At 32.5% G+C, this 71,525-nt stretch overlaps 9 protein-coding genes across 10 annotated transcripts in view; 5 read left to right on the top strand and 4 right to left on the bottom strand.

The window, feature by feature from the left end:
• Nucleotides 1–4,910: 4,910 nt before the first annotated feature.
• Nucleotides 4,911–5,595, top strand: LOC114407407 (zinc finger protein 6-like). Its single transcript, XM_028370489.1, has one exon. It carries the CDS (start codon nt 4,928–4,930, stop codon nt 5,426–5,428), a length of 501 nt encoding a protein of 166 aa, XP_028226290.1. The 5' UTR covers nt 4,911–4,927; the 3' UTR covers nt 5,429–5,595.
• Nucleotides 5,596–6,228: 633 nt separating this feature from the next.
• On the top strand, nt 6,229–7,255 carry LOC114407408. The gene has a single exon (XM_028370490.1). It carries the CDS (start codon nt 6,665–6,667, stop codon nt 6,944–6,946), a length of 282 nt encoding a protein of 93 aa, XP_028226291.1. The 5' UTR covers nt 6,229–6,664; the 3' UTR covers nt 6,947–7,255.
• Nucleotides 7,256–10,051: 2,796 nt separating this feature from the next.
• Nucleotides 10,052–11,175, bottom strand: LOC114405564. Its single transcript, XM_028368035.1, has one exon. The coding sequence runs from the start codon at nt 11,125–11,127 to the stop codon at nt 10,495–10,497; it is 633 nt and encodes a 210-aa protein (XP_028223836.1). The 5' UTR covers nt 11,128–11,175; the 3' UTR covers nt 10,052–10,494.
• Nucleotides 11,176–12,789: 1,614 nt separating this feature from the next.
• Nucleotides 12,790–16,909, bottom strand: LOC114407409 (transcription factor MYB111-like). Its single transcript, XM_028370491.1, has 3 exons — nt 16,521–16,909; nt 16,189–16,318; nt 12,790–13,837 (listed from the first exon to the last, which is right to left on the bottom strand). Exons 1-3 carry the CDS (start codon nt 16,651–16,653, stop codon nt 13,021–13,023), a joined length of 1,080 nt encoding a protein of 359 aa, XP_028226292.1. The 5' UTR covers nt 16,654–16,909; the 3' UTR covers nt 12,790–13,020.
• Nucleotides 16,910–21,018: 4,109 nt separating this feature from the next.
• LOC114407410 (dnaJ protein ERDJ3B-like) lies at nt 21,019–25,501 on the top strand. The gene is made up of 10 exons (XM_028370492.1): nt 21,019–21,322; nt 21,434–21,582; nt 21,700–21,826; nt 22,250–22,361; nt 22,866–22,982; nt 23,210–23,296; nt 24,331–24,390; nt 24,465–24,542; nt 24,707–24,778; nt 24,876–25,501. Exons 1-10 carry the CDS (start codon nt 21,252–21,254, stop codon nt 25,032–25,034), a joined length of 1,032 nt encoding a protein of 343 aa, XP_028226293.1. The 5' UTR covers nt 21,019–21,251; the 3' UTR covers nt 25,035–25,501.
• A 3,125-nt stretch (nt 25,502–28,626) lies between these two features.
• On the top strand, nt 28,627–32,366 carry LOC114407412 (phospholipase A1 PLIP2, chloroplastic-like). Its single transcript, XM_028370493.1, has 5 exons — nt 28,627–29,325; nt 29,627–30,121; nt 30,604–30,663; nt 30,820–31,236; nt 31,715–32,366. The coding sequence occupies exons 1-5, from the start codon at nt 28,753–28,755 to the stop codon at nt 32,273–32,275; spliced, it is 2,106 nt and encodes a 701-aa protein (XP_028226294.1). The 5' UTR covers nt 28,627–28,752; the 3' UTR covers nt 32,276–32,366.
• Nucleotides 32,367–34,977: 2,611 nt separating this feature from the next.
• Nucleotides 34,978–40,128, top strand: LOC114407413 (DNA-directed RNA polymerase III subunit RPC8-like). Of its 2 annotated transcripts, none has more exons than XM_028370494.1 (9): nt 34,978–35,150; nt 35,814–36,058; nt 36,158–36,253; nt 36,811–36,898; nt 38,331–38,418; nt 38,496–38,534; nt 38,668–38,731; nt 38,814–38,903; nt 39,746–40,128. In XM_028370494.1, exons 2-9 carry the CDS (start codon nt 35,948–35,950, stop codon nt 39,818–39,820), a joined length of 651 nt encoding a protein of 216 aa, XP_028226295.1. In that variant the 5' UTR covers nt 34,978–35,150; nt 35,814–35,947; the 3' UTR covers nt 39,821–40,128. The 2 variants fall into 2 exon arrangements, with proteins under 2 accessions (XP_028226295.1, XP_028226296.1); XM_028370495.1 differs by having other exon boundaries at nt 34,993–35,150; nt 35,943–36,058.
• Nucleotides 40,129–46,275: 6,147 nt separating this feature from the next.
• LOC114407414 lies at nt 46,276–49,776 on the bottom strand. The gene is made up of 3 exons (XM_028370497.1): nt 49,285–49,776; nt 48,715–49,145; nt 46,276–47,769 (listed from the first exon to the last, which is right to left on the bottom strand). Exons 1-3 carry the CDS (start codon nt 49,348–49,350, stop codon nt 46,545–46,547), a joined length of 1,722 nt encoding a protein of 573 aa, XP_028226298.1. The 5' UTR covers nt 49,351–49,776; the 3' UTR covers nt 46,276–46,544.
• A 15,348-nt stretch (nt 49,777–65,124) lies between these two features.
• The window catches only part of LOC114407415 (probable beta-D-xylosidase 2), an 8,185-nt gene continuing 1,784 nt past the window's right edge, over nt 65,125–71,525 (bottom strand). Inside the window, exons 2-7 of the mRNA XM_028370498.1 lie at nt 69,373–69,651; nt 67,869–68,038; nt 67,655–67,752; nt 67,169–67,519; nt 66,675–67,088; nt 65,125–66,138 (exon numbers count right to left, since the gene is read on the bottom strand). Of these exons, the coding sequence (XP_028226299.1) occupies nt 65,531–66,138; nt 66,675–67,088; nt 67,169–67,519; nt 67,655–67,752; nt 67,869–68,038; nt 69,373–69,651 (1,920 nt within the window). The 3' untranslated portion in view covers nt 65,125–65,530. The remainder of the gene's footprint in view (nt 66,139–66,674; nt 67,089–67,168; nt 67,520–67,654; nt 67,753–67,868; nt 68,039–69,372; nt 69,652–71,525) is intronic.

The raw sequence follows: 71,525 nt of genomic DNA on the forward strand, positions 1-71,525 counted from the left end.
TGGGCCATTTGGTGTACTTGGTGCCGCAAATATGTATTTCATTGCCTGTGCTAAGCATAGTGTGATATCACACACATCCAAGGAAAACTTTTTGTTAAGAGACGATAGAAGAGGTATATAGACATTTTCTTGGAGCAAGAACTATTTTTATTTTATTTTTAAAAAAATGTAAGGACAAAGGGGTGGGTGGGAGAGAGATAGGAATTAAATTAACTATTTTTGAATAAAGATTACTAAAAAATAGATATACAAGTTAGGTATCTTATTCGAGCTATTATTTATAGAATTATTTTGTTATAATACAAATTTGTAGTTATTCCGATATTATTATATCAAATTTTGAAAGTAGTAAATAAAAAAACTTATTAAAGATTCTTTGAAATCCATGTTAACATTTAATGTAGATTATTAAGTAAAACTTCAATTCCAACGAGAGAATAACACACACAAAAAAAACTATATCTAAGTTTTGTCTTTTACAGATTCTTGTTTGTTTGTAAAGTTTCATATCTTTATAAGATTCATTAATTAATATAAATAATAATTATAACTCCTAAAAAAATACATATAAGTTGTACAGATAAATTTTATTTTAGTTATCATGTCATAAATGTAAAATATTTATCACTTTTCTTATTGGCTAATTTCTTTTTCCTATTTTTTAACATACTTAAATCTGAAAATTTACTTAAAAAAATCAATTTTACTCGGATGAACATAATATTATTATTATTTTTACTTATATATAATAATAGTCATAAAATTATCTATCTATCTATATATATATATATATATATATATATTTCATTTACAATTTAAGGAAGAAGAAAAAAAGTTTACGGGCATGGACCTAATAGAAAGCTAGGTATCCATATCACTCAATTCTCAATGATTTGGTCTATCTATGGGAATCCAAAACATGGAGGGAAGCCAAAAGATTTGACACCATTACAGAGTGGTGGGGGACTGAACTAAGTAGCTAGTTTCTTCAAATGCATCTGAATTCTGAAATTCCCTTGCCAATTAAAATGGCCAAGTACATTTAAGAAACAGAAACTGCACATGGATTTATACAAACGCTGTCTACCGAAATGATTCAAATTAAGGGTACTGAGAATGGGGCCATGGTCCTTTCCTTAACGGTCCCTTCGTTTACATAAAATAAACAGTAAATGAGATAAAATTTATATTTTGATATTTTATTTTAAATTAAAATTTTCATATCAATTCCATTCGATTCCATTCTAACAAACGAACCCTAAATTATTTTCACTATGTAGTTTGTTTTTTTAAAAGCTGCTGTAAAAGTGCAAAACCAAGCATAGACTTCTCATGCATGAACATATAGATTGTTGTTATAGAGATACCCTACGAGATTTTGAAGGGTTCTTCACGCAACTTAATAAGATTCTTCACAAAGAAAAGGTCAATCGAGCCATGGCAATGGGAGACACTGTGATCAAGCGATCAAACCCAATTGAGGAGTGAAATGCGAACAAAGGTCACGCGCGTTGTAGTGGCCGACATCAATCTCGTCTTCTTTTGCATATATACGTAGTAACGCAGAAACACGTGTCGAGGTCGATCTGGACATACTACGGATTCCCCAAGTACAATAAATTATTTACTATTCACTTTCATCATACTTCATCTTAATAGTAGCTCTCCTATTTATTATATGAAAATAAATATTGATATTTTTATATTTTCATAAAATATATAAAAAAATATTGTCAAAGAATATTGCATTACTCAATTACATTTTTAGTGTATTCGGGTATTCCAGCTGCAAGTTAAAAATGAATCTTTTGAAGCAATGCAATTTTTACATCAATAAAAATCAAATTCTTAATCACGTGCTTGAACGACATAATTAATTCGACGAGCGTCATGTGTATAATAAACCTTTAATTTTCCAATCTCTTTCAAAATATATAGTTTGTTTAAGTTCTTAAATAACAACCTAGTATACCCTAATTCAGAGACTGATATATAGTACAGTTACTTACTCAATAAAAAAAACATTAATAAATTATATTATTTTTAAGGTTTCGTTAATTTCTGTTTATAAATTATCATTTTCTTCTCCTATATTTTTATATATATCTTTTTGTGAAAAACTTTATTTATTCTTTTATTTTCTCAACTAATGAATGCCATTCTCTTTTGTTGTTGTATGCACTCTTACCATTAGAATGAAAACTAAAAATATAGACTATTAGTTGATCATATATATAGATAGTCAAGATTAAAAGTGATTACATGATTATATAAAAAGAAAGTCATTTATATTTTTCTTCTTTTTAAGTCTGTTAACTTATCCAAAGCCAAGTATACATGTATTTTTTTTTAAAAAATTGAGTCTTTAAAGTAAAAAAATAATTGTATCTTTGGTTTTCCAATATTTTTATAATTGGGTCTTTTGAATTAGTAAAACTCTCACAAATGATTTGTTATATTTTTCAGGCAGTTTCAAGCTGTCATAAACTTACTTTAAATATCTTATTGCAAAAATTATAAAAGATCAATGACTCAATTACAAATTTTGTTTGTTTAAATACATAATTAAAAATTCTCAAAATGTAGATAGACTTAAATGATATATTAAACCATTAAAATATTAACTATTAATTAAACTATTATATATGATTATTTACATGACTATTATTTTAGAGAACCAAATGAAATGAATAAATAAGACCGGGGCCCCACCTATAGCAATTTAAGCTAAATCCTTATCTTGCCTTCCTATTTCCACGCCCTATCAATCAGCCAAAAGATCCATCACATCACAAGAGGGATTGTCTCTTAGGTAACACAAACCTATAATACGACGGAGAGGGATGTTTGCATATATCTAATCATAGCTCATATACATATCGCTCAACACGATTCTTGTAGTTGTAGGGAGGATATATGTCATAATCGCATACATTGAACCATGGAAATTTAAATTCATGTACGGAGTGCTTTATTAACCAGAACTATTCACACAAAGGTGGGTTTACCACGCAGCTGATAGAAGCATTTTGCCACTACAAAGCCACGCCTAGTCCATTCAGTGCGGTGATGTAATGGGAGTACATTGCGTCTTTTGAATTATTCAATGCATGATTAAAGCATATGGATAGAAAGCAAGCAAGTAAATAAAACTACATAGTTTTGCCATTAACATGCAAGGGGAGAAAGGGGATGCTTTTTCAACGAACGACATCTGAGAACATTTATGGCTTATGATTTTATGTCAATTTTTCAATGAAACGATCGACATGGAGAAAAAGAATGAAGTATAAGGATCTTTGATTGGAAAGTAGCTGGTCCCATGCACAAAAATGAGAATTTTATTTACTTCCACAAATTTGAAATTAAAAAACGTGCCTGGCCTACATAGATTAATGATGTATGCCCCAATTCTTTAATTTCGGAAGTAGGATTATAGTCTCTTTATCAATCGATAAATATAATATAAGCATGCTGATCTTTCTTTCTTTAATATTCATAATAATAATAATAAAAATTCTTTCTTTTATCTTTTAATTAATGAAGCACAATACATAATTTATTGCGCCCACAATTGCCCTTTGTACTGAATAATATAATGTTTTACACACACATAAATATAATTTCATCCACATACATAATTTATGATTTATCATTTAATTACACTTATACTCTAAACTCCACCCTAAATTCTACGGTCTTACATATGTAAAAAATGTTTAAAATGTGGGGCAAACATTTGCGTTTGCACTAGTGACTACTTTGAAAAACAACTTTGGTCAACTTTGTTGGAATAAAGATAAAAGCGTTAAAAATACTCAAAACAATTAATGGTAGAAAACAAAACCTCAACATTGTGGGAAACTTTCTGGTATAAGGTTGATATATAATTTTAATTTTAAAGGCATGACACGAAAAATATGAAATTCTTGATATTTTAAGACTTAAGTCAATTAAGACCTTTATCTATATATAGTTTTTTCTTTAATAAAATTACCTATTAATTACGTCTGTGGTTGTGCTTCGTACAAAAATAATTTATCAAAAGGAATTGAAGTAAGTTTAACAACGGTAACTCGACGATCTAGACAAGTGGATGTAAATAATGTGTTAAACGGAAAATGGAAAACTCTTGGTGGGCATATAGAGATTCAGTGTGTATATCATGCTCGTAACTCTTTTTTTTTTTCACTTTCACACGTTGAATGTCCGGGCATGGCCTGTGGCATGTAGTACTGTATTGCACGATGGCTCTGTTGGTCCCTTTTACTTTGATACGTGAATCTGATCAGAAATTAAAACCATTAACTGCATAGTGAAGGCTTTTGTCACATGTCGTTTTGATAGGAATGTAATTCATGAGCAAGTATATTGTTTTTTGATGTAGATCTTACGTGTTATTCTGATTTTTATAATAAGTACCGTAAAAGGTTCTTGTTCTTATCAGGATTTACGTCTCTCAACGTATTTGATGTGTGTCTCTCTCACAGTGCATGAGCTCTTTCTTCGGGGTGGGATGGATACCTAAAAAGAAATTTTGACATTCAAATCAGTATATAAGTCAAGAATATAATAGGAATAAAATATTATTTACCTTATTATTCTTCTTCTCCTCTATTAGTAACAGGATCGATGACGATACTCAATAAGTACACTACAAGGTTGTGTGGATGTTGGTTATTTCCCAGTACGGTACAGTTCTTATTATAAGAAATAAGGACCGGAGTTTACCACCGCATTGTAAAGGGTATAAATTAATATTTGCATAATTAAAGCAAATGGTATTTTAATTTTTCTAAGCTTGTAGATTGGGTAAGATAAGTCCGAAGGGAAATTAAATAAAAATATGGCGAATCCAATTCTGATGTGCCTATAAATATGGCAGCACACAGAGAAAGAGTCTCATTGGTAAAGAAAAGAAGCTAGCATGTCTGATGAGACCTGGCCACCGAAAGTATTTGGTTTCCCACTAACAGAGCAGGAGGACAGAAAATTCAGATGCCACTACTGCAAACGAGTATTCGGGAACTCGCAGGCCTTAGGAGGCCATCAAAATGCCCACAAGAAAGAGCGTCAGAGGGCGAGGCGTTTCCAAATCCACACTCATAGACGCGCCATTGCAGCAGCAGCATCGATATCTTCTCATGCCATAATAACATCAGTACCCTCCATTTACTTACGAGGACACCCTCCTACTCCTACTTCTCTTCTACCCATCTTCGATCCTCATCGTCAACCCAATAACACTAAGCACTTCCCATCACGCCCTACTTTCATTCCTTCTTCTTCCAACTACCACCTTACTAATTACACTCAATGCTTTCCTTTTCGGCTTTATGCCTCACCCACTCATGTACTGCAATCCTCTACTCCTAAGGTCCCTCATTTTTCTGCTCAGGGGGAAGTTGATGTCCATCTCAAATTATAACTCTCACATTTATTATTACTTTGCTCCAAATCCTACATCTCTTTTTTCTCGCCCTAATTAAGATTATGAACTTGTTTTTCCCAATTATTTGATCGGAGAGTTGGAGCTCAACAGTACTCGCATTGTGTATGTATCTAATGCTTATGAGAAGGCTTTAAAACATGATCCACAGCAATAATCTTATTCACAACATAATAACTTAGGATTTTTTTCAGTGACGGTAACGCAAACAGAATTGTGACCATAGTCGTATTTATTTATAATCATAGTGGTGTAAAAGATGAATGGCAAGATGAAATGATTTTTTTGGTCCATGGAAGTAAACCTAAAGAGTATTTCAGTGTAGCGATGGCTTATTACGGCCCGGTACTCGTTTGGGCCTTACAGTGTATGAACTTTGTGTGTCGTCTCAAACATTTAAAAGGATGGCCCAACAGTAATCAAGAAGATACGAACATTTGCTTGAGGCCCTCAAGAAAACTGGCACACAATGGAGAATGTACGCATCCGTCCCGCATATCCTGCATTGTTTACAGAACAATTTGGTTTTATTCACCATTCGTTAGTTCCTTCACGTTTAAGTCATAGAAAATAACGCAAACCAAAAAATAAAATAAACTAATTACTTAGCTAGACTTATCCTCGATGTACTTACAATCCCCCACCCTTTTCCAAATTACTACTTGAATCAAGGATTTTCACTGAATCATTATTGTTGGTTACGAGTCTCTTGAGTGTTGATGACTGATGACATCTTTTCCTCAAAATAATACGTCAAATCTGGTGGTCACCGGAAATAACGTCATATCGGATGTAAAACGAATCATCACGCATGGTAACACCACCAAAATGGACAAAGTCATTCGTTGGTTTTACTGCAACCCAAGTATCCCAACACTTACACTGCAACATTCATAAGTGGTCATTTCACTCTCTCTCTCTTAAATTTGAATACACCCAAAAAAAAAATGTGTTAAAAAAAGGAGAGATCCTTGTTTCTTTATTCACGGAAAGTACGTTCCAGATTCCGAGCACAAAGCCACTTTTCAAAGATCAGAACATTGCACATTCCTCGCCATAGCACACGTTTCCGTGCCCCCACTATATTTTTATCCTCTTCCCAATATACCCTTTCAACTAAAACTGTTTCTCGAAAGTTCCAAACCCTAACGTAACCTCTCACCACCGCTTCTCCAATATAAGCCATTGCACTCTCTTTCCCTTCCGAGACGGGACATGGAGAGTTACGGGTCGGGTCATGGTTCGGGTCACCGTCCGCACGGAGGTGGCCGTAAGATGGAGGTTGTGAGCGGCAAAAGCCACGGTTGGAGTTCTACTAAATCACCGGATTCAACTCAGGCGAGTGAAATGCCGTGGAGATTCGGCGATCCTGAAGCGAAGAGGAAGAAAAGGATAGCGAAGTACAAGGTTTACGGCGTAGAAGGAAGGGTTAAGGCTACGCTCAAGAAAGGTCTTCGATGGATCAAGAAAAAGTGTTCTCAGATCCATGGCTACTAGTAGAAATACTCAGAAGCCAGCCACGTCAAATGCTGACGTGTCAGTATCTAAATGTTGGGATGCTACTCCTCATATCATATCACATGCAAAGGGTCAATTCTATGTTTATTTATCCTTTCACTCAAACCACTTTATGCATCTATTGTGCATTGATAGAGGATTTCTAATTTCTATCTTGTTTGTATGATCACAAGGGTCTTCCATGAAATATGAGCCATTAATAGAGTTCTATTTCTAATCGGAATTTTGATGTCAATGTTGTTCCTATCTTATCAAGTTCCATTTACTTTTATAAAAAATATTCGCAAATCTTGTAATGTCCTGTCCTATGAAAGATACAGATGAGGTTTAATTGACTGACTTTTTTTTTGGTTTGGGGTAGAGAAGCCAAGGAGAGAGACGATTATATTACAACTTAGAAGGTAAGATATATATATATATATATATATATATATATATATATATATATATATATATATATATATATATATATATGGTTGGAAATAAGACTATAAAAGAGGGAAAAAAGAATGAAACTCGAAGGAGAAAACTTTTGAGTAGATAATGTAGGCAATGGAAGTATAAAGAATTTGTATATTACTATTATTTAGGTTTAGTTTAATTTTTTCTCTCAATTTATTTTTTTTCGATAAATTTTATCCTTAAAACTTGTTTTTGACATATTTTGTCTCACTTTTCAAAATGTCACCAAAATTTATTTCTTCTTCCATTCCATAATAATTTTTGTGTAAAAATAAAAAAATATCTCAAAATAATTATTATTTAAATTTTTTAACGTTATATTAATTATTTTTTCAATTATATCTCAAATAATACTAATGATAGGAGCTAAAAAACTTAATATTATTAATGTTAATTTTGTAATATTATTATTCTCTTTTTGGTCATTTATTAGTTTTTTTTCATGTAAAATAACCTAGGACACAGTAAATATAATTATGTTGACGTGATATTTTTACTATTATATTCTTGCATTAATATTTTTGTTAAATATAACATGAAATTATTTATTATTATAATTTTATTATAAATTTGTATAGTGCAATGGTAACTTTTTTTAAAAAAATGTAGTGTAATGGTAGCTAAAGCATACTTATTTTTTATTTTTTATTTATTACATATTGTCTTTTATGGGATCAATTCTTGCTAAATTTGACCCAAACAATATTCCTCAATCAGCTATAATTATTTTAATAGAATATTTTTATTATTCTTTTGTCAAAAAAATAGTTATTAGTTAAAAAAAGTCCCATTTCAAAATATATTGGGCCGGTTCTGATTTCTGCTTAGGCCCAAGTTTATGTGTGTTATTGGGGTGTTTGCTTACTGGGTTAACACCGATCGAGCCTATGAACCTGTCTGTTCGGTCATCCTCTAACAAGAAGTATTAATTTGCCGTTTCAAGCCAATTTTTTTCTTTTTCTTTCAAGAGTAGTACTACCATTAATAAACTTGGGTAACAATTTTTATATATATTTTTTTCTTTGTTTATTACATATATAGCAAACTTTTTTCTTTATTTCTTGTCCTATATATATATATAGACATATCTTATGAAAAAAAATATCTTATATGAAATTGAAATTATCAAATATGAATCATAAAACCAAAAATAAATAGTCAAAATTTAATGTGATGTGATTTTTTTATTTTAAATCTTAATTTTTTATGTATGATTATATGATTCAGATTTAATTTTCTTACTACTCTCGTATAAGATACATTCATTTTATATGATTTAATAACAAAGAAAATATTTATTATTCTCTCTTATTTTTTTTATCTGTTTTTTAAGATTGTCATGGGAAAAAAAAATATAATAGATCTCAAAGCATAATATTTGTCTTGCACTCATCGGAGTTTGTTATGCGTGTTCCCCTAAACAAATATTGTCATGAACCTGTTTGTATGAGAATTTGGACTATCTTGAACCTGCTTGTATGATTATTTGGGAATGAAAATTGATATCCACTTTCATAATTTCATTTTAGTCAAGCATTGAGGTATGCTAATTGCTATCGCTGCACATTGATAAGTAGGCATAAATATTTTGTGTCATAATTAAAATAGTCGAATTTTGATTTTTGAAAATTTTGTTTTTCATCTTTTTAAAATTTAAAATCATTATTTTAATCCTATAATAATTCTACTATGTAATAGATATAGAATATAACATAAATTTTTACTATAAAGTCGTTGTTTTTTAAAAATCAAATATTATAAGACGTATGCTGGAAAAGATAATATATTAACTGTGGAACTAAAGAGAACGAAGACATACATAATATTGTATTGTTGTGTTGACCCAGACAATCAATCAATTCGGTCATGTCACGTTTATTGAAAATCATAAAAATCTCACGTAATAAAACGTCCCGCGTTTCAATCTCTTGACTTAAGTTGGCGTTTCTACCTCGGAGCCAAAATAGTCAACCCAATATCATACACGACCGAATTGTATAATCCATCAACGTGCCCAACGAGTTTCAGAATTTGCATTCCAAAACGCGGTGATCCCACGCTAAACGTTGTCTTTGTTGCGCTGCAAATGGAACACTCCCCATGTTGGCGGCGCCGGCGCAAACTAGGAAAGTCGCCCACAAGGGATGTGAGGTCGTTCTTGGTGACTTAGATGGGGAGCATGTTTTCCTCGTAGAAACACTAATTATTACTCATACTTGAAGAGTCTGAATCAAGCTGCATGGAAATGACGCGTTTGCTTAGCAGAATAATAGAGTTTCCAGGGAAGAACAATTAATTTGACAACCTGGTTGTGATTGGTTGTATGTATAGAAGTGTATTACTTATATGGACATTTTTCTCTTGAAATTACTAAAACTACATTTATAAAATATTTTCGGATGAAATTAAGAAGACGAGGATTAGATTATTAGTTAATGTTTCATCTATTCAACAAAAAAAAAACTTAATGTTTCAACTAAAAAAATTATAATTAATATAAATGTTAAGGCACTAACATAAAAAGATTAGCAATCTAAAATAAAAATAAAAATAATCAAACTAAATAACAACAAGAAAAAAAAAAAAGTGAAAGGTGCACAAACCACATGCATTTCCCTCTCCATTAAAGTTTATTTCATTTAAGAGTCTCCTAAAAGAAACAGATAAATTGCCACACTGCACTTCATTCATCGATCTCCCTAAGACCATAAAACCTCCATATAAAAGAAAATATTTTCTTGACCCCTCTACCTTTGCGGCATGTTTAGATGTTCCTCATCAAGCAAAAATAGTATCTATCTTGACGCCTTCAGCCTTCCCCATCAACAACAAGAACAAATTAAATGAAGAGAACCAGAACCAAAAACAAAAAGGAACATAATATCCAAACTCAAATCACCTATATTCTTTCTTATTGATGACTAATTAATATTCTTGTCCCTTAATTAAAAATCTGACATGCATCTTAATCACATGTTATTAGCTAGGGAACAAGAGAAGAAACACCAAATGCATGCATGCATATATACAAGTGATTTGAGTCTTGAATATATATCCATTAATAATCACCAACCCAATGACCTTTGGCTTCTCTCGACGTAACGGCGATCCACGGAATCTAAACGTTGCAACTTCATTTCTTGGTAGAACTGAGCAATGAAATCCTCAGCCTTGGCATCAATCATCCAATCTCCATCTCCATCAACGTGGGAGTCCTCCACAATCACCTCCTGCTTATACTCATTTTCCTCATCATTTTGAACAAGCTCGCTCAACCCAACGGCTGAAGCGTAACAGCTAATAGGTGGGGAAGGCGAATAAGGCTCCTGCTCATCCGCCACAAAATCAGAAACATAACCGCCACAATCCTTTTTATATTCAGAAGATGGCAAATCAGGTGATGAGCGTGGAGATTGGGTGCTTTGAAGGTGCAATGGCCTCATGGAACCCACAAACCTCCCCCATGTGCTCTTGGACCCGTCATCAATATCGTCATTATTATTATTTACCTGAAGCGCCATGGTTGGTTTTGCGGAACGCCCTCGCATCTTGAAGAGTGCAACCCTAAGAAAGCGCATGCCACCACCGCTCTTGTTCTTTGGGGACTCGGACGCATGTTGTTGAAGGGGTTTTGCTTCTTGTTCTGTTTTTATTATGTTTGGAATGTTGATGACAGCGCATTCAGGTTGGGTTTCCATAATCCAGGACAATCAATCAATGAATGAAGGAGTTTTAGGTGGTTTTGTCGGGGAGAAAGAACTGAGGAAATTAAGAATATTGGTCACAAACAAGTTTATATTTATATATTAGAGAAAAAAAACTTCTTAAAGAGGGCCAGCCCGGCACTGCATTGGTGTAAGGTCTCGGTTGTTACTCGGTCTTATTTTTAGTGAAACTCTTGTTTTTCTATCAATTGCAAGGGTTTGTAACTGTATGGCGTGCTTTATTTGGGAAGTTAAATGCCCAAAATATTATTATTATTATTATTATTATTATTATTAAAGACAACCATTTGACCATTTTCAAAATTATGTGTTAGGTAATAGAAAATTTGAAACAAGAAAGCGTGAATGGAACAAGAAAGAAGAATTCGATCTTGAAAAAAATAATAATTCTCTTCATGTGCAGAGGTAAAAGTAGAAAAAAGTAGGAGAAGAGAGAAGTCAGAAGGCTGAATGAATGGAGAAGTTGGGTTGGGTGCCTACGTTTAAGGGAAGGAGAAAAACTGAATTACATGATTGAAAGAAAGTGGACTGTTGTGTCGATTATTACTTCATTTGCAGATAGAAAAAACTGTGAAGCACCAACAGTCAGTTAATTTTTTGTGTAGAGATTTTTTTTTTCCTAAACTTATCCTTTTAACTAATACACATTTTATTTTAACACTCAAACAATAAAAAACAAAAACGTCCAAATAAATGTGTATATTAAAAGAATTCACTTTATATATTGTTATAAATGAGAAATGATAGAAAGAGACTCTATAACTTGTCTATCTCATTGTAAATATGAGTAAAAAATGTATTTCTATCACTCCTTTTATAAATATAGAATAACCACGGTTGACCATCAAATAATAATTTAAGTGTGCCCACCCAACATTGCCACACACTAAATCGTACACTCACATACAACCCCCACTACAAAAAAAAAAACTGAATTGAGAAGAGAGAAGATCAGGATGAATTGTATTTTAATGAATTGAGAAGAGTGCTGAGGATGAGCTATATATTGAGCTGAGATTTATTTTTTTGGATGATATTTCCTCTATGTTTAATAGTTAATATACATTCAATCCAATTTCTTTTGCTAATTTAATCTCTTAAATCTATTCAATAATTAATAATTGTATCTTCCGTGACAAAATATTAAAAAAAATCAATTCACTCCTATAATTTCTAGACCATTAAGGTAACACTTAATTAATTTTTCTTTTCTTATGATAGTGGAGTATTTTACCAAGGCAGTATCGAATTATAAATTCTCCCAAACCGGGTCTAGGACAAGTTAAAACCCAATCATCAGACATAAATATGTGCTAGCGTGTGAGGCAGACAAAGTCCTAATCACGATGCTCTTCGTTGGTGAAAGGTGTTTTTCTTTTACAGAGTACTGTTGGCGTACTATGAACGTAGGCTTCAAATATATGACAACCAAATGAAACAGACAACTCACGGCAACACACGACACATGTTTACTAGTAAAATTGTTTTCTTTTATAGATGGAGAAGTCCACTCCAGTTAGAGTACTACGTACATATGTGAGACAACTCAATTATAATGGAAGCAATTGACATTGGCAACAACCCAACACATATGATATGATGAGCTACTAATTAATTTGGGAGTACTGAAGGTAAGTAAAGAACCAAGACATTAGATTTACTTTTCATATATGCATGAAAACATGATATATGTGAGATGTCTCATCCTTTCATTACTGAAAAAAAGCACAACTAATTATGCAAGAATCAAACACGTACATTTGTGTATTTACATTCTACCCTAAGACAAAATGGTTCCATGTCCATAGTTTCACATCCCAAAAAGGGAAAGAAAAAATGGAAGAGAAGAGAACATATATATGGTCCTTAACTTGAAGAGAGAAACCAATCAACCATAGCTTTTAATTTGTCACTATGAATCTCTCCAAGGCTCTGAAGATCCGTGTCCCAGTCTTCATCTTCCCACAGCCAAGTGAGGAGGTTTTGATCCAAGCCCGAAGCCATGAAAGAGGAAGAATGCAACTGATCATCATCCCCACTAGACATCACTATGTTGGTACACGTGTCGTCAACACCTTTTTCATTCCCCGCCACATTAATATTATCATTGCTCTCCCTTTGTTCATGATCAGAAATGGTCCAAACCCCACTTGCTTCCTGAAAGTAACAATTGTCCATGATATCATCAAAATTCAACACTACCTCTCCCCCGTTAATAACTTCCTCATCACACGGTCCCCATATGTCTTCATTTATTATTTCTTCTTTCTCACCTTCTTCAACACCTTCGTTTTGTTCTTCTTCTTCTTCTTGAGTAGTATTAATGTTATTTTCATGTTGATGGGTTATTGTACTAGCAGTCGACGACCCATCAAATTGTTCCTCCATTAACATTATATTGGTGGACAAATATTTCTCGGTCTCAATTAGTGGCGGGGTTGGAGGGAGAGGAACTGCTACTTCGTTATTGTGAGTAGTGTGAATTTGTTGTTGTTTGTTCTTCTTCATGGCCCAGCGGCTGGACCTACCACGTTTGCGCCTAGGAGGTAGGGTAATGATGATGTCTTTAGAAGACGAAGTTGTCCCATGAAATGTGTAAATTTTTCTGCTCAAGTGAGAGTTCCAGTAGTTTTTTATCTCGTTGTCTGTTCTTCCGGGCAAGTGACTTGCTATCAACGACCACCTGAATGAAGTTACCAACTCATAAACTATATCACCATGTCCTTTTCTTTTTATTCTTTATCCTTTTGCTTTGTGTGAGGTTTACGTGGAAATTAAAACAATGTTAATATAAAGAATATAACGTTATTAATACTCCATTTTTTTACATGATTATATTATAATACTCCATTAGGAAGCCGTCTTAATTACTCCACTATACTCCATATGTAGGAGTAGAAAATAAACGTACACTTATATATATTAGGAGTAAATTTATATTATAATTAAAATTTATAATAAATAAATATTTGTATCATATAAATTGTATTTTTCCCTCAATTATAAGCAAATTTATATAGTTTCATCTCAAATATAAACAAATTTAAATTAAGTTTAGTATGTTTAATAAGACAACCTTTAAATTGTCCTTCATTAATTTTTTTTTATTGATATAAGTTCGAATGAATAATAATTTGAAAAGAAAACTTATTTTTAAGTGAGATTAACAAAACTAGATAATGTTAATTAATTTTTTTAATAAGTGTGAAGTCATTTTCTTCTACTTATAATCTAGACCAAAAGGATCGGAGTATTTCAAATTTACAATAATACGACTTATATTATGGTAGCAGATTATTTTTTAATTAATAATTATTGACAATTTTTTTAATAATAATGGAAATTTAATTTAGAAAAAAGATAATAAAACAAGAGTAAATAGAAAGAGAAAAAGGGTTAAACGAATCAAGTATTCGAATGAACATAAAAGTAAATAAGAATGATTTGAGATAGTTGCAAAAAAAAAAGAGTTATTGCTAATCAAATTGAATTTAAAATTAAAATTAAGACATATATTTAAAAAATAAAATTGATTAATTAAATATTCAATACATAAGATTAAAATGTGGCTCCATAAGAACGGAAATAATTCAAATGTTTTTTAAATTTATATCACTTGGTGATTCAAATTTATAACTCGGAAGTAGATTTGTAAAATCATCACAAATGTTTTTTAAATTAAATTAAATATTTAATATTTTTTTTAAATAATGTATCATAAAATAAAAATACATAATTATGTTAAAGTATGTGAAAATTTATATCACTTGAATTTATCAAGAAATAGATAAAACTTAGATAGAAAGTATATTTTATATTATTCTTCAACTAAACCTAAAATTTAAATTTAATTTATATAGTACAACTGTTAGAATGTAAAAAAAAAAAAGTGCACAGATATTCAGTAAAATTAAATTGTTTTTTCACGATATTTTGTTTATGAATATAACATAATGTGGTGATAAAATAAAATTTTAGATATTTATATAAATATATTTTATAGTAATACTGACAGTCTTTATAAAGAAAAACAATATTTATTTAATTTTTCTCCATAGAAAATTACTACTACTACTATATTAATGCGTAAGAAAAGTTTAGAAAAGAACGGCTGCAGCATTTAAGTTTAGGCAGAAGACATCATTAAAGACCTTGGCATTATTAGGTTGTTTGTCCCGGCATTATTGATTGTTTATGTCATTGACGTCGGAAAGAGTTATATTATCCTCTTATAAATATTAAATAATATACTAAATTTTAGTCAATTCACACGTATAAAAATTGGCTTAGTTAATTATTATAAAAAAATTTCATCAATAATAAAAATGTTTTAAAAAATAATATACTATTCATTATTATATTCAGTACACGATATATATGTGTTGTCTAAGGCTGTGTTATGTTGCGTCTTACTTTTACTTTAAGGATGACATTGAAACTAAAAAAACAGAAAAACACAGTGCTGAAGAGATGAGAAGTTTTGCTTAAAAAAGAAAGAGATGAAAAGTTAGACCGAGTCATTTTTGTCACCTTTTCTCTCCTTTCTCTTTAAACTTTTATAACAATACTTGCAATTAAAAGTCTTTCTCCTGTCTATTCTATTTCTCTTTTCATCTAAAAATCAACACAATACATTAATCGGTTTGAGCAAATGAAAATTAAACCATTCATTGAAAAAACCCAATATGTATCCGTTTGAGGTGTTTTTATGCATAAGTTACAATATTAATTTAAAAGCAAAAGTTTTATGAATTGTAATCTTTATAAAGTTGTTATTTTATGCTTCATTTTCTTTCTTTTAATCTTGATAGAAATATTATTAATTATGCTACGTTAGTCACTGATCGTAGATTTCTACGCATCCGATACACAACCTCGAAGCATCTGCTTAATTTCTTCTCACTATTTTTTTTGCTGTAAACATTGGCAAACTGATTAACTTATTATTTTCTTTTTTAAAAGTTTTTAAATTATGAAAGTAAATGACCTTGAATCTCAGAAGTGAACATCAAATTAATGAATCTCGACACTAACCTGTTGCCAAACGAAGCATGCAACTTCAGAATGATACTTTCCTCCTCAAAAGAAATGTTCCCTCTTTTGAGATCGGCTCTCAGATAGTTAATCCACCTTAGCCTGCAACTCTTCCCACATCTCAACAATCCTTCAGAGTTCAGAAGCAAAAATTCAAAATGCCAGTAAGAGAAAAAGCCAATCAATGGCACAAATGAGACTTTCAACCATAAAACTTAATTATAGTTGGAAGGTCACACTCAACAAAAAGGTAGTAATAGTGATACCTAGCTAAGCAAAATTAAATGTGTACATAACAATAATATTGGTATATATTATTGATTACTTGGTACCTGAATTTGTCGGCAATGATCTCCACGAACCTTCTCCATTGGCCTGAATGTACTTGGTCAAAATATCATCTTCCTCCTCTGTCCACCTTCCCTTCTTCAATCCCACTTTCTCACAACAAGGAGCCCTTACCATATCTGAGAAGTGCAATTTGTACACTATATCTATCTATACACCACTATATAAATAAGTATGGTACAAGGCAGCAAATTAAACAAAGTAGCTAGCCAGTTTTGAAAAACTGCAACTTCTATCTTATCTTGACAACGAACTGTGGTGGCAGAAGGGTGTGTGTGTGCATGTTTAACTTGATTAATTTATGTGAGCCACGTTGTGCTTGGTGCTTGCAGGCATAGGAGCAAAGGTTTCAGTTTGCAGCGCAAGATATTAAATGGGGGGGGGGGGGGGGGGGGGGGGAAGAGGAAAAGAGAAAGGGGAAGTGGGGCTACGATGATAAAAATGTATCAGTGGTGGTAGAGCGTGCCACGTTGACTGTGTCTGTATGCTACACTTGTGGCTCATCGCCTTATTTGTACTAGCATTCCATCTCCCACATTGATGCATCAAATTCTAATCTATGCTATATACATTCATTTATTTAATTATTATAGCCCCTCATACATTTACTTCCTTCTTGATCTACCGTGGTACTATATTCTGACTTTTGTTGTCTATCCATCTATCATCGCTGTCATTTTTAAGTCTATGATACATGTATCATTCAAGTGCATGTGCTACAAAAAGACATCTAATGAGGCAAATATGACAGTAATATGAAAGTGGTGAGGTAATGTTGCCATTTAAGGAGTACGAAGCATGAATTTAAATCCCCGTCTCACTTTTGTTGAGTCTCAGTTCTGGTCCACTAATAAAATGTTGACACGTTATTAATAATGTCATGTGTTTTTTTTTCTTCATTTCACAAATTACCCCTATAAAATGTTGACACATCATTAATGATGTTAATTACATTTTATTGGTGGGACATGAATTAGGATCTAAAAGTGAAACAAGTGATTTAAATCCATGAAACATGGAATAAAATTTGGGGATTTTATTTTTTTTAACTTTTATCAAATGTACTAGAGTGATAATAAGCATGTACGGTTGAGATAACTAGTAATAATTTATATCTCTTAATTAAATGGATTAGGATTTATATATGGAAATTTTTAAATACAAAATAAATTGTGTTGAGAAAAAAAATAACACTTTTATATACGCTCAAGGGTTCTTGATAAAGATTAATCGCCTTTTAAAAAATGACAACAAGTTCTAAATTTAGGGAATATTTGTTTAAATAATTTTCATCAAATTCAACCACAGGTATACAATGTGGTGCGTGGGGTTGGTTTAGGAGGGAGAGCTAATATTTCCAAACTCATACAATTTTGCGTCTACAAAGCAAGCAAAATTCAAATTTGACCCTGACATTGTTCAAAGCAGTTTTTTCCTATAAAATTGAACTAGGAGTGGACGAGTATCCAGAAATTTAAATTTAACTACCATTGCTACTTTCACTTGAAAATAAAGCTTGCAATTTTATTTATTTTGAGAGAATAAAAATATAAATTTAAAATTGGGCAACTAAGATATACACACTTTAAATTTAAGAAACTAAAATATATTTAAGCCTTTATTTATTTTGTGCATATCACATGTAGAATTGGATTTCAATGCTTTGTAGGTGCGGAATGAGGCGGATCACATCGATTTAATTTATTTTATTACATAATAAATTAATATATGAAATTAAATTTTAACAGTTGGATTTGCAATTGCACACTCTACAACTTCTTTTCAAACTATGTTTTTAGTTCCATGGATGGTGCTTTGTTTCATGAGAGAATGAGCTTATAGTTTTGCTCAATGGAAGGGATCAACTAGTGTGTACGTGGAGATAATGGGGAAAATTGAGAGAGAATTTATATAATTTCAGTGAGAGTGGAACTTGAGGGTTTGTGTGTATGATTTTTTTTATCAGTAAATATTAATTATTAATTTTTATTAGTTCATAATTTTATTTATCATTAAGTTAATTTTATAACTTTTGTATGTGTATGTGCGACTAGGATGATACAAAATGAAAATGACCTCGTATCGTATGTGTTATGATTAGGGAGCAAGGATCAATAAATTGAGTGACATGCATCTCTGCTGGGAAGTGAAGAAGAAAATTGCTCGAGAGAAAGAAATGTGAGTGAGAATAGCAAGAGCTACTGGGATTTAAGAAGGGAATTGCATGAATAAGCTCCGTGTAGGTTATAACCTATAAAAAACTTCTCCTAACTTAATTAAAAGCCACTTTTTAATTTTATTAAATGAAAATAAGTTTATTATTTTTTTAGAATTTTTTATTATAGTGTTTGACTTTGCTTTTCCTTTTAAAAATTAGATAAACTTAAAATAAAATATGACCAAACACTCTCAAAGAAATATATCTTCATTAAATATCATATTTTTCAAACTAGGTGAAAGAAAAATAAAGGTATTCGATAAAATGAAATAAAGCATATTTACTATGTTGTATTTTGATCAAATTCAGCATAATACTTTTTTTAGATCTTTCATTCTCTCGAGAATCTTAAAAGTTTTTTTTTCCTTTAAATCCTATTTTTTAAATAACTAATTATATAGTTATTATTGTTATTATATATGACATACTTTAAAATGATTTATTTTTCGTTTATAAATAACTCGTGGAAAGTACGATCATAATCACTGGTTATTTTCTTCAAAAAAAGAAATCACTGGTTTTTAAAGAAAAGGAAAATGGAGTAAGGTACTATGATTTTTTTTTTTTTAAAAAAAAAACAGTGTGGTTTACGTGGTCGTAGTTGTACAGATTTTGGCACCGTTAATATTGTAGAGGTAGAAAGTAGAAACGGACGTCTTGCCAAATACATACAGCCTTTTTGGATACATTGCTACAAGTGTTCTTGAAAGATTTTTTATTGGAAAATAATCTATACTTTCAGTAGAAAAACTACTTTCAAAAACAGTTATAGCTTGCATCTAAATAGAACAGTGTCTTTTCCGTTTTTACATTAATTAAATGCTAAAATATACTTTTAATATTTTATTTTACTATTTATATATATTTTAGTCTTTAATTTTTTAAGAGATTGATTTTAGTTCATAAAATTTTAAATATGGGTTATTTTGATCTTTCTTCCAACTTGAAAATAATGTTGTTATTATTTTATATTTTGCGGCAGTTTTTTTTATAGAAAAATGGTAATATGTGATTTGATGATTTTTTAAAAAATTATTTTAAAATAAATTAAATAATAATTTGTGAGTGAATGATAATATAAAATTATTTTATATTATTAATGCATAATCATCAAATTCTTTTTTAAAGAATATTTTGTGACAATTATAAAACATACTTTGCACCTATTTTAAATTGCTAGTAACATCAACGGCCAAAATGATTAAAATCTGAAAATTAAAATATCAAAATGCATCAAATTTTAAAATTAAAGAAACAAAATCGAAACTAATAAAGCTTTTATCCGTTATGATATGTAAAAGTCCTCCAAAATTAATTGTGAAAGTTTCATATGTAACTAATGTCGACCACTATATTATATGAAAAAAACTTTAAGTATCATATTCACAGGAAAAACAAAATGAAAAATAGTGTTGGGGTTAAAAGGTTGATGGGGTGGTTAAGACAAAATAAGGGGAGAGAGAATTGGTGGGTTCAAATCTCTCTTACTAACAAAAATTAATAAATTCACAATTAATATTGACTTTTAAAAAAATGGAAAATAATGTCAAATACATGAAAATCATATTGAAATTTTATTATTATTATTTAACCAAAATTAAACTAGTAGTAATATATTAATAGCATAAAAATTAATTAAAGTATATTTTTTATATTGTCATTTAATAATTTATTATGATATGATTTAAAATTATTAATTTTATATCTAAAATTCATAATTAATAGATAATATAACTTGTTATTATATATATTATCAATGTTAATATGTGTAAAAAGAGTGCTATGAATATATTCTCTAATATATTCTTTCAAACACAATTTTTTATTTGTTTTTTACTTCAAAATCAGAAGAAGAAAAAAGACATAGAAGGGTGTGAAGAAAAAAAGATAAAAGATAGAAGAACTAAATGTTTTGGTGAGGAAAGAGATACTGGGGTTGGGATGAGAAATGGAAAAGTGATGGAGAGGGAGAGGGAGGTGTAAATTTAAAAATAAAAGAATGAGAGTGATGTGAATAGGAAAAATGTAGGTGAGAATAGTTGGGCCCATTTACAGTTTCATTGGAATTAGGACAAAAAAGAAAAAGCAAAACGGGCTAATTGCAATATGGAGATTTTCCTTTAGGAAGGGAACGAGACGCGTGGCGTAAATGGGAAATCCGACGTGGAGAGCCAAGATTGGTTGGAACAGCCAAAGGGTCTCTGTGATTGGTTAGTTTCGAAACGAACACGTTGCAAAGCCAAAGCGTATTTTCGACTTCAGAGTCAAGTCTTGGCGGAATCACTTTCAGGTCCGCCACTGTAAAAGCACCACCCACAATACAATAACCCATCCCAAGCGATTCGATTCCATTCAATAATCAATAACACAACACGCACATTCGATTCCTCGTCCCAAACCCTATTCCCCAATTTCGATTCCTATTCCAACGAGATCCCAAGTAACACAGCAGATCCCTAAAATTAAAATTCCGTTTCGGAGAGATCCAAGTCTCTTCATGGCGCCTCGTGGAGCCACGCTGTTGTTCCTTCTATGCGCTCTCTGCTATTCTCTCATCGCCATTGCTGGGTATCCTCTCCCTCTCTTTCTCTCTCTTCTTTTAACACCAATGCATACTTGATTTGTTCTGCATTGCACTTTTCTTATATATATGTGTATTTCCGTTTGAACGTGTTGCAGAAAGAGCTATTACGATATACTTCAACTTTCTAAGGGTGCGTCGGACGAACAGATAAAGAGAGCGTATAGGAAGCTAGCATTGAAGTACCATCCTGATAAGAACCCGGGCAATGAAGAGGCTAATAAGAAATTTGCGGAGATTAGCAATGGTATATTTTATATTACATCTTTGGTTGATTTGATTTCAATGACCCGCTTTGTTATTACTTTTTATGATTGATTTTTGTAATTTTGTTGTGGTTGCTTTTGATTGTTGTTACTATCAGCGTATGAAGTATTGTCTGATAGCGAGAAGAGGAATATTTACGATAGGTATGGTGAAGAGGGTTTGAAGCAGCATGCTGCTAGTGGAGGCAGAGGTGGTGGAATGAACTTCCAAGATATTTTTAGCACGTAAGTCATTAACTATAGCTTTGGTTGGATTAGTTCTTAATCTATCACCATCGCCAAATGGCTTTCTTGTGATAATACGTAATAATTATCCATGGATTAGTATATGTAACGCATCAAGATACAAAGAGTAAAGGCATGGGGCCAAAAAAGGACAACTAAGGAAGGCTATATAGGTTTTCTATATAATCATGGTTACATACTGTAATCAGAACATTGATATGGTTTGATTGATTTATGACGCAAATCTCCATCTAGCCATTGATTTGTGGGCTAAGATTATTCAGCCACGAATAGGCAGACTGCTGTCTTTTAGAATTTAGACGTGTTTATTATGCTATACTTGTGTGTTGTGTGTTTAATTTTAGAGCATGGGGTCCTGTGTTTTGTTTAATGAATGACGCTGTGAAACATAAATTGTTTTAGTTTCTTTGGTGGGGGACCAATGGAGGAAGAAGAGAAAATTGTAAAAGGAGATGACTTGGTTGTTGATTTGGATGCAACACTTGAAGATTTGTACATGGGAGGTACCTTGAAGGTGAGGCCACATGTAGTTACTGTTTTGAGTGTGCACATTAATTCTATATATTGGATGTGTTTGTGTACCACATTCCATTTTTGAATTTCTGCTACATTTTATTCTAAGAATATAAATGGACATGGAAGAGTTTCAAGATTATCAAAATGGTTTTCATGTGAGACATGGTAACGGTAAAGTACACTTTTATTTGCTACATCTAATAGTCATGTCATGTTACATATTCCACATACATATGACATCTGATATTCCTGGAGGTTTTTCTTAATTTCCTTGTCGGATCTATCTTAGACACCTATAGTCTGTATTATATATTCATTGAGGAAGCACTTTAACCTCTAGTTAGGCATAGTTTTAAACTGTCACAATGGATATCATTTATTGAAGAAATTTTATCCATTACTCAATGACGACTTCATTTAGCACCAGTAATTTGGAATATGGAATTTCGGAGTTATTTGGTGATTGTTTCTCTTTTTATGACCATTGCATTGTAATTTTCAGGTTTGGAGGGAAAAGAATGTACTAAAGCCTGCTCCTGGGAAAAGACGCTGTAACTGTAGAAATGAGGTTTATCACAAGCAAATTGGGCCTGGGATGTTTCAACAGATGACAGAGCAGGTAAACAGCACATCTGAGAATGTTGATAGGAAACAATTTTTTCTTTACTCTTGTCATTTTTTAAGAGGCCTATACTGCAAACATACAGATTTCATGTTTCATGACATTTAATTGTGAAATGTTTACCTGTTGTTCATGTGTTTGGGAGAGGGGGTTGTGCAGGTTTCTTTTAATCCTGTTGTTGCCATATGTAGAAAATTTCACTCCTATTTCTGAATCCTGTACAGGTCTGTGAGCAATGTCCTAACGTCAAATACGTAAGGGAGGGGTATTTCATCACTGTTGATATTGAGAAAGGCATGCAAGATGGGCAGGTAACCTTTTAAAGTTTATATTTAGACTTTAAGTATGCATAATATCATGTCTTATTACCTAAGCACTATACTATAAAGTATATCTAATCATGTGTACTACATCTAAATTTTAAAGACAAAGGGCTCTGTTTTATGATTCCAATTTTAGTTCTGTTGGAACTGGAACCTATTTAAGATTCAACATTTTAGTGTGAATTGCGCAGTAATTTATAAATTCTCTGGTTTGTTTCACTTGAACTGTAAGATAAGTTCTTGTAATCATTATAAATCATACCTTTTTGTACATTTAATTTGTGTATTAACATTAAAAAGCGAGAGAACAAAATCCACCATTTATAGTCTCTGTTCACTAAAAAAAGAAAAAAAAGAGGCAAACATATTCACTAAATTGTACCAATGGCCATATGTGTATTCAAGTTATTTTTGGTTTTCAAACTATATACACGCTCACCTAATCCTGACTGTATCAATAGTAGGTAATTAATGGTTCCAAATTATTTAGTAGGTGCATTTGTTGCTATTTTTGAGTGCCTATATATCATAGAACTCAGTGCTAGGGTAAAGGTTGTTGAAAATGTAAGTTTGGATAAACAACACCAGCAACCACAACCTTTTTCCACTAGATTTAGCTACTTGAACCAGTTGACATTGTTATGCATGAGAGAAAGCGTGGAACAAAAAAAAAAAATGGGAAGGCCGAGCTTCAATTTTAAGGGTGTGCCTAATTAAGCTGAAAATTAGTGAACAAATCCAAAAAAGGATTTTCTATCTATCAAGCACCAAGGAGTGAAAAGCAAAAGCTTTTTATGCCACTCCACTTTCTCTACCCCTCTCTATTTTCCACTTCTACTGACCACACACCATAAAGGAATGGTAACAATATACTCTTTTCCAATTCTCTACTCTACAAGTGTTATGTTGCAATTAAATAATGTATATGAATTGTGATAGAGGGAAGCTTGCTGATTATTCTTCAAATTTAATACTGAGACAATTTAAGTCATAATGAGTTATAAGTTATTGTCCTTTCACAGGAGGTGCTATTCTATGAGGATGGAGAGCCCATAATTGATGGGGAATCTGGAGATTTAAGGGTTAGTAACTTGTCACTTTCAGTATCCATGCTATTATGTATGCAGTATGCCTGACATTTCATACGGTTGAACAGTTTCGTATCCGAACTGCACCTCATGACGTCTTCAGAAGAGAAGGCAATGACTTGCACTCTACTGTCACTATAACTCTTGTAAGTATTGCTCTTGTTGATGTGCATATCAGTTGCTTGAGTTGTACTGTGCCTTTGCTAGTTTGGACATGTTAGCACGGCAGAATTGAAAAAAAAAACGTTTTTGTTGATTTTCCAAACCATTAACTGCTCTTTCTGATATTGGCATCCTTAATCTTCTTCAGGTTCAAGCCCTTGTTGGTTTTGAGAAGACCATTAAACACCTAGATGAGCATCTGGTGGACATAAGCACAAAGGTGAGTATGAAATATCCTTGCTTCAGATCTCAATTGGTGTTGGTGTGTGTGTGTGTGTGAGGAGCACAATTGACTGACCTTTTTTTTTACCCGTCAGGAAATCACAAAGCCAAAGCAGGTGAGGAAGTTCAAAGGGGAGGGTATGCCATTGCATATGAGCAACAAAAAAGGAGATCTTTACGTCACTTTTGAGGTTCTATTTCCCACGTCTCTAAGGGAGGAGCAGAAAACAAAGATAAAAGCAATTCTTGGTTAGAATACGAACAAGATAGGTGTTATTTCGCTTATTATGTCCTCAATGTAACATGGTTAGGTGGTTATAGTAAACGCATACCTTGGGCTTCTCGTCCATTCCCCTTTTTTTTGTTAGTTGACAAATAGATACCTTTTTCCCCCGTTCGTAATGATGCGCATCCTGTAACTCTTGCCGTCCATTGAATTCAATTGCCTTCTTGGCGGTGCTATTTTGATACGAGGAAAATAACACTCGCTGAAAAGAAAAAGAAAATGCTTCCATTGTTTTGTACCGTGCCTGAAATCGTTCATCTTGTGAACTAAGATTAGATTGCTGTAAAACTTAATGTCGTCTTACTGAAGTTGATGCATTTGTAGCTGCGGAACTAGATTAGAATGCATATGGACCATAACCATTGAGCATACGTTTGTACCTGCACTCGACGGCTATTAAACTTTCATTTCAATATTTAAAGGTTGACAAGCTCACGCGATTTGTTTGTTCTTGCAAGCTTTTCATTGTGATGGGCACCTGACTCGTTTATGTCTGAATGCATCCCCTCATTTATGATGATTTCCTTATTCAACAGCTTCAATTTCGAAGCTGCTTTATTTCTTGACTCAAACCATATAATGAGTTTGATAGTGATTTCTAGAAAGTAACTCGAAATTCTCGAAGCCCATTTATTCTATCATGCACTTTTCCCAAATCAATTTTAAAAGTCATAGCCCCTTTTTTGTTTGTGTATAAAAATGATAAACTCATACGTTAAGATAACATTGAATGAGCTTATTCGTCTTAGAATAAAAATCTACTTTCGATGTTAAAGTCTTATCCTATTTATGAGATGAAATGAGGATAAAATAATGACTAACAAATAGTATAATATTTTAATGTTTTACTAATACATTCTCATCATGTTTTTAATAAAATATTCAATTTAATTATTTGCTAATCAATATTTAAGATAATGAAAACGGCTAAACAAAAAATAAATTTTATAATTTTTATATAAGCAGTATTGGTTTTGATTGAAATACATTAATAATGAAAATATTTTTTTACAGTAGCAACAAATTATAGATTCATATGGTGGCCCAGTTATGTATATAATTTATGGTGGACAAGTTTTATCTACCGTTGGATTTATCTGATCCTCACGTGAGATGTACCGTAAGTTCTCCTTCAAAACACTTTCTCTCTCTAGGCTCTACCTTCCACCGGTTCTCCAGTGTTTTCTTTATCTCCTCCTCCTCTCCCGCCGAGGTCTCCGATCTCATCTGTCACCACAGAAAACTCCGCCGCCAACTTCTCCCCTGACACCATTCCTCACCCACCCCGACCTCTTCTCCACCCTCTCGTTTCTCTCGTTCTTTCCTTTACCATTAACTTCACTTCCTCCTCTTTGCGGCGACTCTTCCTCTCACTGTCGCCATCTCCGTCGGCCACTGCGGCACCAACTTCATTTTGCGCGATTTCAAAACCCTAACCGTTAAATGATTACTCGGGAAAGAGTAGCTAAATCAAACCAGAACTGGTGTGGTCACATACACATACAAATATAGAAAGAACCTGCGTTTCAAATTTGGTGGTTCACCACATAATTGAGATTTCATTTAAATATAAGCTAATAATCAATTAGCATGCGTCCCCCATTCAAAAGTTGAACTTATTTGGGTATTTGAATTTTGACCAACCAAGAAAGAATCTGGTTCACTTTGCAGCAATTGTATCGTTCTATTTTTTAATCGAAAACGGTAATTATAGGCCTGTTTGAACCTTATGAAATTTGGGTTTGGTAATCTCTGGACATTTTTCAGTTTTTGTTGAATCTGTGATTTTGGGTTGTTGGGTTGGCGGCGCTTGAGACCGGAAAAAAAAATCAGAAACGTTGCCGCCGTAAATCGTCTGCAGCGGCAGTGCACGGTGGTCAGAGGGTTGTCGGGAGGGAGTTGGGAAGAAGGAATGATGATCTGGTGCAGAGGGTCTATAATAAAAATGTAGAACTTAGATTAATGTAATAACTGATAATTGCAATGCATAATGGAACGCTTACAGAAGTGGTCCACTCCACCTTCGTCTTCATATTATTAAATGATAATTTATAATTAAATAATAATATAAAATTATTTTATTTAATTAATATATAAACATTAAACTCATTATAATACATTTTAATAATATATCAAAATTAAATTAAATATTTTTTTAATAAAATTTTTATTATTCCCTTCCTTTACTTATCTTAAACTAACACACCTTATGCTGTAATATTAAAAACTAGTCACAGCAGCTGTCGCCTGTCAGTTATATTTGGGTTGACTATTGATTTGCTTGGACCATAGATTCTGACCGGTGTTCCTTAACTGTATAAACTAACTTCTTCATATGAACGTTCATACTTCATAATTTAAAACGAATTATTATATCAACATTTATTGCTTTGACTTTCGTAAATTTTGTTTATGATTTTTATTGGTAATTAAAAAAATGGTGAGAAAAAATGATTAGGATTTATTTTTCCTTATTAAAAATTATTGTATAATAATTAAAGACAATATTAAATAACTTAAATTACAAGTATCAACGAAAATTAAATCTAAGCAAAAGGAAAATAGTCCTTCAAAGAGTGACAGCTACATTCAAATTTCTATAAGACACTCATATTTAATATTTGACAATGTTCAACTAAAATTTCTTTTTATTAAAATTACTAATAGAAATCCAAAAAATTAACATAAATAATTAGTAAAATAAATTTATTTAAACAAATTAACCTTTATCATAATACTCAAAATATTATTATAATTCTATTTATTTTATTTGCTATATATACGTCTTAAAAGCATTCTAGTTTCTCTCGATCAATTTTTTCTTCTAATAAGACAAATGATATAATTATAATTATATATTGTAACTATTATGGTTATATATTTCATTATCTTTTGAGAAAATTAATTTCATTCCTTTTATAAGACGTGGTTTAAATTATCCATTACAGTCTTTTATACAAATGTAATTAATACTATTTTTAGTTTTTATTATAAGAACCAAATTATTATATTCGTTATTTTTTCAAGTGTCTTTTAAGATTTTGGTACAAAAGTAAGTTATTATGTCAATCATTGTTAGTTACATGATCTGAAGACGATATGAATAAATTTATAATACTCACAAATCCTTTATAACTAACTAAACTAGATTATCTTGTATAAATGTATATTAGTTGTTTTAATTTTTTCTTTTGTGATAAAAATATAAATTAATTAAAAATTGAAAATGACAGAAAGAAATTCTAATTAATAATTTGGACACTTGAATTAAAAAGGAAGCGGAGGGATTACTATTTATGTAAATGCAGCACTTGATCGAGGAAAGTGGTGGCGTGTAGCAGTAAAGATACGGTAAGCGAGGTGCGTGAGGGTGACAATCTTCCCCAAAAGATAGGAACAGAACAGGATCTGTAACATGTTTGGAGCTTCAGGGACACGTCAGTGATTGTACGACGTGGCACTTCCCACCCACGTGCGAATAAATAAAATCGCCGCCCAACCCGTTTTGGAACAGCCCTGAGATTAGCAAATACCATTTCCTATATTTGGCAAACAATCCGTTTTGGTTCCAACCTTTGATTTTGATTCTGTTCAACATAAACCTCTAGAATCTTTGGGTTCCGCCATTCCAGCCTCTCATTGTCTTTCCTTCTTACTTTCTCTGCACATACATACAAATCATAACAATGGATGCTCTGTGTTTACACAGTAGCATTTGTGGGATAGCTCCGTCTCCGTCCATTCTCATTACTGCAACTGCACGCGCCAATGATTACGCGTCACTCTCTCAGGTGAAAGCGGTGGGGAGCTCCTCCTTGTTTTCCATATTCTCTTTTAGATACCCTTTGAAGTCCTTTTGGCCACGACCAACGGGGAATGCCACCGGCTACAACGACGCCGTTTTGGCAGAGAATGCAACGGCCGAGACAGAACAACCAGAAGGCGAAGGAGAGGGACAAAATGGGAACTGGGTTTTTAAGATTTTTCATATAAGGTCTGTTTGGAGAGGGGAACAGAGGAGCGATGATAACGATGAAGAGGAAGCTGTAACCAATGGTCAAACGGATGAAGAGGAAGAAGAGTGTGATGATTGTAGGGTTGATTATGATGATGACGAAGAAGAAGAAGAAAATGAAGAGGTTTCGTTCGATAGAGACTCGTTTTCAAGAATGCTTCGGAGGGTGTCATTGTCCGAAGCTAGATTCTATGCGCGCATATCCCACTTGGGCAATTTGGCATACTGTATTCCCAAAATCAAAGTATTTCATCATTTCCTTCTTTTTGCTCTTTTGTTTTTAGCCATCCAACATCTTACTAGAAATGAATGAATCAGATTCCAGAGAATTATTTGAAATTTTGAATAATATCTTTGAATCTCATTCTCTCAAGATTTCGTCAATTCGCTAATAGATACCATATAAATATGTTTTTCAAAAACCCTTCAAGGTTTAATGTAGATGAAGCACTAATTTGCATTTTTTGTAATCAAAACTAGGAATATTGTTTTCCAAGAATTACCAATTTATGATACTAATTTATGTCGTGTCTTTGTTGATTTAGCCAGGGAAACTCTTCAAACACTATGGTCTGCGTTTTGTAACTTCATCCATAGAGAAAAAGGAATTAGCTATGGCAGCTGAAAAAAATCAGATATCTCAAAAAGAAGAAACTAATGAGAAGGATGTGGATGAAACAAAAGAGGAAAAGAATAATGGTGGATACATGATAAGTGCATCTGCTGTATACGAGATTGCTGCTTCTGCTGCCTCTTATCTTCATGCTCAGACAAGGAGCATACTTTCATTAACATCTTCTGATGCTGCGGAAGGTGAAGGCTCAATTGAAGCAATCAATGAAAGCTTTAACGGCGATAAGATGAGAAACACGGAGGAGGCAAATTTGAAGGCAACTACGGATTCGGTAACAGCAGTTGTTGCTGCAAATGAGCAAGTAAAGCAGGCTTTTGCAGATGATTTGAACTCAACAAGCTCTTCACCTTGTGAATGGTTCGTATGTGATGATGACCAGACCTCTACAAGATATTTTGTGATCCAGGTAGGGCATACTTATTCGGGACATGTTTTTATTTTGCCATGTAAAATACATTTAATTGCATTATTGTATGAACACTTGCATATGATATGATAGAAGCATGATTTTTTATTTTTATTTTAAAGACTAATTGTTAGATCAGCAAGTTAACCAACCCTAGAATCAAGGGATGCCATACATATGATCCTTATGTATAAATACACTTCCAAAGCAATAGAAAATGTGTATTATTATTGTTTCAATTCTCTACACTAATGTTAGTTGCTAATTTGTTAATGGGAAGAATTCCAGCCCATGGCCTCTCCCTATCTTCTATCTCTCTTAACCACCAGACCAATCTTATAACTCCTAGAAGCATGATTATTAAAGTTCCCGATAGCTAGTTATGTCATTTAGCAGTAAAGATTTGTATGTGATTCACTGCCAATTTTGGATTTATATTTAATGTGGACTTTCCAAACAATTAGTATTGTTGTAATATGCAGGGCTCCGAGTCGTTTGCATCGTGGCAAGCAAATCTACTATTTGAGCCAGTTCAATTTGAGGTAACTATCAATATTGCAAGCTGAGTTTTTTTTCTCAGTATAGGGACAAATTTTGTTGTGTTTACAGAAATAAATAACCTTGAAGTTTTTTTTTAATGTTCACCCTTAATGAATGGAGATAGATAATGAGATACGTGTTTTTTTTCTTCTTCTTAGGGGTTAGACGTCCATGTACATAGAGGTATATACGAGGCTGCAAAAGGGACATATCAACAGATGTTGCCAGAAATTCGTGCTCACCTAAAATCTCATGGTTCACGTGCAACTTTCCGTTTCACTGGTCATTCTCTTGGGGGGAGCTTGGCATTACTTGTAAATCTTATGCTACCGATAAGGAAGGAAGCGCTATTCTCCTCTCTGCTTCCTGTCATAACCTTTGGGGCACCATCCATCATGTGTGGAGGTGACACTCTACTTGACATGCTTGGATTGCCACGGAGCCATGTTCAGGCAATCACATTGCACAGAGATATAGTACCACGAGCATTTTCTTGCCAGTACCCTAACCATCTTGTAGAATTACTAAAGGCTGTTAATGGTAACTTCCGCAATCATCCTTGCCTTAATAACCAGGTAAACTTCCACTTTTAAACCATTTTGATAGTTACTAATCAACATAATTAAGCACTTATTCAATAAGCTTATGAATTGAATTTATACCACATTATCCTATTCATAGAGTAAATTTCTATTGAATGTCTGTATAAAAATTGGTTAAACACATAATTTAGTCCCTATAGCTAGAGGTCAAATTAAGAATGCATTACATGTATATGAACCAAATTAAGAATTCTTAATGGATTATTGGTCAACTTAGGTTCGTTAGAGACAATGTCATGTTAGTAGGGACCAAATCGATAACTTTTGCACGTATAGGGACTGATTTAATAAGTTTTTACATATTGAGACTATATTGAGAATAGGTGACACATATACGGATTAAATTATGCGTTTAACCATAAAATAATTACACTAATAGTGTTATAGCCATTTCTTTTGTATTTTTAGCCGCATTCAATTCAATCAATTCTTGGTGAATCTTTTACTGCAGAAGCTATTATATGCACCGATGGGAGAACTGCTGATCCTCCAGCCAGATGAGAATTTTTCACCAAGTCATCATCTCCTGCCCTCAGGCAGTGGACTATATATTTTGAGTGGTTCTTTATCAGAATCTAGTGACACATTAAAACAAATTTACAAAGCTCAAATGGTTTTCTTGAACACACCACACCCACTTGAGATATTAAGTGATCGATCTGCCTATGGATTTGGAGGAACCATTCAGAGAGATCATGACATGAATTCCTACTTAAAATGTGTGAGAACCGTGATTCGCCAAGAACTTAACCAGATTCGCAAGGCAAGGAGAGAGCAAAGGCAAAAGGTGTGGTGGCCTCTCGTACTGCCACGTGGAAGTGACACTAACATAGTTGGGGGGTCCATGATTCAAGACCAGCCTTCCTTCTCTGGCATCATTCAGATAGGTAGAGAGTCATTGAAAAGGTTTAGTAGGCTTGTTAGATCCCAACACATGCAATTGTTCGTAGCGCTCCTGTTTCCTGCACGGTTGTTGCTCGTGGGAGCATGTAACTTAATTAGCTTAAGATGAAAATATCACCATTTTTTATTTTTTTTGTTGAGGGGCAGTTGTATAGGGTGAGGGCACATTGTTGGTGGAACATTTAGACCATTCTTTATTCGTTGATTTCAAAAATTGATTGTATATCTTTTGAATAGTAATTGTATAGAAAAATATTGCTCAAATATTGACAAACACAATTCTCATTGCTTGGTTGTACAACTTGTATTAAGGTGAACTCTTTAACTATTTATTTCGGGTTCATGTATGTTAGCGTCACATGAAACTCGTGAGGACATCATGCCATCAATTATGATTTAGTAGTATGTATTTAGATGGGCATTTTAAAGCTTAATTTTGGACTATTTAGATTTTACAAAGCTAGTTTTGATTAAAAATGGGTTTAAAGTGAAGTAATATGTGCATGTTTGGGTTATCTTAGGTTGCCCTTTAATGTACTTTTGCATAAGCAACTTCTTCTTTGAAGTGCATTGAAATTCTATTAATAAGATTCCAACAGAAATGTAAACATATCCGGTAGAAAACTTTTACTTAAAAATAAGTTTAGGCAAACTAAGTGTGAAATTCCTAAACTAAAGAGTAAACTGAATTTTAGATTTTTATAACAGGAAATTACGTTTCTACACTATAATCACGTTTATAAAGACAAACTCACGTTTTGGAACCTGTCCGAAACATTCAATTAATCAGCAATAGATATGCATTAGAAAGGGATCTGGATCACTCACAACTCGTGTTCTACGTGAGTAACCCAAAAATGCGCTTGTTGAAGGCTGTATGTGGTTTAACTCGAAGAGGAAGAATAGCAACAATTGTGCCATTTTGCTTTCCGACTTTATAATGAAGCCAATTATTTTAAATTTTTTCTATCACCTCTTTCATAAGAAGTTAAAAAATAAATGCTTACAATTTAACATTAATGCAAGATTGGGAGAAAAGGAAAGAGGCTGCCAACTCCTGAAAAATGACGTAGATTGTGTTCCAGACAAAACAATAGTCTCCCTTAAATCCAAGCAATCATATTATCCATTCAACAAAGCACCAAGGCTTTGAATCAGAACTCTCTTGACCTTTCAAACTTGATAACATCTCATGATCATCCTTTAGGATATGGTCCAATCGATTTTTCATATAACATGGTACCATTTTATTTTGAGACAAAACTGGAAACGGTCTACTTAAAATTTAAGAGCAATCAGTGTCATCATACCAATCCTGGGGATGTTTTGAATTCTTCTTGATGTAAGGCAAATACCAAATACAGATGCTGTGATCAAGGTTAATCTTGCTTTTTTATTACATCAGTCCATCAACATTATGCAAAAAAGGCTGGATATAAATCTTTATCACTACAGATTTGTCAATGTCATGATTTCATTCGTTTACAGTACAAGACTAAAACATAATTAAATTTCAGCCCCAAAAACTCGTGACCTTGTAAAAAAAAAAAAACTAACACTGTTTAGTTCTTCTTTTATTTTATTTTTTCCTTTTCAAACACCACTTTTGAATCTTATAAAATCTCTTGTTTTATCAAGTTTCTACTATATTTTGTGCTTCTAAACTTTTAAGGTCATTTCATATATCAAATTTACTATACTCTCAAATATTTTGAAAGAAATTAATTTGTGGATTTTAAAAAGAAAAAAAATGAATAGAAGATTATATTAATTCAGTTTTAAAATAAAGAATTTTAATTACCTACAAAAATATGAAAATCAAAATCATATTTGTGAGGAGAGATTAACTCCTTAAATAAATCTGAGTACCTCGAAAAATTGGTCATTAATTTCCGATTGCAATTTCAGTTCATTCATTTCTTAGTCAAACAAAATTATTTTCTGATTTAATCAAATAGACCTAAAAACACATTATTTTTTAAGTTAAATTAATCTGCTGGTTTCTAAATAATTTGTCATTTTTATGAGGTTTATGAATTTTTTTTCAATTGAATTTTTGAATTTATATTTATTTTTTAATTGGTTGACTGGGAACTACTTGTGCAGCCGGTTACAAGCCATGAGTTGAATCATTTATGTCATCCAATTGGTTAAAATCGACATGACACCGATTTGCTGCATGAACTATAGGATTATCACATATCAATATCAATTCGATATTGGATAAATCTGAATCGAAAACTTTGAATGAATTGATTTAGATCGGGTTAAAAAATTACAAATTTGATGGACTTGGATCATATCTCAAATTTTACTTTTGAAAATTCAATCTGATCTAATTACGTTATTTTTTATTTTTTAACCTTTAAAGTTTGAATTTTTTTAACTCAATCTATTTTTATTGTATTTTCATTTTAAAATTACTATCAATTAGTATTATAATTATAATATAATATAAGACACGATTTAATTTTTTTAACTTGTTTCATATTTGACTAATAATTAAAAAATAATATGAGTTAAGTGTATTAAATTTCATATTATTAAATTCATTTTTCTAATTTTTATAATAAAATATTTTTTATTATTTTAATAATAAATTCGATGATCAAATCTAATCTAAAAACTTAAATTGAGTAAAATTTGATGAAAATCAAGCCAAATAAAATTGATCGAATCTAATAAAAAAAGTCACATTCAATTCAACACGACCTGTATCCAATATAGTGCCGTACGTTGTTTTGACTTTTGACCATGTCTGGTTCGTACGATTTTTCCTTTTAAAAGGTCAATCGGCGCCGTTTCACTAATACAAAAATTGAAAAAACAATACTAATAAAAAACGAAAAGGGGAAAATCGGAAACGAAGTCTCGCAAAACGCAGCCTACAACGCAAGTTCGCAACCCTAACGCGAAGCTCCTCGTCGCTCCCAAGGCCTCCGCCGTCTCCGTCGCGCCAGAGTCCAGACATAGCGTCGTGAACAGTGAGAAAACTTATCTTTCGTTTTTTTTATTATCATTGTTATGCACTGCACTGTGTTATTTTGGGTGTTTAACTTTCGAGTTTTCCTCACAAAGCGTAGAAGTATGGAGGGTCACCAGTTTTTCAGGATGTCCATTGAACAGTGAACCCCAATTGTAGTTCTGAAGTCAGAACTTATTACCACTCATTTACTGATAAAATAATTAGAGTTTTATGTTCTTGGAATTCATCCCATTGATATAATGGGCCTTGACTAGTTTGGTTTTATAAACCATTATATAGCTAATGTCTTCCTTATGACATAAGTTCGTCTTAGGCGGCGCTTATGCTTCATTATTAGATTTGTGATGTAATACTGAATTGCTACAGATAATCGAGAGTGAAAACCAATTGCCCCTCGTGGTTAATGGTTTATTGACGATAGTGAAATAATCTGTCATATAATTGTAGTGTTGTCATGTAATAATTATCAATTATCATGCTAATGGGAATGTAATGAAACATGTTTCAAATGAAGGCAAGTTGAACTCAAAGTGATTGCTAACCAGATTTTTGTTCCCATTTATCTCGAGAAAAGCAAGCCTCTTGATTGTGAGTGATGCTTGTCTTTTGATTTACATGCATGCATCTAGCTTCATTAGCTTTTTCGTTTTTTTTTTATCAGGAATCATAATCAGAAGCACTTATATCTCCCATTGGCATCACAGCTCTACAGCTCTATTGGTTAAAGAAACATACACTTTCTTTTTTTGGTGTATTTAACTGGACCTTGGTATCCTGTAATTTGGTTCAGGTTCAATGTTCTATCTCAGTAAAATCGAACACAAATTGCCCCTGCCTCCTTCTCGTTTTGTTCTTCCTATTCGAGAAGCTATACACATGGAGCTTGAGAAACTTTTCTTAGATAAGGTTTTTTGTCGCTACCATTTTTAATTTCCGTTGTGAACCGTTAGTTTGTAATTGACTTAATTTACTTGGCTTCAATTTGGGTTTCTGTAATCATGCCAGGTTATAGCAAACTTGGGCCTCTGCATTTCTGTCTATGATATCAGATCCATTGATGGTGGGTTTATCTTCCCTGGTGATGGGGCTCCAACCTATACGGTATGAATTCATGGGTTGTTTTTGGACTTGTTGTCCTACATTTTTACTTCTGTTGGCCACATAGTTTGACTTTATTTTTAACTTTATTAGTAGAAAAATTGCCCACCCAAAGTTTAATCCTTAAATTTTGATTAATGGGCACAAAAATGTTGATACAGTATTGGGTTATAATGAGTTACTTTCAGTATATTGGAACCTGCAAAATGATTGTATTAAGGTCATGTTTGGATAAACTTCTCACTAAATAATTATAGAAGAAAATAAGAAAGTAAAATGAATTAAACTTCTATAAGTTAAAATCAACTTATGCACTTCAACTTTTATAGAAGTTCTCTCATCTATCTTCTCCGAAAGTTAAGGTGCATAAGTTGATTTTGAGTTATGGAAGAAGTTTGATATTTTCTTATACTTTTTATTTTTTTCTCTTATAAGTGCCTATTGAAAACTTTATCCAAACAGAGCCTGAATCACTGTTTTTGGTTTGATGGAAAAAGTGACGAACTGACGCTGTATGTGATTGTTTCTAAGCAATAACTAAATTGTAATATTTCTGGCAGGTTGTGTTCAATTTGATTATGTTTCGTCCGTTTGAGAAGGAGATCATTACTGCAAGGCTTCTTTCATCTGATGCTGATGGCTTACGATGTATGTCTCTGTTTCAGCTACTTGATTTAGTTCCTCAATAGTTCTCTGTTTTAAGATGCATATTGCTGGAGAAGAATCATGTTTATGTGCATTCTTCTGTTTCGTATATCTGTTACATTTTACTCGCAGCACAATACTTTTAGATATAGATTAGGGAAGGGAATTGTTTTAAAATTTTTTATAGTCAAGATACTTGCTTGAAAGTTGTTTTTATAGTCAATTTAACCCATCTTGTTGACACTATGGAATTTTCTTTCATGCTGTTTCTCTCTTAGATATCGAATTTCATTGTGTTCTCTGAGGAATATGGCTCTAAAATTTCGATACTCAATCACAATAAAAATTGTGATTAGTTGCTTGTGTAACATCCTGTTAAGTGTGTGTGTGTGTGTGAGAGAGAGAGAGAGAGAGAGAGAGAAGGCTGCATCGTTCCGGCTATTGGGTCCAAAATATACTCCTCTCCTCAGAAACTCTTGTTCCTACTTTTCAAATGGGGGTGGGGGGGGACACTGTTGAATGTTTGAATTCTATGGCATAATGAACCCCTATCTAGGTAGTGATAAGTTGCCATGAGATGCAACTCCCATGAGGCTAAGCGTGACACTTGGAGGCTTGAGGGAATTGGGAACCTTTCAAATAAAGCGGATAAGAAGGAATGTTGAGCAACTCAGTTACTAAGAGGATGAGAGGTCATGATTAAGGGATTCCTGATGAGCTCTCCAGTGAGACTAAGAGGATATGAGGTAGGGAATTCCTTAACTACTTTCCTTTAGCAGAAAACGTTGTCTTCGTTGATTTTGAAATAAATATATGAATAAATGTGTGTATGTGAATTCTGGAATTTGTTATGAAGTCGTGTTTTGGGTATGTCTGATTCTTAGAATCATGGAGAATAAGATTGAAATTGGTTTCCTTTAATTATTTTGTTACTTGGGAATCTCTTTATACTATAGTTTATCTGAACTAAGGACCAATTTGATTATACTAGTTATACTATTTGGGGGTTGTATTTAGCAGTCTTATAACTCTCTGAAGTGTTATATTATATACATATGAAATACTCGTGGAAAATTCATACTGTTACTTAAGAGGATTGGTGACCTGAACATTCAGAATAATGTGTAAGTAAATATCCCACTACAGTGCCGTGCTGCTATGCGTGATTGACAGTTATGAATTTAATTAAAGCTCAAATTGTATTCTAAAAGGAATAAAGACAAGAATAATGTGACTTTGCATGTTAAGTTGTTACCAAAGCTAGTTTTTGTCTTTCCATATCCGACTATCTGTAGTGTGACACTGACAACCTATTATATCCATCATGTGACACAACCATTCATTGCCTGCATCATCTAAAAAATTAACTGATTGTCAAATGTTGATGTTTTTCGAGATAGTCCCTGCTTATTAATTGCTGACTCTGTGTTGGCAGTAACCATTGGATTCTTTGATGATATTTATATTCCTGCAAGTCGTTTGCCCGACCCAAACCACTTTGTTGAGACTGAACAGAAAAAAAGGTGATGTGTCCACTTTCTACATTATCTTTGAACTTAATATATACAATCTTTTATTATTATTTTGTTGTTGAAAGCAGGGTATTCTCTGGCCAAGAGTCAACGACTAATTCCTCGAGGTACTAAAATCTATTTAAGGAGCTAACTTCTTCCAACAAATATTATTTCATACAATCTTTTATTTTTTTACGTGATGCGTGTATCACTAAGTATGATTAACATTATGCTTATTTGCTGTTATTAAAATCACAGCAAGAAAGGTGTATGGTATTGGGATTATAACGAACAAGAATATCCTATTCAAGATACTGATGTGGTTAGCCTCCTTTCCTTTTTTGTTAACTGTATGATTGGAAAACAAATAGTATGCTAAATTTTGGTTACCAATATTGTGGCAGATCAAATTCCGAGTTACAAACGTGAGTTATCCCCAAATTCCGGTTGAGCAACCAAAAGAATCAAAGCCATTTGCCCCTATGTTGATCTCTGTAAGTATTTTGTTGCTCACCTCACCATTGTTCGCCTCTACTTTATTCATTACCTTGGTTCATGCATTTTTGTGGATACTTTAAACCAAGAAAGATGAAATATATGGCCAAACAACATACTGAAAGAGTGAAAGTATTTATTATAGTAGTGCTATAAAAGAATTAAATATTGAGGTAGGAAATTTGATTATCTTGAAATTGGGTGGGATGTTTATTATATTATAATTTTGGTTTAATCAAATTTTTTACTTTTATTTTGATGTTGTATTTAGGATGGTTTATTTTGTTTGTGATTTCAATAATTTGATTTAGATGGCTTTTGCAGCTTCATATATAACAAAAGGTTGTTATTACTTATTTTAATGTATTGTTCATTTGGTTCCTTGATGCATAATTGATTGTGAATTGTTAATATCTTCATTGTAAACTATTTTCTTTCATTTTTGTTCTAGTTTTACCTTCGAGGTACAAACATCTTGTTTTGCGGGGCATCTGTCTTGGTGGAGGATCATACCCAAGTCTTTTAAGATTTCTTTTCACATTGCTAACTTTATTATCTATCCCCTTATTTCTTTATCTTCTACCTTAGTTTCGTCTGCTATATCCATCATATTATTGCTAACACTTTTATTATGCATCATATAACTCTTGATTATGGATTAAAATCCTAGCAACATTTGGATTCAATTATAGCAACTATATTTGAACTTCTGGGCATATACGAATTGTTTTGGGAAGATCGGTTGAAACCCTATTTAAGAAGCACTGTTAAAATAAATGGTCGTGGCTAACTAGCATGCACATCAATGGAATAGTGACTTATCATGATGTCTATTTTGTAGGGAGCGATGGATGATGATGGTCTAGGTCCTGTTTCTTGGTGGTTTGCAGATGAGGATGAGGATGAGGATGAGTAAATGTGAGTCCAAAAATGGTGAATTTTTCGTTTAAGTAATGATCTCATTCCCTAGGTTTTGTTCAGTCTAGAAGTAATTTGTTTGGTCGGATAGAAGAAATTAGTAGTTTGCTGATTTCTAGTTTAACAACTCATGTTACAACTCAGCAACAGTATACTTTTGTGCAATTCCTTTGCTTCGTAAAGTATTAAATTTAATGAAACATTGTTTGACTTTTTAATTTCTGCGTCCTGAATACCTACGGTTCAGGAAGAGAAAACTGTTTATACATTTGCTTTTGAGATCCATAATTTAAACAGTCTTTCATAGATCAAGTGTATTGAATGTTGATTTATATATATTTGGTGCCTGCGGTTCCTAAATATTGACATGGCATTTATTATATTTTTCATTGATAAATTAATCATTTGGTTCGTATACATGACACGAATTTATAGATTAGTCTCTATATTAAAAAAATAGTTTTTTATCTCTATATAAAATTAACATTATATTTTTGTTCTTATTTGGGTACGTTGCAACGTTAAATAAATGTTAATGAGGGATGGATCCAAAATTCGTTTTAGGGGATGGTATTTTTTTGTTTGTAAATACAAATATTTAGTCATAAAACTAAAATTCCTTTATTAAAAAAAAAAGAGGTCATAACTATTTTTTTATTTTAAAAAATGAAAATAGATTCTTAAATTTTAGTTTCTCAAAGTTATCTTTCAAAAATAATCTTATTCGAAACTCGAAACAGTTGATATCATGTGGATACCTTTTTCAATGAGAATTTGAGTTTAAACATGTCTTAATTTATTTTAAAAGATTATTGTTAAAGACTTCCTATTATCTTGCAAGCACAACAACATTCACACAAAACTCAACAATAGTTTCATTAAAGAATTTTTTAAAATTTTATTTAATGTTAAAAATTTATATTATTAGATAATTCGAATATGAAAGAATTTTTTTAAACATAATGATTGTTTGGATAATAATAGTTTAATAAACAATTTGACATTCCAAAACCACTGAAGATTTTTAAAAAAAAATCAAAATACAATAATTTTAATAAATTTTTAATTAATTTATATTATTTAGCATTGCCTTTGCATCTGAGCAAACTCCTGTTAATAGTTTTGGTTTAAGTGCAATCATCATTTTACAAAACACGAAATCCAAAAATATAAATGTCTGTTTTTTTTTTTTGTTACTATTATTTATTGATGCTTCAAATGCTGCTTTGCTTTATCAGTAATCCATCATGGAGAAACGTAAGGCTAGAAGCTAGACTAGCTACCTAGTTAATTATATATAATTTATAAATGAAATACTTTACAATTTATTTATTATATAAAACGTTGTATACATATGGCATTCCATTGTTTCCCTATATAGATAGTATACACTAACGAGTGCGAGTCATGTTAAAATGACAGCCTAACCTTTTATAACGTCCGTGTTCTGTCGTGCTCATTTCCCAAGGTAATGAAAAAAAAAGACACTTTCGTTTCGTGGAGCCAAAAAATAATAATTTGAGGAACTAGCCAACATTTTCATTTTATTTTTATTTTTCAAATACTTAGACTAACGAAAAACGAAAAGAAAAACATCTGAATTGATTTGTAAATGATAATGAAAATATTTTAATTTATAAATAAAAATATTATATTTATATTACACATTTGTATAATTTTCTGTATAAGAAAAAAGTAGTTACGAAAAAAGAATAAAAATATTATGTAAATAGTATAACTCATACTTAAATTACATTTTACTATGATTTAGCTACCAATAAATTTTTAAACCTGTTGTAAAAAAAATTAATTCTCTTATTTAATTTTAATTTTTTTGTAAATTCTTATTTAATTTTAACTAAAAATATATATTAAAAATTTTATTCAAGTTTATTTCACCGCCAAAATAAATTGAAAATTAATGAATACATTTTTCAGTTATAGAAAAATTATAAATTACCTTCAATAAATAGTTGTATTAATCATCAATTATATGTTTGAAATAATTATTTAACTAAATGTAGCAAGCATGCTCGTCTTATTTGATGTCAGTTCCTTAATGGTAGCAACTATTATATTTATAAATTTATGCAATTCAGGATTCAACTTTCTTATTTGGTGCAACGGAAATTAAACCAAAAAAATAATATAGAAGAGGTGTATACTTGCTTCACTTTCATCCGATTCATAACGAAGACAAAAGGCCTTTGGCTTCATGTTAAGTTTCAACTTGTGGGATCACAAAGCCTATGATTGTACGAGTACTTTTTTGTTCATACCTAAAATTTTCAAGAGGAAACGCCAGCAATCAACCAAACTATAGTAGAAAAGTGTACTCAACTTACTGCATACGACTTTTTAAGGCACAGATAGAAATTTAGAAAAGCTTTCAATTGCTTACTTTCCCTTCCCATTCCTACCATCTAATTTACATTGTACTCTTACTCTACACAATTATGATGTTTATGGCCCATACTCTTTTCCGTGGACTTTCAAGTTCAGGCACATCACAAATTACGTTCACATTGAAATCGCATTACAATGCGTAACACCATATCCATAACGTTTGCTATAGATATATAGATAGACGAATAGGCCTATGAAGCAATATTGGGCAATGGCCATATCTTTAGATCCTATCCTACCCGAAAAGAAATCAGATTCCATAGCATTGGTTATTTTCAGAACAATTCCTTAAACAAGTAATGTGTTTTTTCAAAAGTCGTTACCATTATTGATATTTAATATTAAGGTAGAAAATTTTAATAGACTGTAGTTTACACATAGTGACACAAAAACCATTTTAGATGAGTTGTAAAGGTTGCAGCTTGCTGCAGACCCAGATCTCTATAAAACGTTTCATTCTTTTTTTAGCTCATAATGAAATTCGACTCCTATGTCCCAAACAATAAGATAAAAACAATTATTTTTGTACCTTTTCTTTTGTAATTATCTGCATTGCATTATAGAATTAATTAATGAATAAAAATAAGTAATGTGCAAATTTTTGTCAGATATTTCATCCAGCGCATTGTGCCACCAAGGTTTGACAAAGAGCCAAGAGAAAACCCTTTATAGTCCATCATTGTTTGGATGGAGAATCCACACGATAATAGCACATGGTGCCACTAACATTATAAGTGGGCATGACTTCCCCTATTGTCCCCTAAATTCAAACATGAAGTGTTATTTTTTTCCCTCCCAAAACACCTCTTAGATATGTTTCTACTAATCTCAATTTCAACCCCAATTTTGCCCCCAAAAAAATTGTTTATAAGTATTACTAAATGTCTTCCTCTTGGTCAAGTCCCCTCAAAATATTTAAAGGAGAAATTCTTAATACTTTAGATTCATTATTCATTTTATACAATCTAAATACAATGTACAAAAAGTAGTGGCGTCATTCCACGAGGTGGAATACATGTACTAGTTAATATATGATCCCAGACTCCCTAGTAAGTCTATAGACTTAACAAGAATATAAGACTAAACCACACTCACGAGTATGGAGAGGATCCGAGAGTGCCACACTCTTACACATACACAAAAGGGGTGGAGAAAAGTCTTACACAGATGCCCTCAAGCCTCTGACCACAGAATAAAGTACTAAAGAAATGGAGCCCTCGTGAGAAGCAACTTTTCTTTCGCCTCAAGAAATTGAATTATGCTTTCAATACTAATATGAAAGGTTAATGAAAAGAATAAAATAATATTCTGTCAGAGTAGTAGTTCAAGATCACTAATTAGCCAATGGTGCTAGGTGGAAGAATTTTGCTGTTTACACGAATAATGGAGATGTGCGAGCCATGTTTTCCTCTTTTCCACCAATGCGATTCGATGTGCAATTCTAACTTATAAATGAGACAAATTTTATTTATACAACTGTTTTTTTTTATAAGCAACAGTATTATATTGTATAAACAGCACCAGAGGTGCAAACATCAGATACAACTTTTTTTTATGAATAAGTGAGAAATAAGAAATGAGAAAAATATGAAATAAAATTGGTGGTATATAATAAAGTCTACTAACAAAGTAAATATTATATAAATTGTACAAGTTTGTTATATGAATGTGATATCTTTATAAATAAATGCACGTTTTACTCTTCAATCTATGCAAAAAAAGGAACTGCGTTCGGAGCAATCAAAAACTTCAAAATAGTACAGTATTAGCTGTACTAACGTTGAGAAGTATACAATATATCCGGCTATATATTAATTTCATGTTTCAAAAATTCAACTAAACTCACATTTTAATCCCCACTCCTGGCCCCATTATTTAAATGTTTGCTTCGAGCGAGTTGGGAAGCACTTTTTAGTGCAGGTAGCTAACACGATGGAAGGTGGGAAGTTATTATTTAACATGGGCACAAGTTGAATTTGCATCCTCTAGTAGCAAAGAAGTGCATAATTGCTTAATTACTTATTCCCTTTTCTCCTCAATGAAGGGTTTCGGAGTTAGATTCTTCTCATCGAAGGCAAGATGTAAAAAACATTCATAAAATATAGCACTACTAAATTACTAATGTTAATTAACCAATTATTTGGTGAATCAATTATCAATGCAGAATTGGATAATTGTGGAAGACACGAGGCATATTGATAATATCAAATAATTTACAAGGCAGTTTTTGTGGTTTAAGGGTGAAAAAATGTAAACAATAATCATAGAGTAAGATGGAAAAATAAATTAAGTTGCGCTCTTCAAGGAAAAGGTACGTCAAATCTTTTTCTTTTAGTTGTTTATTCATTCTTGCTAAGGAAAAAAGGCATCAAAGCACTTGCAAGCAAGGAAAGGAAGAAAATTTCCGGTCTCCCCGGTAAAGATCAATGAGACTATTGAATACTTATGGCTCGCTCTTTTCTTTAGGAAGCTTCTAAATTAGGATGCGATGAAACGAAGGGAAGGGAAAATGGTAGTATCTATAAAATGGCCTTGGCCGTCACATAAATCGCCAACAAAAATGGTTAAAAATTTACATGTACCATATGCTGGTAGTCTTTCACATATATAGTGAGAAACGGGACCAATGTACATTTGCATTCATATTCATTATTCAACATTCAATCTACCCGTTGACCCCCCCAAAAATAATTAAGCTTCACCAATCCTCTTTCATGTGTTTTGGAAATTCTCAATGCATGTAGTTTGTTTGTTTGCTTGTTTTCTCCTTTGACAGAAACAGAAGGATTTTGACCTATTATTTTGTGTCATTTTTGAAGAATGAAAGATCTACTATAAGATTTTTTTCTAATCTCACGTTTTAAGTTGCTTTCACATTTTGGATTCAAATCAGCATCTAGTCAGCCGGTGCATTCAAACTTTTTATTTTGTTTTATCTGGCAACAGTTGTATCAATCGTCCAAAGTGACAGCCGGGGAATCACTGTAGAAACAAATAATGCATCTTTTTGTGGGAGCAGAATTTCACAGGCTTTTTCATGAATCAGAAGCCACGCCTCAAATCATGTACCATTATTACTCTTGGGAGTTTGAAACCCACGTTCATTTCACATCCATAACCCTTCTTAATATTGTTCCAAGTAAAGCACTGAATAAATTTGCTTTGTTCTCTTTTACAGAACAGGTGGTACCAAACTACCAAATGCAACAACACCACCAACCTCCTCAGCCTGCTAATACGTAGCTCTCACTCACTTCTTACACTTGGTTTTGTAAGAAAAAACATAGTAACTTAACCAAAAAAAAAAACGAAAGTACGGAACATATGTACAAGAGCAAATAAAGTTAATGACATTTTCTATCTAATCCCTTTGTTTTCTCGTATTGAGTGCAGAATAGACCCTCCTTTGCTCTTTTGTTGTATCTGAATGTGTATAGACCTGAAGGGGAAGCAAAGAAAAATCTGACAAACTCCTTGTTCACTTTAAAACTGTCCACCAGTACAATATGACCACGTTCACATACCTAGAAGTTATGCTCCATGACATAGACAGCCCCTCCCATCAAATAACAAGTGATTCTTCAAACTGTGCTTTTACCACCCCCCGATCAACTGCTAGGTGTTCATAAAAAAGAACAAGCCATTGCCAATATAAGCATCAAGAAGAATGACCAAAACAAAATGTCATAAAATTTTGACACAGCCAAATTTCAGGCTGAGCAAAATTTTTGGTAGATACGAAAATGAATAAAATTTAATACAATGTCAGTTTTTCCTGATAAATTAGCCTGAGAAAAATAGAAAGCAAGCAGATAAAGACAACGGGAAAAAGGAAATCAGTTTCAGACTTTCGGTTACTGTTCCACGCTACTGGCACGGCAACAAAACAGTAAAAGCCTTTATTTTGCACTACCTAACAAAACACATAATAGTATCCTTTTTTCCTACGTCCATTAGAAGCATAAGATAACCGTTAAACCAAAATCAGCAGCATCACTTATTATACGAAATTAAAGAGGCATTGAGCGGAAAGGTCTAAGCAAGGCAGAGCCAAAATCCAAAAGTAGAGTCTTCATTCAGTACTGATAATCTGTACACATCTGATAGAGAGATAGAAATAAAAGGATGGCTAATGAAAGATAAAATAAGGAAAAGGTGACAAAATTTTCCGGCAGTCTAAATATTTTTTCTTTTTTTTTTTCCTTTGCATAATTTGTACAACAAAAGTGAACGAACGAACCAGAGATTCCCTCTGCTGGTACCATCTCCAACAGCCCCCCACCAAACATTTCCATTTCCGACCAACTTCGATTCAATCAACAGCTCAAAGCTTCATACTTCACCGGCATGGATCGGTTAAACCCCGCCTGAGAAAGCAAGTTCCCCACCACCGTAAGATCACGGCAGAAAACACCCTGAAACACCGCCGGATTCACCGTAGAAGAAGACACCATAGACCTATTTTGAGACATTTGAGTACTATTACTCTCAACGACCTTATTCAACTCAGCAGCAGCTTCATTGGCTTTCTCTTTCTGTGCTTCAAGAGCTTGCAAAGCAGCCTTCTTTCTCTGCTTCTCAGCAGCTTCCTCATCCATAATATTACCCATCACATTAGTGTAACCCTTCTGAACCAATCTATATAACAACAATGAAGACATTTTCACCCTTTCTTTAACAGACTCAACATCACGCTCATCTGCAAGCTCGCACCTTTCGATGAACCCAGTTGCCTTATCAGGCTTATGCCTCAAGGAAAGCAACAAGTGTGCCCTCTCCAACTCCGACCGGGAACAACCTCGTCGGACACCAATCAAAGCATAGTAATCAACATTTCCAGTTTCACCAGAAGCCAACCTCTGTTTAAGTTCCTGAATTTTAATAGTGAGGGCGCAAAGTTTCCCTGGAATTTCTCTGTAGCGCACGTTGTGGCGCTTCCACGCAGGACCAGGAAGCTTGCGATCACGCAAGATTGAATTGTAGAGAAGCTTCAAGTGTTCGAGATCGTGAAGAGAATCTGGTAAACAGCGAATTGTTTCGAAGAGTGAAGCTCTTGTTTCGAGTGCTTGGATGCAAGTGGGGTCCAATGCGAGGGTGCGGTTGCAATCGGCAATTGACTCGGCGATTCGCCCTGCGGAACGGTGCGCGGAGGCGCGGTGCATGTAGCATTCGGCGAGGAAGCTCTGCGGCGCGCTGCGCCGGCCGTCGACGATTTTCGAGAAGTGGCGGATGGCCTCGGAGTAGAGCCCGGCGTCGAGGGCGGCGAGTGCGGCGGCGCGGCGGCGGAGGAGGAACTTAATGTGGCCGAGGAGTTGGGCCACGCTCTCGGAGTCCGCGAGAAGGGTTCGCGGCGGAGTTGAGGGTGGCGCGTTTGTGGAATCTCCGGAGAAGGGTATATTGGTAACATAAAAGCTGTCTTCAGACCAGCACACACTCTCGCGCCGGAATGCCGCGCTTGCAATGCGTTTCCCTGTTTGAAGAAGAACCATTGCATCCTCCATTAGGCCTAGGTGGCAGCATGCTTCACCCAACACCAAGTATCTGTATGTTTGAAAATTCCACACAATTAATCAAACTCGCTCAAAGCAATAATAACTGTATTGCTTAATTAAAATTTAATCATAAGTTGTCTATATAAATGTTTCAAATTAATAGTTCAATATTTGATTTTTCTAATCTAACTATATTACCTGTCAAATCGTTTTATTTAAAGCATTTATTAGATGCAAAAACTTGTCTCTAAAGTAAAGTGGAATAGAGTGTGATGAAAAAGATAAAAAGATGGGAGAGCATTAACAATGTTATAGGTCTACCAAACATCTGAAATCTAAGCCAAATGTTGTTGTTATAGGCCAACTCAGACTACATTTTATTTGATTGGAAAATGTTCTTTGAGCATGAAAAGGTGGTAACAAGAAATTGTTTCTTTAAATTTTGAAATATAGTATGGAAATTTGTATGTATGTAATTTAAAAAATGAAAAAATAAATAAAGAAGTGAAGGATAAATATCCGTAGATACGGTTTCTTAACGGCAACTGCATTTATTTTTGTTTTTCTCTTGAAGCTTGAAGCCAGGAAGGGGAGGGGGTTATGCTTTTGGAGATAAAAACAAAGAAAACCAGCGTACAATGGACATATATGTCTGATTGAAGGAAGAGAGTGGTAAGAGTACCACGGTAAAAAAACCGTGACGGTGAATATTTATTATTGTTCAAGAGAGGGTTCTTTTTTGGAATAAAAAGAGCTGGAAAGCACTTGCGTGTGTAGGTGGGCAGGACAGGAGCATTTACTGAAACCCATTGAGTAGTTACTTGGATCTGATCTCAAACGTAAATAAAAAAAGTTGAACCCCGAAACCGAAGAAAAATGCCATTTTTAAAACCCCATAAATAAATAACGAGAGACAGATAGCACGGCAAAGCAAAACCAATGAAACAGAATAACGCGAGACTGTCAGTGAGAGAAAAAATAAAATAAAAATTACCTCCATTGCCCTTCCTTGTCGCAAGTTTTACACAGCCCTGCCATCACCTTCTTCTTGAGGTCAGACACAGAGAAGCACTTGAAACTATGATCCCTCACCGGAGACTCCGAGGAAGAAGAGAGAAGCTTCACTCCCTCCCTCGAAAGCTGCTGAGAAGAGGTGTCAGAAGAAGAAGAAGAAGAAGAAGAAGAAGAAGACGATGATGAGTCATCGTTTCCCATTCTCAGGCTCGGAATGTAGTCCTGAAGCATATCCGCAACCTCCTTGAACCGCCGCAAATACAGCAACGCCCTCGCTCTCAGCTCAAGCGCTTGGTCAAACCTCGGAGAAATCGCCAGTGCCGCATCTACAAGGTTCAGAGCCGAAGCTATCTCGCTCTGATCTTGCGTCGCTATTAAGCTCCTTGCATCCTTAATGTATTTCTCGACAATCTTCAAATACACAAACAAAAAAAATGTGTATGTTTAATTATACCATCTAAACATTTCCAAATAAAACACAAAACATGATTTTTTTTTTTATGCTACACAAAACATGATGTAATTAGAGCAAAAGGGTGTGATACCTTACCTTTCGGTTGGTAAGCCACCAGTGTTTCTTTTCTGTGGCAGATAGAGTGCGAGTAGTAACCGCCATTTTTTGTGTTCAATCTTGAACCATACAAATTGATCAAACACTGGGTTAATTTCTATTCCCTCCCTTCTTCTTCTTCTCCCTCCTCCCTTCTAATCAAAACAGGCACAGAAATTCTTTCTGTGCTCTAATAATAAAGGGGGAGGAATATATAGGGGGAGGTACAGAGAAGAGAAACAGTGTTTTTTTAAATACGGCCACGGAATAGAGAGGAAGAACAAGTGAAGGATTTTATATGGGTGTTTAGTATGTGGATTTCGTGTAAATGTAGCTATAAGGTGAAACAAAGGGAAGGGAAAAAAACTATAAAAAAAAAAGGCCTTGAAATTAAAATTTGACAGCTTTGACCCTCATGGGAAAGCTTTTCATCCTTCTAATTCATAGCTGGCAATGGCAACACACCTCAGATTCTCTCTCTCACACACAGCCTATGTGTATGGCCTTTTAAGTCTATGGCCCTAATAATAAGCTACTACTAATATTTATGATTTGGTACCTGTCTCAGCGGGTGAGTCTATGATTCTAACTGGGTATAACCGGTCACCCATCACGGGTCCTCGATTTCAAGTTTTCAGCCACCCACAAAAGATAACTCCAGCCAAGCCAAATGCCCCAAAAGTAAGCAAAGCTTGCAAGAGGATCCCTTTGTTATTTATTTCTCTAAGCCAACTAATTAATTCACGGATTTACCCTTGTATACGTTGACCCTTTATTTCCATCATCCCCATTAGTATTTTTTTCTTTTTCTAGTTTTATTTAATACAGTAATTCTTCTAATAGAAATACAACCCTTGTTTTTTTTTTTCTCTTTTTTCGTAACGCAGCCATGATTGACTCAATGAGAATTGTGAAGAAATAGTAAGCTCCACATGTGAGCTTTGGAGGGTAATCAATTCAATGGATGGAACAAATTAAACCCTGTAAATTTCTCCCTCGCTGTAAAACAAACCGTGATCGTGGTCTTTAGCCTTTAGACATTCTCTGTGTGACACAAAAGGCAGTACATACATAAATAATGACCAATCAACGATTCACTTTGACATTAAACACACCTTTTTTTCTCTTCTTTGCTATTGAATGATCTTTCTGATTTGTAACTTTTCAAGTTGCAATTATCACAATGAACGAGACAGGCCATCCATAATTTGGCCATTACCATAATTTGACAAGTTGATACTATCAGTACACAGGGTGATATCATGAGCTTTTGAACCAACATCATGGTACCAGTTTTTAGTTATTATTTTTTCCAACTCATCACCATCTTCATCTCTAGGCATTTTTTTTTTGTTTCCTTTATAACAAAATGCATATGTTGTTTATGGGTTTGTTTGGTTGAACTAGGGGAGGCATACATAATTAGATGAGATGAGACATTGCAGATGGGTGATAAAAAAGAAGTGAGGGAAAAATGGTGAGAGAAAAGGAGAGTGTGAGGATGAATTGGTAAAAAAAAAAAAAAAAAGGAGGAGCATATTTATGGGGAGTGAGAAAGCGACTCTTGTCTCGTAAGGCACAGGAATCATGCTTTTTCTTTTGGGAGGGTTTGCTTTGCTTTTTATTTCACCCAGCCACATTGATTAATGAATGCACATGAATTGGGATTAGATAGCCAGATGGGTTTGTCTTAAAGGCTCTCTAACTTCCCTTTCCATTGCCCCCACAATCCCATTATAAATGGTGGCAGTGTGCCTACAATCTCGTGTATTGCAATTGATATTCCCATATAGTCCCCCCCCCCCCCCACACCCTTGCCATGTCACCCTTCTCAAGCCAGCCTGTATCCACGTGGCATTTCTGAATTTTGTGGCCCACACCACAAGGCAATGCCACTCACTCCTTCCCCATATATATCCAATTCACCTAGATAAACCTGAGTTTTTGGAGCCTGCCCATTGTTTTTGTTTCTATGCTACATTCTTCTTCTTTCTGGACCAGTACTATCATTGTGTCATTTTGAGGATTAATAATTCTATTCTGGTGTAACATGATCAATGATTTCAGTCTTGCATAACCTAGGAACAGTTCAATCACTATATATATATATATATATATATATATATATATATATATATATATATACGTATATTCATTTCCCCCTTCGATAATACACACTTTTTTTCTTTAAATAATTGCACCTGTATTTCCTTTATGCTCTGGAAATTCTTTAAGCACATGAGTTTCATTATCAGCTCGCCAAAACCCACCACTAATTGATCTTGTGAAGCCCCCGCACCCGGGGAAAAAGGACAAATATTTTTCTCATTTTGAATTTTTATTTTATGCAAGGCATTGACAATTACTATCGTTTATGCTACGCTAATTGACTTTATTGTGATTGTTTTTTGGAATGAATTAAGCCGCCATAATTTGGAATATATCAGATGGTTTTGTCCAAAATTCCCGAAGAATGAATTAGTATGGTTATTCTATAATCAAGAAAGGTTTATTCAGTTTGAAGGAAAGGAATTTGATTGTGAGATAGTGTGGCATAAAATTATGTTTTACGTTTGGTCATGGTTAAAGGTATTTTAACGAGATTTTTCTATCACTTATCTATTATGGTAAGCTGACCTGAGAGCTTCTTTAGCAAATTATAAATTCATAGGGTGATTTATTACAACTATTAATTTGTATTGTTGAGAGAGGTGTTGTATCTTTCTTTATGCAATTATAGTATGTATATATTAAGATTCAGCTCCTCATTTGGTTTAGTTGTATTTTTTCTTATTTTGGTTCACATTGTTGGGTTAGGCAATGTTGACAGAACTTTAGAGATGTAAATATTGCTTCTGCATTTTATTGTGCTTTTTAATATAATTATCATTGTAGTTAAAAAATAAACAAGAACGTGGATTTAATTTTTTTTATATAAGGATTTTGTTGGTGGGTTTGTAAATATTCATTAAGTTTTAGAGATTTATTTTGATTCTGGTGAGCTCACGAAACTCAATTCATCTAAATTTTCAAAGAAATGAGTAAAATGATCCAAATAGTCAAATCGGTAAAATTGGTATAAGAGGCTTTTTATAAGTCCATTATGACAAGAAGGATGAATACCTAATTTAGTCTTTGAATTTGCAAAGCACTAACACTTAGGTCCCTAAATTATCAAAAAATAAAATCTTGTCCCTAAATTTGTAAACAGTGCAATAAATTTATCTTACCGTCAAATATTTTTTTTAACCCAAGTGACCAAGTCTACATGGCATCGTTGGACCTTTTTGATAGTGAGAAATTTCCTATGTGTGTTGCTGATTCGAATGGACTAAAATGTCATCAGAAATTTCGATGGACCGGTTTGTGAGTTTGGAGAAATGTCCATTCTTTCTTTCTTTTCCTCAAAATACCCTCCTCCTCCTTCCTCATTGTTGCTCTCCCCTCACAAATTCACTCCTTCAAAATAAGCAAACCCAAGATCATCTTCATAGTATCTTCAATCACAAAAAAAAAAAAAAATTAGATAAGAACCGTTCCCCTTGACTCGCACACAAATGCCTATACGAAAGCTAATCTTGAGAATTTTGTTCTCTCTTCAATTCTTTCTCACGCACGCAGTTCTCTCTTCTCACTCCGCAAATCTGGAATCAAAAACCTCAACATTGCATGCTGGTGAAGGTTCATCGTTGTTGCGCTTGAAATGGGAAGGGAACCTTGTCGTCGCATTCTCCCACTCTTGTGTGATGATTGAAGGAGACGATTTAGGGTTGGGTGATGTGGAAGGAAGGTTACTTTGGAGTGGTATTTCTTGTTGGATATATTCAAGATTTTTGTTGTTGTGATTTTGATGTTCTTTTTTGGGGGTAGGAGATCAAGTCGTTTAACTTGCTAGCGGAGATGTTGGAGATTGAAAGAGGGTGCGACACTGGAAGAAAATGGAAGGAAAGAGAAAGAAAGGAGAGGTACAATGTCATTAGAAAAAAAAAGTCATCGTCGTAAATCGCATCTGGCAACTATGGTTCATGGTGTTGGAAAAGGAAACATGAAAGCATAATAAGAGAAAAAAAGAAAGGGGTAAAATAGTAATAGCAATTGGGTTTCAATGACTACATTGCTTATTCTTGTAAAACAAAAACTAACATTTCTCCCAACTGACAAATTAATCTATTGAAATTTTACTGACAAATCAGTCAATTAACTAACAAAACAGTAAATTCTACTTGTCACCAAAGTCAACAATACATGTAAAAAAATTTTAGTTGACAAATCTTATCCACAAATATCACGTAAAACATTTCATAAGATATTTAACTTTTGAATTAAATTGTCATACTTTTCACTAATTTAGAGACAATTTCTTTTATCATTTGTTAAGATTAAAGTACAATAGATTATAAATTTAGGGACAAAAGTCACTTTTTATCTTAAAAAAGAAAAGTATGCTTGTGTATGAATAGATAACTATTCTTTACTACTTTACCCCATGCAAAAATTAAATTAAATCTGGATAAATTTAATTAAAGTTCTATCTACTTTTATTTTTGCTATGAACATTAAAACATCTCCAATACATGTTGTTTAGTGAGATTTTATAGTTAAAAATGGATTTCTATATAAAAAATCACCATTGGAATAAAACTAAGTGGACACTATATAAGAATCATTGCTAAATGAAAAAAATGATTACTTAACAATAAAAAATGTTTTGAAATCCAAAAGGGACTAGAGAATGGATTTGAATCCTTTTCTATTTACGGTTAACAGGAGAGGTCTTATTTGGTAAGTTTTAGTTATTCATTAGCTTAAAAGTTAATTTACGTTCAGCAACCCTCTTCCTGGTGTGCTTTTTCTCATTTTGTGAAGAGAAACATCGACGAAAATGTTCGGCGTGGAGAATATTGGATGATCTTTTGGCAAACCCATTTATGCATATTTTATGTCCTACATTTGCAGTTTGTCGATGTAGCACTAGCTACAGTGTACCTTTGGATGTTGTTATCGAATCATGCAATTGCAATTTGGATTTCATAAGCAAAAAAAAAAAAGTGATACGATGAGTTTTAGTTGTTTTTTTATTTCAATTGTTGATTGAGTTAATTTGAAACTAATGAATGACTAAAATTTATCAAACAGTACCTCACCTATTAACCACGGGAAAGGATCCGAATCCATAGAAAATAATAAAAACCTCAAAATCGGGAAATCATAAAGTCTCTAGCAAATCAAATTATGAATTGAGAAACTCAAAAAGTGGAAGATCAAAAACCTAAAAACTAGAATCACACATGCAAACTCAATGATTGTCATCCTGGTTCGCATACCCTAATACAGTGGAGGAGGAAGGTGATGGGGAGAGTTAACTGAGAAGGAGAGACGATAGAGGACGGAATAGAGGAGCAGGACGAGAGGGGAAGTGAACCAAGAGAAGGATGTTTAGGGTATTAGATAGTTAAAAAATATAATCCTAAATTCTCAAAGAATGAAGTAGTATGCTTATTCTTTTTGAATATTTAACTACTCCTACTAGCTACTTTATCCCATGCCACAACTAAATTGAAGTAGAAAAATTTAATTAAAATTCTATCTTTTCTTTTTTGCTATGAACATTAAAACATCTCCCGTGCATGTTGCTTAATGAGTTTTTATAGTTAAGAACCTTTTTTTCTATAAATTGTCACCATTAAAGCAAATTAAGGTGGACGTTACATGTAAGTAACGTTTATTAATTAAGGAATCATTGTTTAACAACAAAAAATGGATATTCAAAAGAGACTAGATGAAGAAGTGCCAATGTCACGATTGTGCAGATAAGTTAGATCACTTTGATGCACAATTTTTTGGGTATATTTTATGAGTTTCTCACTCTTTTTTCATTTTATATGATCTCCCTAGGTATAGATAAAAGCTTCTTTCTTACAAATTCTTATATATTTTAATTTCCTTGGGTCAGGCCTAGTTCCCCAAGTATTTTGTTCATACTTTTCTCATCAATATATTTAAAGGTGTGTGGCATGAGATCCTCAGAGGCACCTTATCAACTTAGTTGAAATCACTGCTCTTAAGGTGATGCTCTAGCATGTTTTTTTCTTCTTAAAAAAACACTTAATTAAGTTTGCAAAAGTAAAATGTTAATTAAGAAGAAATCTTGCTTTTTTATTTTCAAAACTCAAAAATAGAAATGAAAAAAAAAAAACTCTAGTATAAGTTCATTCAAACACGCTTTTTCGGACTGGAGATAATTTAATGTACTATTTAGATTAAAGTTGGGAGAATTATTTTTTTTTACTATTAAAACAATTATATTTTCCGTCTTAGAATTTACAATTATGCATTGAATTTTATAAAAAAAGATTGTATAATACAAAAAATACTGTTTCTAACTTTAATCAAGATGTAGTCTTTAAATTTCAGCAAAGGAAGAGTCCTGCCCAACTTAGAAAACATTTGCTCTTCCGCCTAATTGGGTATCAACTTGTATTGGTAATTAAAAAAAATCTTTTTTTTGGTATAAAAATTGATGCCCTTTATTTGGTATATCAGATTCTATTTCTAATTACAGCGCACCTTTTTAGCTACAGTTCTGCAAAAATCCTGGCTGTAGATTCTGACACAATTACACGCATAATCGTATTTTTTAGTATGTAAATTTTAGTAATCTGACTCACTTTAAATATAGATGAAATTTAATTTTAGTTGCTTAAATTTTAAAGTGATTTTATTAGTAGTTAGAAAATAGATCATATTTAATTTCTATTTTTTGATACTTTTAGATTTTAGTCCTTCTTAGGAACCAAAAGTTTACTGTTTTTAAAATAAAGAGACTAAAAAAGTATTTTTAAATTTGAGAAACAAAAATAAATTAATCTAAATGTAAAAGACAAAAAAAATTAATAATAATAATAATTATTATTATTATTATTTTTATTTTTAATACTAGTAGTCTATTTCTTTTATCCGCGAAACCGGTAGTCTATTTATTCACATTAAGATACATTTTAAAAAGTTATAATTATTTTTAAGTGAAAATATATGAATTTTGGAAGAAAAAAAAAGTTATACACATGCTAAAGATAAAATCATGCATCGCAAATTTTTGGAGTGTCTATAACTTTTCAACTTTAAAATATTTATACTTTTGATAGAAAAGAAATCAGAAATTTACTTAAGAAGTTAATGCTTTTTTTAAATCATTATAAATGACACGCGGTACGTCTATCTTTAGGTGACCTACCATAGTGAACACTTATCTTATTACTAATACATTGTTGCATTAAATTGAACGCCACTTCTTCCCGCCCCATGTTTGAGTGATTAGTGATTAAGGTTGATAAATATTGGACAGGCTTTACCCAAATTATGACCTCAACCCGCATGGGGAAACCGGTTTAGGAGGTCCACGGAGGGAATGTAAATGAAGATAGATTTTCACGGGGTGACTGGTTAGCAATGCATCATATTTATGAACTTGACACTATATGTTTGATTTGTGGCAACACTTTTTTTCACAGTTTTATTTTAAAAGACCGGAGGAAATAATATATCATGTTATAATAATTTTTCACCTAATTATTAAAAAATACAAAAAATGTTTTATTAGGAGCTTAAGTGTGTATGATATGGCAAATATTTATCCCCGCTGAGGCGGTGATCGATGATGTTAGATTTTGTTAACACATGATGTAATAGGCTGATTCTGCATTTTAGGTTTAGGTGTCCGAAACAATACATTAATTTTAGGCTGATTCTTTTTTTTCTTTTTCTTTCTGAGTAGCAGTACATGTTCTTCTGCACTGACGTTAGCAACATTTGTGTGTACTGCCACTATTCCAACCGGGATATTGGGACCATTTGAGCCCCCAAGGTTTAAGGACAAGGGTCTACCATAGTCTGGTTTCTTCCATACACATGGCTGCAATTCTGCTATACGCTGGAACAGCTAAGGGGTTCAAGCTTCTGCAAGGAAACTGGGGACCCTTCACTGTGATGGCGACCATCTGTTTAATTTATTTGTAATTCGGTAGGAATCATCAATGGAGGAAATTAAGAGGGTCCACTTGTTTTATGTGATACACTCCCCTTGAAGCCTTATATCACACAAATAATTTTCATGCACTATACATATTCCACTTTGGTGCGTGTTATTGAATACTTGCTTTCTATGCATGCCCTCATGTCCCCCTCGTTCCTCTATTAGTTAGCAATAACTAGTAAATTCCAATTTCAATGACCCTTTTCTTTCCCCTCCTTTTTCTATTTCCGTTAGGAGGGAAGGCGCCGAGGAAACATTATTATAATTGATATTTTTTAAATTTCTTCCTTATGCCTTATGAAGTCTCGGTTTGATTGTTTGTGTGAAACTTGGGGCCACGAATTATTCAAAAGGACCATTTTAAATAACAGGCTAGCAAACATATCAAAGGCTCATTTAAGTTTAAGTCTGCATGCAACACATGCAATGTCTAAAGGGTTCCTTATATTAATCAAAAGATTGGTTCTACAAAGTGACATCTAAATCACTACCGAACACAGAACATAGGCCCTCTTATTGGACATTGTTTGATTGGTGCGCCCATAATTTACAATTGGACTTATCCTTATTTCATAGTCCTTCTTCGCCTACTATTGCCAATTATTATTTTCATCTAGTAAGGTTAGTAAGGTCAATGACCAATAATTTGAATGCATTTTTTTGGGGGGTCCTATAAATAGCTAGGTTTTTCAAGTTCTTATGATCTTTTCTTTATATAATTTTTTTTTCAATTTCAATTAAATACGTATGATGTATGCCATATGGGTAAAAAAAGCCTAGTTGATAAGGTATATATGGTCCTAGAATTTGGTCTTTCGAGTTATTATCTTCTCTTTATATAGTTTTTTATAATTGAAAATGCCACGCATATGTATCATTTGGTTAAAAAGTAGTGTGGTTGACAAGCGATCCTAGGATTCCTATCTAATATGCGATGATTGTTATTGGGTTTCAAGTTCCAACAAACAAGACTATACATTAAAATTAAAAATAACTTAGGATCTCAAAATAATTATTAAATACTAATATTTATTGTATTCTATTAAATACTTTTATTACTTTATAAAAATTAATATTCTGCTGATGAAAACGGGGGACAGTTTTCTGCTATTAATGGGAATCTAAAATGGTTGTGGTACCTAAGTGCATGATATATTAGTCCTATGTAAGAATATCTCGTCACTTATTGTTGCGATGAAATGGTTACAGCTTTAATTTAGTTGTAATTCTAACAATCGCCAAACATTCCTCTTATTAATTATAGCTTAAACGACATAAAAACTGAACTACTTAATTATTGCATTTGTATCACAGCACTAATTAAAAGAACGGTTCAATAATAACTGAAAAAGATTACTATTTTTAAGACTAATCCAGAGACCAGAATATTGATGAGAAGCTATAACAATCAACGATTCAACGTTTATATCATAGAGGAAATATAGGATTCCCATAAAGGCATCACTTTGCCAGGCTGGACATTAAATATTTCTAATGCATTACGATCCTTTATAGAGTATATAAAATAAGCAACGAAGGAATCGCACACCTTTGGTAATCTTAGTAGTTGAAAAGTATAATACTACAATTGATTAAGCAATTAATTAACTTGCGATTAAAATTTAGGGTTCGTGGGAAACGCTTTCATTCTCAAAGACATGTTTGTACACAAGGAAGCAGTGTGACGTGAAGTCCAAAGGATTCTCTAATCAAAACTACCGTTCCTGGATAAGGTACTTCAATTTTTTTCTATATTGCACGATGCACATTTACATACGCTCTTTCCTTTGGCGGCACAATACGTCAGTGACTTTAATATTGTAGTAATTGATACTATATAGTAAAACATTTTTCATTATTCTGATCAGTTATAACTCATATGCAACGCATTTCATTTGCTTACCGTACTCGATCGTCACACTTTATTCAATACTATTACATATTTTATTCTTGTGTAATTCAAAAACTCGGGGAACCTCTGTGGGATGCACGTGTCTCGTGGATGGAAAATCACGTGGAAATGGTGACCCATGTGCTGCTTCGGCTTTGTCAACCAATAGTGATAAAGTCTTGTGTATCTTGAATGAAATTATGGCCCACAAAGCCAACTTAATCAGGGTGTCATCTGCTCATAACTCAGGTGATTAGCTGAAAAGTTTGAGCAGCAAATTCAAATTCAAATTTCAGAGACGACATGCACAAAACTGCTCTTTAAATTAAACTATAAATCCGTTTGAATGTATATAAAAATGGGTTGCCAAGGACGAGTATATTGGTGGAGCTGATCAATAAAATCTATTGGAAAGAGGACAAAATTGTTTACAGGAATGTGACAAACTGGAGAAGAATCAAGTAGCGATCTGTTTGAGATGGAATGCTATTTTCTGATATTCCCTTACGGTCCACGGCCAAATTATTAGGGTATTTCAATTCTCATTTACACAACTCAATAGTGGATCACAAATATAATATAATTTCTAGTTGTTTTTTATGTATCTTGAAGTAAAATGTTGATCAAACATGAATCGTGGATGTTAATTTAAACACGCACTAAGTAACTCAAGATGAGTGATAAGAGCAGCAGGTTGATGATCGAATCAATATATTTTAATAAGAGTTATTTGAGAACTCTTAAATATCTTCATCGTGATTTGATTAACTCTTTTAAAAAATTATGGATATTTTTAAAAATTGTTTTTAGTTTTTAAAATATAATTTTAAAAAATTATGGATATTTTTATTTTTAAACTATTGGTGAGAATGAGGGTGTAAGGTGCAAAGTGGAGGGTGAAAAGATGAAAAAAATATATATTTTAGTTGTTTGTGTTTTTTCAAACATTTATTTTAGAAACAATTTTTGAAATTTAATAGATTTTGGATGAGAGAGATAGATTGTTAAATAGTGTGAAATTGTTTTTAAAAATATTTCTAAAATAAAAAAAAAGTGAGAAGAGATGTAAACATACATAGAATCTTCTTTTGTTCTCCCATCTCTGCAACAACAAAAAAAATAGAAAAAATAAAAAATGGATAAATACATATCAATGATAGAGGAATAAAGATAATTTAGAGAGCTGGAGTAGAAAGGATTTAACTCCCTCTTTTCAAAACATTCAACACTTTTAAATTTCTTTATTCATTTTTTAACATATTTATTTTAAGAAATATAATTTTTGAATATATAAATTAAGAAATATAATTGTTATTAATATATTTCTTTATTTTTTTAACAAGACATTTACAATATTATTTTTCTTCTAATAATGATACATTGATATGCATATAAAATATGTAACAACTAATTAAGTAGAAATGAAAAGCATAATTAAAAACAAGATAATTAATATTGTCTTTAATTTCTTAACATAACTAAGGATGTTATTAAACCAATAATTTTATTTAATTTTATTATTTTCTCTTAATAATGAAAGCTAACATTATCACTTTGTTTTTGGAAAGACGACATGCTATACCTCGTAATAAAGCCTAACATCTCAACTATGTTGGCTCTAACATTGTCACTTGCACTCCTCAATATATATATATATATATATTTGTCTATCATTACCATTTTTCCTAAAGCATCTCTCTCCCTCTTTTTCATCTCACATGTCTGTAAAACCTATAGTGTATCCTTTTTTCTTGTTTTTATTTTTTGTAAAGCCTAAACTCTCATTACAGAAAAAGCTCTATTTAGTGACCAAAATAATTGATCACAAATTATTAACTAATGTTGATAAATTAAGCCACCAAATAAATCAGTAACTAAATTTGCCTTTATAGCTTATAATAGAAAAAAGAATACAATTGCAAATTTAGAGACCAACTTACTTGAAATACAAAATATTATGTCACTAATTCAGTTAGAAAATTATAATACCAATTAAATTACCAATCTAATTATTCAATCGCTAAAATTCGGGACCATCATATCAATTCCTAAACGTTTGTTAATTGTAGAGACTGTTTTAGCGACTGCAAATTTGTGACTAAATTCCTTCTAGAAGATTTGGTATTATTTAAATTTCGTACATTCTCATTAAAAACTTGTTATAATTAATAATGATATAACCAATATCAAAATCCTAATGAGATAGATATTAACTAAAATAAAATGTATATCATCAATCATTCACACGGAAAATAACATAAAATCAAAGTATTAAAAGTATAACTGATTTGGTCTAAAAGAGGGAAAAGTTCTCAACGTATAATATAGTAGGTTCTAAACCAAGCTGGGGGTTAGTAGAGGGCTTGTGAGGGCTACCGTGGAAATCAATTTATTTCTAAAGAAAATAGATTATGCTTAAAAACAATAAATTATTTTACGCTACCAACACAAGTACGATTGAAAATCTTGCTAGTTTTGCGAAAAATAAAAAAGCATGGGACCCCCATTTTTTTTCTTTCCATTTATTTTGTTGATATCAAAGGTATAAAGATTCTAATCTCGTTCTGTATTTATTCAATCTACCTCTTCTACTCTAGCTTCAATTTCTATGCCGCCAAACATATTGTAAATTTTATTACTCTAACCCATATTTTATAGAGTAACATTATATCTTCATACTTCTTTCATCGATTACCTTTTATGATAAAATATAAAAGGTATCTGATACTTAACATAAAAAATAATAGGAAGATTTACACAAGAATGAATTAGAAGGATTTAAATTAGTTATTCTATTTTATATCGAGCTGATAAAATCAACAATCAAACTCGACCTACTTTAACATTATTACCAACAAACTATATAATTAGGAACTTTATTTTTTCTTTCTCTTCTATGCTCTTGTCCAACTTAAACAACGCAAGTACACAGCCCCTCCTCTCCTTTGGGATACAGTGGGGAAGGAAAGGAAAGGAAAGAGAGTTATCCCTTATCCGTATCTCCCAATAATTGAAATCATAGAGGGCAAAAGTAGTTGTGAAGATTTGTAATGCTGTGCCACTTGTACTCTACACTGAATTTTCTTTCTATTTCTTATTTTTCACATTTTTTCCCGAACCTATCCGATTAAATCAGCCTTTACTAAAGGTTTGCACTTTGAATAATTGATAATTGTGGCACGGATCGGAAAAAGAAAGCTTGGTAGTTTGCTTGCTCTGCCCTCTTTTCTGTTTATTCCTTTTGCTTACGGGAAAGAAACATATTCCCTCTTAAAGCCATTGCCACTACTATTGGGATGTTGAAAAAGAGAAACTTCAATTCAAAGTCAAGCATCAGTTTCAGTCTTATATACATTACATTAATTAAGTAAACATTCCGTTTGCCAATCCTCCATATCCATGCACTTGCTCCAACCGGTGAAATCAGATGAGAATATTTTTCTCTTGCAACAACTTTACTTACCTTATCCTATAATTATTAAATTGATAAATAAACTTTAAGAATATGAGAAAATAATGTTTATGCCATGATAACGTAACAGATTTTTTAACTGTAATTCATTCACAAGTTGGCATGTAAGTTTAGTCATTAATTTTAACAGTGATTATATCATTAAATCATACTATGATTTTTAATTAGTTAATTAATGATGTAATTTTTTTTTATATTGATGATGTATAAAAATTAAAATCTCTAACAGTGTAAAAATATTTATGGTACAAGTTTTTACATTTTTAATTAATAAACCATTAATATAACTTTAATAAATTTATCATATATACCAATTCTTAATTGGATAATAATATGTATTTTTTTACACTATCAAAACATATATTATTTATTCTATTATTAAGTACTATATTTTCAATAAAGAAGTAAAAGATCGATAGAGGTCAGTCATTGCAGAAACTTCAATCGGCAGCAACTCAAACGTGCAAGTTCATTTATCAGTTGAAAACCCAATACATTATTGTGTTTATCTTGTAACCAAACCATGTACTGGCCTGCTATATATAATCATATACTAGTAGTATTTAATGAGAATCTCACTTATATATATATATATATATATATATATATATATATATATTTGATTTTCACTATTTCTGCAGCTCTTGAACAGTACTGGAGTCCTTGTAGTGCGGAATCTGTGATTCCAAGAATTGAAGCATTGGGACATTGATGCTTTGCTATGGTTGGTTTATGAGAGCCCATCAACCAAACCATTCTTGTCGATGCATCATATGCTATCTAACTGTGTCAACATCAAAGCCATTTCCAGTTCTCAAAGCCGCCTTTTGTTTTTATTTTCTTTGTTTTTTTGTTGGCTATGTTTTATTGCCCCGACATACATGCCAGCTTCGCTCATCAATTGGAACATTATTGTTGCACATGATTTTGCCTTCTTGGCAAGTCTCTTGAATCTCAGTCGCATAAAAAAGATAGCAAGTCTTTGACACTATCTTCTCCATTCTGTTTATTCCTTCTTAATTTGGAATAATTCGTGTAAATAATTCAATAATACTATTTCCATACTCCTTAATTAGACATATGTACACCAGTTTATCTCATCATCTTCAATCAGCTGTAAAAGACACTTGCGCAACTAACAATTTACTCGTATTTAATCACTAGATTTAGTAAGAAGATATTTATGACAATAATTGTAAATAACTATAGGTATTAAGTACTTAAATATAGGTAAAGTATTGACTAAACAAGTTTAATAGTTTTTTATTGAAAGTAATATAAGCTGATATGAATTTAACTGTACGAGACTAGCATTATATATGTTTAAATAATGCCCCCACATGCCCGTCTTATCTATTTCAATTTAATGTATTTTGATGCATTATTACACTTTAATGTATTAAATTGAGCCAATATTATAATATTTCTCCCTAACTGTACATGTTTATGATTTCTTGCACTGCATTATAAGGATCATTTTTTTTCCATCGATTATTTCGTAAAATTAAGAAACATAAAGAAATATATTCTAACCTCCTTTTACAACTTTATTATTTATTATTTTAATATATTTTAGATTTTAAAAACTTCATATTTTTTACAAATTTTCAATTTAAATAAAATTATTTTCATTTATAAAAACAAAACGCATGTTTAATCTTTTTTTAATTGTTGTATGCTATTTGCATTAACCAAAGTACACAAGGCAACCAACATGGTGTTCATGAGACAAATTACCTTGATTCCCAAGTTTGTGTGCAAGGAAGAATATTTGTTGAAAGATATCAACCTTTTAAATAAATTTTAGTATCTTGGACAAATTAATTATTAACTTTCGATTTATGTTAGGTTTTAAAAATAAATAAAAATAAAGTATTTTAAAATTAGGTTCAGGGTTATGTTATAAAAGCCCAGACTACAACAGGTTCAGTCAAGAATTAAACAAACCCACTAGCCCAAACTAAAACAAGACCAGTCGGAATTTTATGAGCAACCATGAGAGAGGAAATACAACACGAACAATTAAGGACACAAATCCTTAACTGTTCTTGTTAGCATTCGCTAATTACAAAAGCACTGCATCCCCCCACACACACCACATTATTTATTTTCTTAATAGTCTCAATTAATTGCAAATAACATTTTTTTGGTGGAATCTTCAAATGACACTAATTGAGTTTATTAATTCTGTCATAGATTGAAAATTTTAAATGCATGTCACATAATGACCAACTAAGACTATGGATCCTTGATGATTCCAGACTACGAAATAATTTTTAACTGCACGATAAGTAGGGAGAGGAAGAAAGAACCATTAAGTTATTCTTGCAGTACCGTTGGAGGTCCAGACTCATGCTGAAATGGAAGAAAGCCGAAAAGAAGTACAGAGAAAATGGTAGCAACCAGTGTCGTTCTTAAGCAGAGAATTTGTATCTCACATGCGCATGATGGTAATAGATGTGAACCCAATCTTATTAACAATATCGTAAGAAAGATAAGGGGGGAAGTTACAATTACAATTACAATGAGAAAACTATCTTATTACCAATCCTATTGATAAGACACTAACAATAAAATAAAAGTCCTAAAAGTAGAAAGATATAGGAGAAGAGAAAACAATACATTTCCTTAATCTCCTCTCCAAAATCAAATCAATCCTATTGTGTAATTTGACTGTGATAGATGAATTAATCTAGCACGTTTTGTCTTCAATACAAGTATCCAAGTATATCAACAGTTTGCCTTTGAATATCCCTTAGAAGCAACCTTTGTTGTTGAAAGCTAAAACTTTTCACATACTAATATATATTATGCACGTGCCATAGATATTCTCCACCTTAGCCTAAAATTTTCAGGACTTGATAATCCCAAGTGCTGCAGCCTGAAGTGACACGGAGTGTTTAACATCGCCAATGTTAAAACTGTGTTCCCCCAACGGGATTCTCCTAATCCCAGACTTATCCACCACACTTAAAAGCTTGCACACGTGAATATTGACTCCAACTCTCTGTAGACCCTTCGCAGGAACATGGATTTTCTCAAAGGCCACAAGTTGCTTCTCTAGTGCCCAATGGCCAAAACCTGCAGGAGGAGCAGAGAAAACTAGCAACGTGTGCGTGCCATCTCTGGACCCCACATTTTTAATGTCTACTTCGAGGCTGATGGAGAGTTTGTCACACCGTGCATGTGTCACTCTAATTGCCCTGTTTGAAATATTGGTGACATTGGCACGGCGGTGACCATTCAAGGGAACTGACACCACTGTGGGAGCACTCGCTAATGTATGAACAAAGTGTGTGTATGTCAAGCCGTGTCCAAATGGATACACCACTGGACCATTGTAGAACCGATACGTTCTTCCTGGGTACCCTGCTGATTTGCTTCCTCGCATTGCCATGTTTGTCATTGGCAACTTTGTTAGGTATTCTTGTGGGTACCATGTCACCGGCAGCTTGCCCCCTGATGGTAAAACATACAATATTTTTATTTATTTATTATATAACCAGTATGTGTAATCTCCCTCCCATCTTATTCCTATTTTTGGGTAAAGTGATATCTCCAATTATCATTTCATGTTTTACCTCACACCTTGGTTAAAAAACTCAAGTGCTAAACCATTTGTGTCAACAATTTTTGGTAAACATACATTAAATTTGATTTGCATTCAATTCCATTTCAAATAATTTTATAACACAAGAAATTATTGGATAATCCGATACCATTATAGATGATCATTACTAAACTCTATATGACACCTAACTAAGACTTACTATTTCTTTCCTATAAATTATAAAACTTAAATATCTGTCACACACTCTTTTGAATATATTTTATTATTGGCTATAGTTTATTAGAATTCACAAATTTGTATGGATTCCATGTCAATTTTATCCTAATAGTAATAAAATGTGTAGTAGAAAAAGAAGGTTAGGGAATGTGTACTAACACTCCACTCTAAGACATTTGAGACTTTTTTTAACGATAAAGAGACAGACCTGGGTTAGTTGTTCCAAACAGGATATCTGCAATGGCAGCACCACCAGCTTGGCCTGGATAACCAGCCCACAGGATGCCCACAATTCGAGGGTTATTCTTTGCAAAAGTTATATCCACAGAACCACCAGACATTATGACCAAAATAGTTGGTCCCTTTGAGGCAGCTGCCACTTTTGAAACAAGGTCTTGTTGACGACCAGGCAAAAGCAAGCCAGTCCTGTCCACCGTTTCAGCTTCAATGGACTGGTCCAGGCCCATCACCAAAACCGTTGCATCTGCTTGACGGGCCGCGTTTATAGCAGACCCAAACAACTTGTCATTTTTACAAGCTACATTTTCACAGCCCAACTGATGAATAGTCTTGGCATATCTTCCTATCCCTTGTAAGGGATTGGTGTATCCACATGCAACACCTATTTAGGCAGGTAAGAAGACAATTAAAGCTGTTTTAGGCAAATTTATTTATTTAGACTTGGGGATATCATGCACTTACCAGCATAATTTCCAATCATTGTAACGGTGGCTTTAGAATTGGGTCCAATGACAGCCACGGTATGGTGACGCTGTGGGGAGAGTGGCAAAACAGGACCAGTGTTCTTAAGAAGCACAATTCCTTGTCTGGCAGCTTCAAGGGCGAGTTCTTGATGGGCCGGTTTGCACACATCTTTTGGGCCCAATTTGCCATATGCATGGGCCGATGGCTCTCCATCAAACATGCCTAACCTCATTTGGACCGTCAGTGTATTCACCAAAGCACCGTTCACATCAGCTTCGCTAAGCAACCCTTTTTCGACCGCATTCTGCGTGTGCACAGCTAGGAAAGGCCCACAGTCTAAATCCAAACCTGTCACATGGTCAAAAAAGAAAAATTATCTCATTTTGTCCTCACAACACATTAATTGGTCACCAATTTCTCTTTTTTGATTTTGATCTAATAACTAATGGTGAAGGAATCAACTAAATTAATTAGTTAACTAGCCTGCTTTAATGGCATCAGCAGCAGCTTCTTCTGGCGTTGGTGTGTAATGTTGGTTATCATAAAACACCCCAACAGAATCACAGTCTGATACTATGTACCTAACCACAGAAAAGCAAAAAGATTTGATTGTCTTTTACAGTAGTTCTGATGAGGTGATTACTTCAAAGTTCAAACAGAAAGTGGTATCCAATGAGCATTAATTTACTAGTATTACCCATCAAGTTGCCACAGGCCACGAACTGTTTTCTTGAGGAGGTTGGGGTCGGCACAGGTAGGGACCCCATTGACTTGATTGTAAGAACACATGACACTGGCTACTTTCCCTTCGCTCACACACATCCTGAATGGCACGTCGAATGTTTCCTCTATGTCCTGCTTACTCACCTGCACATTAACTTCATAGTCACTTCATTTGACACATCTAGCAAGCAAAGATATGACTCTCATACAGAACATGAAAAATTCAATAAATTACCAGACAAGGTACCTATAATATAATTTTTATTGCCATAAAATTTCTAAAAATAAAAATTAGAAAAAGAATGTTATAAAACACAACTATAGGTATTATAATGTAGTTCTATGTAGAATTTGTAGGCCTTAGATCTTTTAATGGATTTGTTTGCTTTTTGAAAATTAATAGCAGTGAAACATAAAAAAAGAAGAAAACATAATTAGAGATGCCACAAGGAGAAAATAAATGAAAAACAAATTCACCATTATAGAAAATCATAAATAAGAATTTGAAAATAGGCGAAGATAAGTGAAAAGAAACAAGAGAAAACCTAAATTTTGAGACAGAGAATAAAATGAAGTATTTAAAGTAACGTGCAGCGTTCAATATAGATAACTAGAAATACATATGGCACTATATGGCTATAATTAATTTAAAAGTATGTATATTTCGTTGTAACACATTTAATTAAACCTGCAAAATTTTGCTTTCCAGACTATGCAAAATTTGATGTGACAAGAATTGAGTCACGTGAATCAAGTTATCATTTGTAAGTTGTAAATTAAGTTGATAAGCAAGATCGAGTAGAAAGAAAGAAAAACAGCATTAGCTGACCTCCAATCATCTAAGTAATGTTATTCCTTATCTTCTAACATAAAAGAATGTCATCTAAGTAATGTTATTCCTTATCTTCTAAAATAAAAGAATCCAAAGACACAAAACTGTAAGAAAAAGGAATTAACAAGAGGACCTATAGATGATCTTGAACTACACCAAATATGCTAAGCTTGAGAAATTTTTACAGGCAGGGGATATGATTTGTGAATGAATGGTACCATTAAGAATTAATATTTTTAATTTCCCGGTAATATTAAATTTCATTTTGTTTTTGGTGTGTAAAATTCAATTTTAAATATTCAATAATTCACCAATGCTCACAAACATACAACAATTACAGTCACGTGCATTAACATAAGAAATACATTCACTTGTATGAAAAATAAAAAGTGTCTCGTTATTTTGCAATAAATTAAGAATAAAAAATTAACGATTAATATGTATAGAAATATGGTTATATTTGTTAAACAATTATACTCCATTAGAAGAAAAAAACCCTATTTTTGTTTCATATATAAATAATAACCAGTGGTAGTAACTTGGATATTTTAAGAAGCGGTAACATGTACTATTATTATTTTAATTAAATTTTAAAAACAAAAAATTAAAATACTAGAATAATTTAATATTGTAAAATAAAACTTACTTGTGCATTGAAGTGGAATCGATCCATGCCATTCCAATTATCGAGGTCATAAGCCGTGAAGTGTTTGCAACAAGCAGCAACCTTCAACCGGTTACCGTCCGTTCCCTGTAGTCCCCTGACGTAACTAGCAGCATATGTACCGGCTAACACTGGGTCCTCACCGGGAGTTTCCTGTCCACGGCCCCACCTTGGGTCCCTGAAAATGTTCACGTTTGGGCTCCAATACGTGAGCCCTGCTGTTCCACCGTTGTACATGGCCCTTGCCTCATCCGACACTACCTGCTCATTAACCCCCCTATTAATGTCCGAAAAAATTAAATAGGTAAATTCTAACTAGTAGCCAATACTACCTTATAGGTATAGAATATTGGTTGACAAAATAAAAACGAATTATTTTATTAGGATGTACAAAATAGGTTTTTTTATAATTTTGATAAAAAAAACTCTTTCTTTTTATTTCTTATTTAGTTCACTTGAAAACAAAACAAAAAATGAAGATCCGATAGAGTTCGCAACTCTTTACTTCACAAGACATGAGCCAAGTACTAGTATTTTTTATTATTATTTTCTAGTTGATTCTCATATTTGGAAAATTGGGACTGGCATTATCTGCAAGTAGCTTAGTAAAGGGCGCACTGAACTGGTCCCCACAGACAATGATACTGTATGATGCAAGTTGAAGCGAACCCAACCAATCACTGATGAGCGAAACAATATTAAAAGGAAAATAAATGAACCAATCATAACCTAAGTAGATTAAGTATTTTTTATTTTTAAGAAAAGTAGATTATGTATTACTACTTAGACAAAATGTAAGAGAATACAATAACAATAGTTTTAAAGATAATATTATTATTTTTCTATAAATTATTAATAAATTTAACATCACTAGTTAAATTAATCAAAGTATTCAATTCTTATGAAAATCATTAAAACAACCTGTGAGAAATCTTACCATATATTTAGGTTAAAATTTGTAAATTTAAGTTTTTTAAATATTAAACTTAAGCTTGCAAATTAATTTTGTAAAAGTAACCTAAGTGTTATTTTTATAAACGTTATATTTGGTAAATCATTTCAGTTAGTTTTTACTTTTTTTTATTAGTTGAAAAATTTATTTTACAATTCAATAAATAAATTTTTTTAAGTAGGTTCCATGATTTTTAAAATACTATTAGAAATAACATTTTTTAAAAGTGTTATCTTCTAACTTCTAATTTTAATATTTTATTCATTTGTTTCCTTAAAATATTATTAAATTTTTTTATTATCCCTTTTAAACATGTCATTTTAAATTTTTTAGTTACTTCAATGGTTAATTTTACCAAACATTTATAGGTTATATTTGTCAAAATTAGTTAGAAAACAAATGGATAACTGAAAGTTAAAAAATTAACTTCTTAAATTATGTGTTTGGTAAAACTAATTATTAAAATAATAGAAAAATGTAAAATGACAAAAAAATAATTAAATCGTGATTTATTTTTTAAAAAACTAACAAGGAACATTAATAATTATATTGGAGATAAAAGTAAAAGAAAATCTAAAAACTAAAAACTAATTTTAAAAAAAAACTACTTGAAGTGACATTTCAACAAATACTAAAAGTTACTAAAAAAAATATTAAAATGAGTTTATCAAATAATTAAACAAATTTTTTATCTAATAAAAAAAGTTAAATGTTAGTTAAACTATGTTGTGAAACATAATCATAAATTAATAAATTAGTTTAAAAGTTTCAACTTCAACCTTGTAGTTAACTTTTCAGCTAAAATTTTGTTTGACATAACAAAAATTAAATTTTTGAGTAAAATTGTAATATGTAAATATATTTTTAAAGATAACCAAATATGTTGTGAAGCTAAATTAGCTCCTAAATTGCATTCAAATACTCAAAAATGTTTTTTAAACTGTGAACAAAAAAAAAAAAAATGTAGTACAGTATTTTGCAAAGATTCTTCCAAGTTCCCACCTCTAGTCCGAGAGCAAGAAATGTCAAGCAACATGATTAAATGAAAGGCTACCTAGCCGTGCACAAGGCACGGTGTTCCATAACTGTAAGCGCAAAGGCTGCAACCACGAGTGTGCCCCCCACATCACATATACTCCTACTCTAAAATAAAACTCTTACCCTTGCTTCAATGGAAGGGGTA

Source organism: Glycine soja, chromosome 3 (assembly GCF_004193775.1).
Source record: "Glycine soja cultivar W05 chromosome 3, ASM419377v2, whole genome shotgun sequence".
Taxonomy (NCBI): Eukaryota; Viridiplantae; Streptophyta; class Magnoliopsida; order Fabales; family Fabaceae; genus Glycine; species Glycine soja.

Bases quoted from the DNA above. Each gene is read 5' to 3' on its own strand.
- LOC114407414 (XM_028370497.1), bottom strand. From the start codon at position 49,350: ATGGCGGTTACTACTCGCACTCTATCTGCCACAGAAAAGAAACACTGG. The intron at 49,146-49,284 runs GTAAGGTATCAC...GTGTATTTGAAG, and splicing joins GGTGGCTTACCAACCGAAAG to ATTGTCGAGAAATACATTAA. The intron at 47,770-48,714 runs GTAATTTTTATT...TCAAACATACAG, and splicing joins GACAAGGAAGGGCAATGGAG to ATACTTGGTGTTGGGTGAAG.
- LOC114407410 (XM_028370492.1), top strand. From the start codon at position 21,252: ATGGCGCCTCGTGGAGCCACGCTGTTGTTCCTTCTATGCGCTCTCTGC. The intron at 23,297-24,330 runs GTAACCTTTTAA...GTCCTTTCACAG, and splicing joins AAGGCATGCAAGATGGGCAG to GAGGTGCTATTCTATGAGGA. The intron at 24,543-24,706 runs GTAAGTATTGCT...AATCTTCTTCAG, and splicing joins CTACTGTCACTATAACTCTT to GTTCAAGCCCTTGTTGGTTT.
- LOC114407413 (XM_028370494.1), top strand. From the start codon at position 35,948: ATGTTCTATCTCAGTAAAATCGAACACAAATTGCCCCTGCCTCCTTCT. The intron at 38,535-38,667 runs GTACTAAAATCT...TTAAAATCACAG, and splicing joins TCAACGACTAATTCCTCGAG to CAAGAAAGGTGTATGGTATT. The intron at 38,732-38,813 runs GTTAGCCTCCTT...ATATTGTGGCAG, and splicing joins CTATTCAAGATACTGATGTG to ATCAAATTCCGAGTTACAAA.
- LOC114405564 (XM_028368035.1), bottom strand. From the start codon at position 11,127: ATGGAAACCCAACCTGAATGCGCTGTCATCAACATTCCAAACATAATA.
- LOC114407407 (XM_028370489.1), top strand. From the start codon at position 4,928: ATGTCTGATGAGACCTGGCCACCGAAAGTATTTGGTTTCCCACTAACA.
- LOC114407408 (XM_028370490.1), top strand. From the start codon at position 6,665: ATGGAGAGTTACGGGTCGGGTCATGGTTCGGGTCACCGTCCGCACGGA.
- LOC114407409 (XM_028370491.1), bottom strand. From the start codon at position 16,653: ATGGTAAGGGCTCCTTGTTGTGAGAAAGTGGGATTGAAGAAGGGAAGG. The intron at 16,319-16,520 runs GTACCAAGTAAT...TGAACTCTGAAG, and splicing joins ATCATTGCCGACAAATTCAG to GATTGTTGAGATGTGGGAAG. The intron at 13,838-16,188 runs GTTAGTGTCGAG...AACTTCATTCAG, and splicing joins CATGCTTCGTTTGGCAACAG to GTGGTCGTTGATAGCAAGTC.
- LOC114407412 (XM_028370493.1), top strand. From the start codon at position 28,753: ATGGATGCTCTGTGTTTACACAGTAGCATTTGTGGGATAGCTCCGTCT. The intron at 30,122-30,603 runs GTAGGGCATACT...TGTAATATGCAG, and splicing joins CAAGATATTTTGTGATCCAG to GGCTCCGAGTCGTTTGCATC. The intron at 31,237-31,714 runs GTAAACTTCCAC...CTTTTACTGCAG, and splicing joins ATCCTTGCCTTAATAACCAG to AAGCTATTATATGCACCGAT.